Source organism: Malania oleifera, chromosome 6 (assembly GCF_029873635.1).
Source record: "Malania oleifera isolate guangnan ecotype guangnan chromosome 6, ASM2987363v1, whole genome shotgun sequence".
Taxonomy (NCBI): domain Eukaryota; kingdom Viridiplantae; phylum Streptophyta; class Magnoliopsida; order Santalales; family Ximeniaceae; genus Malania; species Malania oleifera.
In genome coordinates, this window is record NC_080422.1 from 42,499,157 (window position 1) to 42,561,577 (window position 62,421).

General features: G+C 37.9%; 3 protein-coding genes and 1 non-coding gene across 16 annotated transcripts in view; 3 read left to right on the forward strand and 1 right to left on the reverse strand.

Annotated features, from left to right (window-relative positions):
• LOC131157286 (uncharacterized membrane protein At1g16860-like) overlaps positions 1 to 374 on the reverse strand; it is a 6,913-nt gene extending 6,539 nt beyond the window's left edge. For 2 of the 12 annotated variants that reach the window (XM_058111315.1, XM_058111313.1), the window contains exon 1: positions 11 to 257. The gene's annotated coding sequence lies outside the window, so the exon portion shown is untranslated. The other 10 variants (XM_058111325.1, XM_058111316.1, XM_058111318.1 and 7 more) reach the window with 10 other exon arrangements.
• An 18,738-nt stretch (positions 375 to 19,112) lies between these two features.
• Positions 19,113 to 20,510, forward strand: LOC131158574 (uncharacterized). Its single transcript, XM_058113443.1, has one exon. It carries the CDS (start codon positions 19,113 to 19,115, stop codon positions 20,508 to 20,510), a length of 1,398 nt encoding a protein of 465 aa, XP_057969426.1.
• An 8,089-nt stretch (positions 20,511 to 28,599) lies between these two features.
• On the forward strand, positions 28,600 to 45,798 carry LOC131157470 (uncharacterized). 2 transcript variants are annotated; one of them, XM_058111656.1, is made up of 3 exons: positions 28,600 to 29,102; positions 36,575 to 36,678; positions 45,611 to 45,798. In XM_058111656.1, exons 1-2 carry the CDS (start codon positions 28,730 to 28,732, stop codon positions 36,646 to 36,648), a joined length of 447 nt encoding a protein of 148 aa, XP_057967639.1. In that variant the 5' UTR covers positions 28,600 to 28,729; the 3' UTR covers positions 36,649 to 36,678; positions 45,611 to 45,798. The 2 variants fall into 2 exon arrangements, with proteins under 2 accessions (XP_057967639.1, XP_057967640.1); XM_058111657.1 differs by having other exon boundaries at positions 28,603 to 29,102; positions 45,640 to 45,798.
• A 7,586-nt stretch (positions 45,799 to 53,384) lies between these two features.
• On the forward strand, positions 53,385 to 53,490 carry LOC131158960 (small nucleolar RNA R71). Its single transcript, XR_009137577.1, has one exon. It is a non-coding gene; the product is annotated as a small nucleolar RNA R71 (small nucleolar RNA).
• The last annotated feature ends 8,931 nt before the right edge of the window (positions 53,491 to 62,421 follow it).

The following is a 62,421-nucleotide window of genomic DNA, read 5'->3' on the forward strand; positions in this document are numbered from 1 at the left end:
GAGACATTACAGTTCAGGAATAGCAGAGCAGAAAAAAGAAGGCGAAACGCAAACTGTGAACAACAAATAGATTTTGGAAATACCCGGAGGAGAGGAAGTCTGAAGGTTAAAAATCTGAGAAATGGGAGAGACGATAGAGTGTTGAATCAAAAACATCGATACTACAAATGATTCTGTTGCGTTGCTGAGATCCCAATCTGCTCCTCTCTGTAGCCAACAACTGGTAGGTTGTCTCTTCCAGCAAAATCCTCCAAACCCAGGGGAAAATATCAATAAAAAATTAAGAGAGAGAGAGGGTTTTTCAGATTTCACCTTCCAATTGTTGAGTTTTCCTGTCCATCACTTGTCAAAGAAAAGTAATATTTACTTTACTTACGTCAAAATCCACATCTAGGAGACATAACCATGAAAAGAAAATTTTTATTTAATTTTTTTTAGGATGCCCTCCTTATTAAAGACTTCAAAATAAAATTACAATTTTAATTGTTTTGTCATAGTTAGAAATTTAATTTCTAGAAATAGTTTTTGAGTTAAATCATTTATTTTATATACACTTTTTTAATTAAAATTAAAATAAAATTATCATATAAAATTCAGATTTAGTTTTTAAAAAAATATACATAGATTCCAAAAAATTAAAAATAAAGTCAAGTATAATTTTTTTTTTTTTTCAATTGTCCTGTTCAGTAAGATTATTATTGTAAAGTAAATTTTAAAAATATAACAATTAACCAAAATAATTATAATATTTCTTTATTTTAATTATAGTATTTTTTTTAATTTATATTATTTATACTTTTTTTATTTTAATAATATTTGATTTAAAGAGGAAAATGAGAATTTGTTATTTAAGTTTTTAATTGATTTTAGTTTTACAAATGTTAACCAAACAGTGGTTTTCGTTTTAGTAAATTTTGACATTGATATCAAATGGGTCCTAAGTCAATGATCAGTTTAAGCGTTCAATACCTTATAGTTTAAACTTTTAAATCAAATTGAAGTTCACTTATGTACATGAAAACCCACGTAAATACTTTTTGATTGTAACACAAACTCAATAAACTTAATTTTTTGTTCAATTTGGATTGAATTTTTGGATCAATTCAATTTTCAAATACTTTTAAACCATGCTCATAGAGAGAGAATGTACAAAAATTTAGGTTGAATTTATTCAATCTTTTATATTTACTAAGGTTGAATTTATTCATTTATTATTGACTGTTATAAAAGTACTAATTTAGCTATTATTAGAGATTGTAAAAATTAAATAACAACTTTATGAAATGGTTTCATAAATAATAAATTGATAATTTAAATATAAAATTTGAAACTTGATATGTTCTGATTAGTGTATTCTAGTGATTATAACACAATTATTTTTTTTTTAAAAGTATGCATATTTAAAATCTTCAATTGAGTGCTCTTCATTTTAATTATAAAATTTTTGGTGTCTCTAAATATATAAAATGTTTAAAATATCCCATTAAACACTTTCTATATTTAAAAAGTTTGTTATGTTTGATGTTACTCAACTTTTTATTTGCCCTTCCAACCTCCAAACCCCTATCCAATTGTAGGGGTGGCAAAACGGATTAACGAGTCGGGTATGGATGGGTCATAAACGGGTCAGGATTAAAAAAGTTTGGATTTGAGTTGACCTATTTATTAACAGGTTACTACTATGCAAACTCAAATCCGTCCGTTTAATAAACAGGTCATAAACGGATCACTCGTTTGAAAAATATAATTTATTTATTTTAAAAAATTTAAATATTTTATATAAAATGACATATTTAAAATAAAAATAAACACTCTATTTTACCCAACCCAAACCCGCTTATTCCGTTTAATAAATAGGTCGGGTCTGGGTTAACCCATTTATGAATTGGTCAACTTATATTAAATCTAAATCCAATTTAAACGGACGGACCACGAATTATCTTGTCGAGTTTTGCCGTGGGGCCGTTGAAGGTACTGTCACGAATTCCCTAACCTTTGCAATTCAGAATATCTTCCATCATCACTTCAAATGCAACCTTTATATTTTTTCCTAATGTTGGGAGGACCCAGAAACCTACCAAATGGAGTTCATAGGGGGGAAAACAAATAACAAGAGTCGAATACAATTGAAGAGTTTGAATTAAATAATTCCATTTTCGTTAGGAGTATTAGGCAATTATAGGTTGATTTAAACTTAGTTCAGTTTAAGAGTTAGTGTTTGGGGATTGTTAGCAACTCTAAGATTGACTCGAAAAGTTAGAGACATAAATAGATATTTACATCATTTTAAAAGAACTTGTCAAGATCCATTTTTGGTCAGGGTGCCAATGGAAATAATGTGCACCGTGATCCCAAAAGAAAAGAATTTTTTTTTCTCAAATCTTTATATAGTATATAGCAAAGTAATTTTAACCACAAGCCTCTAAATTCCAATCATGCATGCGGTTAAAATACATTATTTTTTTTCCTGCGTAGTATCTACGCAACAACTCTACCTTCTCTCCCTTTCTTCAATTTTTTTTAAAAAAAAAAAACTTATTTCAAAAAAAATTATGGGACCCTCCTTTCTTTAATAAAGAAATTTTTAATTAATTTTAAAATAATTTTATAAAAAAATGCCAGCCCCTAAAAAAATTGTTTCTTAAAAATAATTAATTTCAAAATACCAATCCTAAAATCATTTAATAAAAATTATTTCCTAAAAATACAACCACTGCATTGATTTTATTGCTTCAATTTCTAAATTAATTATACAAACAATTTTGTTTCTTATAATTTTATTTAAAAAAAAATTTATCGGCTCATAAATGTCGTTTCCTAAAAATAATTAATTCCAAATTAGCAGCCCTAAAATCATTTAATAAAAATTATTTTCTAAAAACACAACCAGTTATTGATTTTAGCGTCTCAATTTCAAAATAAATTATACAAAATATTTTTATTTCTTTTCCTTCCATCGCAGTTTATCTTTCCTCTCTCTCTCTCTCTCTCTCTCTCTCTCTCTCTCAACATGTTTTTTAATGGTGATTGATTTATTTTGTCCCATCATTGATTTATTTTGTCCCATCCAGTAGAGAATTGCAACCCCAATAGTGCAGTATGTGGTACCACCTAGCCTGCGTTTTGAAGGAAGTAACTAAATGCATTTTGTCTTACCTTTTGTCTAACAGTCGTACCATTTTGTGTGTCACAACTCTCTCTCTCTCTCTCTCTCTCTCTCTCTCTCTCTCTCATGTTTAACTTTTGACCTGCACAAAGGGAAAATAGGATGAAAATCAAAATATTGGTTACTGTTGATGATAGTCCTGTAACCGTCGATGATTTGACCCAATTTCATAAATAATTTGTTCTCTGTCTGAAACTGTATCAATGGTTTGTCACAAACCGTTAACGATTTGGTTCGATAATCCAACGCAGATTTTCAAATTTTGAATAGAGACGTTAAGTTGGTTGGGGTTTGGAGGGAAATCTTCTAGGAACTCTATTTATATGTTATTCATGATGTATTTGTAATGGTTGTTTGTGTCTTTGACACAAAATAATGCCGATTGCTTTCGTGAATGTAGATATTATCGAATCACGTAATTCGTTGTTTCTTTACTATTGTTTTCATTATAGTTATTGTAATTGTCATTTCTATATATTTTACCATTAAATGCTACTTTTGTTTGATGCAATATTACAATTCATTTTCTTTCTTGCGAAAGTAAGGAGAATTTTAGCCATCTTGATTTTGTCTGCTCAAATATGTTTTCTTTCAAAGTGAAAGCTTGAGAAGTCTTGGTATCGATAGGTGGTATTAATTGAGGTAGGTCCCTTTCTTCAAAATTTCAAAATGCTTGATTCTTATTTTTATCTTTTTAATAAAGGAAATTTTAAATAATTCTATAATTTTATAAATAAAAAATTGCCACCCAATAAAAATTGTTTTTTAAAAAACAATTAATTCCAAAATTTCAATCTTAAAATCATTTCTAAAAACACAGCCATTTTATTGATTTTTCAACTATTGTTTCTTGAAAAATAGTTAATTCCAAAATAACGGCCTAAAATAATTTAATTAAATTATATTAAAAAAACAACCACTCTATTGATTTTATTTTCTCAATTTGAAAATTGATTATACAATTTTATTTTTTTATTTTTTTATAAAAAAAATTATCAACTTATATAATTTTTTTCCTAAAAAATAGTTAAATTTTAAATTATTTGTCCTAAATCATTTAATAAAAATTATTTCCTAAAAACACAGCCAATTTATTGATTTTATTGTCTCAATTTCAAAATTAATTATATAAAATATTTATTTCTTATAATTTTATAAAAAAAAGTATCAATCCATAAAAATTGCTTCCTAAAAAACAACTAAATCCAAATTACCAGCCCTATTGTTATTTAATGAATATTATTTCCTAAAAACACAACCACTGTCATTGATTCAATTGTCTCGGTTTCAAAATTAACTATATAAAATATTTTAATTCTTAAAAAATAATCAAATAGTCAAAACCCTATATTCATTCTAATTTCTTTTCTCTCAAGCCCGTTCGTTTCTCCCTCAACCTTGCCTCCTCTCAAGGATTGTGCTATGCATCATCCCCATGGACATGGCGCGGTGGAAAGGAGCCGAGTAATCCAATAGGAGCATAGGAGGTTTCGAATCCTCGTAGATGCACTCAATGTGCCAGCAGTTGATGCGGAGGATAACTGTATCCTTTGGTTGGTAAATTGAGATGGGTTCTAGAAGGCAAGTTGGCCGAATGTTGTCCAACCTAATTGTGAGTAAACTATGACCGCGTCCGGACTTTACCAAAGCAGCGAGACCTTGGGGGAGGAGGATGCTCTCCAAGGATTTGGTACCGCATTGGGGGGTTCGAAAGGCTCGTTGATGGCAAAAAGAAAAAAGAAAAAAGAAAAGGATTGTGCTATGCATCTTTAATATGCCATATTGATTAGATTTATGAATGTACACTAAGATGCACAAGTAATTTAATTTCATAATGCTGAAGAAAATAAAGCAATGCTGGAGAATTATAAAAACTATTTTTGTTAATTTTGTAGATAGCTAACAATTAGTTTAGAATAGTTTTTATTAATTTTGTCAAATTATTATTGGCTATCTACTAAGGACTATATTCCTTAACTTACTCCTCATTTAAATGTATTTTCTTTCATTAACACCTTGTTTCCGTATCATTACTTCAATCAAGCAACACAAAATCCATACATAAAGTTTCAAAAATAAAAATTTGAATTTAAATTTTAAAGGCAACTTTCTCCATCTAACATTAGAATCGAAAATCTAAATATAGTTTTGAATTTCTTTTAATTACTTTAGAATTTAATAATTTATTATAACAATATTATTAAATTAAAAAATTTTACATTACTTTCATTGTCGCGACATCCCGGAGAGGATGGTGCTCCTGTTTTATTTTTTATTATTATTTTTTTTTTCAAAAAAAACTAAGTGGACTGAAATTTGGGCCCAGATCCACTTGGTTTAAAATATAGGGCCTGGGCTATGGGATTAAACTTTGGGTCTTGGGCCCTGTTACACTTTAAATAAAATGGGCTTTAAAAATGGGTTTTATAAAACTTGGGCCCTCCACCCTATATATATAGAAAAAGTAGATTATTAAAATTTTACATTATACTCAAAATTTACTTTCAGATAATGATAGTTAAATATAATTTGGCGTGTGAGAGTAACTAATTTTTTATTCACCAATAAAATTATCTACGCTTACTTCATCAATGTAATTGAGATGATTTTTTTTAGATTTCATATTTTTAAATAACTAAAAATGCCCCTAGATTTTTTTTAAAAAATTTATTGAGCATATTAGAATCGTTTACAACTATTTTTAAAAAAATAGTGAATATAAAATTTATTGAAAATTATTTCTAATAATGTTTTAAGTGTATGAAAATTTGAAATTTCATTTCTAAAATTTTTTAACTTTAAATCTTATTTTTGAAATCATATCTTATGTATAAAACGTTATTTATATACAAAAGTACAAAATAGCCACTGTATTTTTTTAAAAAGGTAAAAAATAAATAAAATTTTAAGAAAAGTTGAAATTTTGACTCCTAGAATATATTTGCATATTTGGTCTTACCTTAATTACTATTAGATAAGTAGACGGGGGACCCAGTTTCAATATGTGTAGAATTTAGGAAACAAACACACGGACACGTGGAGTAGGAGGTCCCCTATACTATACCTTTTTTTTTTACAATGATGGTTAACCTATTAGCACCCCTAATGGCACAAATTCCTAGAATGGCTACTGCAATTTATGGCGAGGTCCTCTGCATTTTTTTTTTTTTTTTATCAATGGCGGTTAACCTATTAGCACCCCTAATGGCATAAACTCCTAGAATAGCTACTGCAATTTACGTGTTGTGTCTCCTTTTTTTTATTTTTTAGAATTTATTTAAAACAAATTTTATTTTTTTTCATTGACCCCCACGCTATTCGCATCTTCCACCTTTTTTGCGGGGTCATTTTTTCCATCACTCTCCTTCAGGTTTGCCACCTTTTCTTGCGATTCAGGGTCTACTGGTTGACAGTAGGGAACGAGTTCCCCATGACTCTTTTGCTGTAGGAGCATGTTGAACATGTCTTCTGTCTTCTTCTAGGAAGCAGTCATGTCCTCCATTTTGTTTTGGAACGCAAGAAATCCTTCCCTTGTCACCCCTGGATGGTCTCCGAGTGGGAAGTGAATGGACTGGGCTGATTGGTTACCCGCAGCAGGTCCCGACCTTGAATTGTCGGAAATTGTCATGCTTCAAGAATTGAGGATCGGAAGAAGGAAGGGAACCTCTTAGAAGCATTCCCACAGACGGCACCAACTATTGCTGCAAAAAATGTCGAATGACCTCCGATAAACCTTCCGATCTCAATCCCCTGAAAAGGATAGAAAAAAAAAAAGTAGCTTGGAGGACCTGGGGTGTACTCCGTGGGATCACTCCAATGCCTAAATTAGGGATTGACTTGAGAGGTTGTAGCAACAGTAAAAATGAGTTTAGAATGAGATACCTTAGCCTCTTCTCTGAATCCCTATTTATAGTGATGAAATTTGACCCTGAGGAGATTTGTCATTATGGTGTATGGCGTGGATCACTCAGGCCATTATAGGGTGGGCGTCTATTGTTCTCGTCGGACGATTGACTTGAGTGGTAACTACCCTCATTAATGTTGTGCTCTGGTCTCCTCTTAACTTATGGTAGGTGATATATTTGAGGTATATCAAAAATAATAAACAAACCACAACCAAGAGAAGCTACCATGTTTTATATAGGCTCACTCAACTATAACCTACATCCACTCTTCAAGCAACTTGCTCGAGAATTCATTATTACAAAATAGCACAAAACTTGTGCTAGAAAACACATAAACAACCCATCCTCACTCTGAGTAGAAACCCCTTGAGCTAGAAAGTCTAACAACAAAATTGTGAAAGAAAGCACTTGGACTATGTATCCAAATAACCTATAGGTTCAAGGCATATATGGTTAAAAAACTCTCACTTATTCTAAAGAGCATTAAGACAACATGGCCTAAATATGGGTAGAAACCCAAACCAAATTACAAGATCTTTCAAAATAGAGGTACAATAAATATAAAAACAAACAACACAAAATAATTCTCAACAAGATGATAAATTAAAGCACAACAACAAGGAATAGCTTTCAAGGGGCGCGGGATTAGTCATGTGGACTATAAAACGGACACGTGGAAATCCGGTGCATAATCCAAAAAAAATGAAGGAAGCTCTCGAGTCCTAAGTATAATTCTATTTTCCTTTTTCTATAAAATTATCTCTCTTTTCAACTTTCTTTTTTAGTATCATAGCATGCCTTCTCTGAATATCAAATGACTTTGAATTTAATTCCTTTGAATAATAACTTACATATTTATAGGCAATACAAGGAAAGAGTTGCTTATAACAACCAAGAGTTAATGTCCAGATGACAACTAATACATGGTAATAGCAAATTTTAATTTTAATACAATAATACCACGACACACGTACTATTAGCAACTTGAGTAAAGAGTTAGACAATTTTAAATTCAAATTTCAAGCATTGTAAACTCAAAGGGTAGCACAAGTGCGTATGGAAAACAAGAGAAATTATTTTTAAAAGCCAACAACCATATCTAATGCATAAGGGAACAATGTTGGTTTTTGTCCCAAATTGGTGGGAAATGTTTTTTAAACTTTAGGTTGAAGCTATAGAAAAAGCTTCCCTCACCATTTGTAATCACACCTCAAATTTGTAAAGTTACAAATAGTATTTGTACTCTAAGGTATTTTTAATTACTATTGGTAATTTGAAATTTGTCCAAGTTGTAATTTTTCTAGAAGTAGTGGATTGATCATCGGCGCCCGAGAACATGGGTAATTTTCTACCAAACCTCATAAATTCTTTTGTTGTTCTTTATTACTGTATTTTATTATTAGTTTCTGTATTACTTTAGTTTTGATTATATATTTAATAGTAATGGTTGTAGTAGTGGTGTGTGGCACAAGTGGGGTGCCCGTCACAATTGGTATCAAAGCCAAGTTGAATAGTGCTGATACGGAGGTGTTTCTCTATTTGGATCCTTGATTCCGTTTTTTACATCTAAGAAAGACCATGTCTAACCGAATGCTCACAGACTATTACAGCTCAGTCCCTCCCTAGACGTCATCCTGGTCAAAGTAGAATTTCATAGGATATACAGAGTAGACACAGTTAGGATAAGTGCGGTACTATTCATCATAAGCCTTCTGTAATGTTGGTTTGCTATTGGATATATAGTTTTGGAATATGGCAGAAACTACAACCCCAACAGCTTCATCATCATCTTAAAAGACGATAGCTAATGCTCGGTTTGAGGTGGAGAAAATAGATAGTACCAATAATTTTGGTATGTGGCAATGTGAGGTGATGAACATCCTGTACCAACAAGAATTAGATATTGCTCTGGATGATAAACCATAGGACATGGGTGACAAAGATTAGGAAATGATCAATCGTCAGGAATGTGGTACAATTTGTTTGTGTCTCGCTAAAAATTAGAAATATTATGCTATGAGGGAGACATCTGCAAAGAAATTTTGGATGACATTGGAAAATACATTTATGATCAAGAGTCTAAAAAATCAGCTTTTTTAAAAAATAAATTGTTTCATTTCCAATATTAACCAAGAATTTCTATAAATTACCACATAAATGCTTTCAATAAAATTTTGGTTGATTTGTTGAATTTGGATGAAAAAGTCAAAGATGAGGATAAGGCCTTATTGTTACTGATTTCTCACCCTGATGATTATGAGCATCTCACTACCACTTTATTATATAGGAAGGATAAAGTTACTTCTGATGTTGTTTTTACTGCATTGATTAATACTGAATACAGAAAAAAGAATCAGAGGGTTCATAAGGAAACAGTAGCAGAAGCACTCACAATAAGGGGACGTTCTCAGAGTCGTAAACTAGAAGAAGGAATAAATCTTGAGGGAGACCTGCTAAAGATGAATGTGCCTTTTGTCATGAGAAAGGATATTGGAAGAAAGATTGTCTTAAATTACAGCAAAAGAATAAGGGCAAAACACATTATAATGCCAATATAGCCAACCGTGATGGAAGTAAGTTAGATTTTTCTCCTATTGGAACATCTTCGACACATTACTGTGGTGAGTGGATGTTGGATTCTGGTTGTTCCTATTACATGTGTCCCAATAGGGAATGGTTTTCTAATTTTGAAAAATTAGATGGTGGGGTTATTTTTATAGGAAATTATAATACATGTAAAACAACGAGAATAGGTTCAATACAGTTGAAATGTCAAGATGGAACTGTTAAAACCTTGACTGATATTAGATATGTTACAAGCCTAAATAAAAATTTGATTTTATTGGGTGCCTTAGAATAGAAAGGGTTCATTATTACTTTGAAAGATGAAACCTTAAAGGTTAAATCAGGTGCACTTGTTGGTGATGAAAGGTACTACGAAAAATAACTTATATTATTTTCAAGGTAGTACAGTTATTGGCTCAGCAGTTGTTATTTCTGAGAAAGATGCAAGTTCAGATACAACCAGGTTATAGTATATGCGATTGACATATGCAGCTGAAAAATCTTTGCAACAATTGTGTTGACTTTTTGAGTCTGATCCCGTTTTGATTATAACAAACCACTGGTATCTTATGTGTGTATTTAGTATGTGAATAGGTCTACATTTCTATACGGACATAAGATACTGAAAAATGGAAGCCATGAGGCACATAAAGCTCATTTCAACTTGGCGTATTCTATAAAGACAGAAGAGCAAAAGAAGAAAAAGAATGAAGACATTTGATTATTTCAATTGTAATTGCATTTTTGTTTCTACTTGGGCTGTATAATGCATCTCATGCATGATATGAATGCTAAGTTCAAACAGGACCATAGACAGACCTTAGGGGACCAACCTTTCAAGAGAAACCTTCTTCATCAAAGTATAACATCATACATAAGGTTTTAAAAATGTTTTAAATCAAAAAGTGGGTCAAACTCAAGTTTTTCACTAGCCCGGACGACCAACTCTTTCAGAGCCTTCATGGCTCGATCAACCGACTTTGCCATGTGGGTTGTTGCTATGAAGCCTTGGCCGATCGAACCTTATTCTTCTGAAAAGGCCAACCGACTGCCCTTTATTGAGCGACTAGTGTTAATAACCTAAGAGTGCCCCGGTCGACTGAACCTAAAAAGGTTCCAAAAATTGCCTTTGGCTCAGCCGATTGGCCCTTTACTCAGCTGACCGAGCCTCACGAAGTTTTGAATTTTTGGCTTGGGTCAACCAACTAGCGAAGCCCCTGGTCAACCGAATCTCTTGGGTTGGACCATTTTTAATGGCTATAAGGGATTTTTGGCTATATATGCAAGTCCATAGACTTGTTTAGTATGGTTTTTGATTATTGTTAATCATATTTATGAAAAATATCTTTGAATCCAAAACCTAACACTTTGCACTTACATTTTAGTTATTCATTCACAAAGTGCTCTATCCTCTCTTACTCATTGATCTTGTGTGAATCATTCCTTGAGAGATAAGAGTGAGGATTTGATTGTATTTCATATTAGCTCATTTAAGGAGCATTTCTTTGTATATCATCTTTGTTGTAATAGGTTCTTTGTGAACCACTTGGTGAAGGTTCTATGTGAACCAAAGTGAAGACTTTTTGTGAGCGTGTAAGGATTTGTTCCCGAGTGTAGGGTTGTGTACCCGAGTTGTAAGGCTTGCTCCGCCAGAGAAGGAGCGTTTATAGTGGATTGTGGAATCATTGGCTTGGTGCTAAGGTGTAGACGTAGGCTTGGTGCCAAACCATGTTAAAACCCACTGTTAAGCTTTTCTCTCCCTACTCTTTATTTACTTGTCTTGTGCACGTTTTATATTTTATCTTTTGTGATATAATTGCTTGCTTTTTGCCGAGACATATATTTTGTAGAGAAATTTTAAATACGCAAAAAAGTCCTTCACCCCCCCCTCTGACTCTATATTGTATATCCGCCGCGAGGTACACGTATATAGTCTCGGGCTACAACGTTTAACAGGTGGTGTTCCTTTGAAAGCCGCCTCGGGGTGCTTGATTGTTTCTCCGGTATCGATTAGGAGTGAGTGCATTAATCGGTGGCCTACGACATTCTCGTGCAAAGTGGTCATGCTTACCGCACCGATAACAGATAAATCCTCTAATCCGGTACTCACCCCAATGCCTCATATTACATCTAGGACACAAAGGGCGTGATGGATCACCCTGATCAGCTCATCTCCCCATCTCCTGTCTCAGGCCCACATTGTTGCTATTCCTCCTCCATGGACCCTGACTAGTACCAGCATGAAAACCATGAGGCATGAGCCTCTTCTTCTGATTATGTATCCCTGCACTTCTCTATAGACTCGTCTCCAATACCGTGACTTTATCCACCAGCTTTGAAAAAGTCTGAACTTGAAATGTCACCACCTACTCGTAGATCCTCAGAATTGGGCCTTTCTCAAATCTCTGCGCCTTCTTTGACTCATTTTGGACCATATACGGAGCGAAGTGGGACAATTCAATAAACTTGGCCACATACTGTTGTACGGTCAAGTTTCCCTAGGTTAAGTTAGTGAACTCCTCCGCCTTTGCATCCCTGGTGGAAGCAGGGAAGTACCGATAAAAGAAGAGCTCCTTGAAATGGGTCCAAGTCAAATTTGTGGGTACTGGCCTTTGTACTTCTAGTAACTTCATCGATATCCACCAACGCTTGGCTTCCCCCATCATTTTAAAGGTGGAATACATGACCTTCTATTCATCTGTGCAGCAAAGGACTGCCAGTATCTCCTCTATCTATTGAACCCAATCCTCTACAACTATTGAGTCAGCACTTCTCGCAAATGTTAGGGGATTCATGCAGGTAAATTGCTCAATAAAGCAACCCTGGTCAACGGGTGGGCAGCTCTGCCCCCTAGAGGTCCGCATGATCTTCACCATGACCTATTGGGCTAAACCCTGTAGCACTGAAGTAGAATCAATGTTGTCCTCGCTGTAAGCCCTTAAATTGTTATCTCCTCCAACGTTCACGTTGTTAACCTTGGGGTCCATCCTGAAGATGGGACAACACATCATATTGGAATCCTAAAATTGTAACATAATTGGTACAAATAAATCAATTTAACATTCAAGTTCTCAATTTAAGGTTCAATCTCACTGCTCAAACACAAAATCGTCGATGGTTTGCCTGAGATTTCTAAAACCGTCAATGACTAGAGATACAGAGAGCATGTTCTTTGAGGAAATCGTCGACAGTTTGTGAAGGCCCCCAAAAACCGTCGGCGGTTTTGCCCCTGTATGCTTCACTAACTCCCTATTTTTATAAAAATGTTACCCACTTTTAAAAAAAAATGAACCTTTTATCACACACATAATTACAACGTCCCGAATACTCAACAATAAGTATCCTTGTGTTATGAATGGTGGCTTAATTCTTATAATAACAAATTTTCACTAAGAAAAGAACATATTGCAACCTTATGGGAGAAAAATCGTTGATAGTTCATCGTGGCTTTTTTGAAACTATCAACTATTTTAGGAAATCCAAGGAAACCCTCAATGAACTTCTACTTCTAGCTGTAGGACAGAATCCAAGATTCCAATTTGCTTAGTGTATTTTACTCCGCTATGCATCCTATACCCGACCCGCCTTACAACACCTAGCCTACCCATTCCTACCCTTATCATAGATCATACCTATACTCTGGTAATATCATCAGCTAAAGTCTATAGAACCTAGTAACCTAGGTTCTGATACCATAGTTGTAACACCCCAAAACATACACACCTCTAATACCACATCTGTAACGTATCTCAAGACATACGCCATCTCTGATACCACAACTCAGTATAACGTATCTCTGTTACCACAACTATCACCACCCGAAATCCAGTGGGGTCCAGGATACGCATTTCCATAACTAAATTTAAAACAAGTAGCGGAGACAAATTAAACCTCAAATACCATACCAGAGTACTAAACCCATCATCATTATTACATAAGCATCTCCCCAAAAATAGTATTATATCGCCAAGTACACAAAAACATATCCAATTCAGTTTCATACAAACACTTACCCTAACTATACTATTTACAACCCGCTCTGAAGCTCCTTAGCCTGATTCCCTGTATTTCCTTAAATGTGAAATAATTGTTGGGGTGAGGCACTTCCCAGTAAGACGGAATAGATTATTATCAACGTATGACTAACATGAGTTTTAGTGCAAGCAAAACACATCCATTAATTTAACTTTAATTGAAAAAACATTTATAAACTGTACTCACACCAGTATAGTTGAAAATACATATTTTCCTTCAGTTAATAACTCTGACTCAATAATAGCCCCAAATATATAAATCTACAATTATGTATAAAAGAACCTCTCATTCTAGACTAACGACATGTTTAACACTCATGACGGGTTGTGCAGTCCAAAAACTGGACTTAGCCTTAGCTGGCCTACCACCAAGCTAAGTCAAAGTATCTCATCTCTAAGTCCGATTTGCCTACCGCAACCTGGTCCGGACTCTAGGAGGATCCATAACTTTTAGCAGGACAAATTGATTATCCCAAGGCCTACACTTCCACAACAGTGTGGTTGCACTAATTTTCCCACTACCTATGGTACGAAGCATCCACTATTCCATCAAAGTTCTTAAAACATACATTGGAATTTACATAATAAAACAGATAACATGATCATAATTCTCAACACATAATTTGCAATATTCCCTCGCCATCGTCCTCAACAATAAATTTCTCAACAATCTCGTGATCAATATATCACCGTGAAATTCACAATCTCTGCATTATTCTCAGCATTTCAAGAACTCAGTATAAAACCACAATTTTCACCATATAATACCAAAACAAATCCCACAGGTTTAATTATGCTATAAAACAAGTCATTCTCATGCCACACTTATTTGAGTGTTAAATTAAAGTATAATCAATATTGTTTGCTAAAAATAAAGGTATGATCACCTCCATAGTTCAATACGACTCCAAATATGTGTTTTGCAAGAAAAAGGAGATGATCATCCTACTCACTTTAACTTTTCCCAAATACTTGTATAACAACAAAAAATCATCCACATGCTCAAGTTTAATCGGTTCAATTTCCAAAATATACTGACATAATATATTCCCCTTACCTGACACCAAAGATAGGCCTACCACGTTCTCGAAACCGAGCCTACAACTTTCAAGAGATGGAACCCCTAGTTTTCCTTAAACCTAGCCGAGGAGAGAGAAACAAATCGGAGAGGAGGGAGAGAGAGGATCGGAGAGAAAGAAAGAGACCCGAGAGAGCTTAGAAGAGAGAGAGACACAAGAGAGTGAGAGTAGAGAGAGAGAGAACCTAAAACCCTAATTAGAGAGAGAGAGAGAGAGAGTTATAATAAAAGAAATGTAAGCTTCCTTAACTTATAGACCCTCAACCCGCACAAAACTGTCGACGGTTTTCTTGAAACCGTTGACGGTTTGGTCTTATACCAAACCATTTTTTTCCTGTGTTCTTGCATATAGGCTTTTGGTTGTTTGAAACCGTTGACGGTTACCTTAAGCTCCCTAAAACCGTCGACGTTTTGATCTTGTACCAAACCAAATTTATTATCCTTATTTTTTGGGTCCTTACGCGGTCGATCGACCTGTTCATGTTATAAATAGCTTAGTCAACCGGCCACACCATAAGGCAAAAGTCAAATATTTGACTAAGCCTCAGCTGATCGACCCTAAAATGAACACAACGTCCACAGTCGACCGACCAAAGAAATTGACATTTTCACCTTTCTCGGCCGACCGTCCTTTTAATTCAAAATCAGCCTCATCCGACCGGCCTTCAAGGCTCGGCCGACCAGCCATTTGGCCAACCGATCGAATCCACGAAGAAAGGGAAATCGCCCTTTGCTCGGCCAATTGAACCCTTTAGAAATTAAAATATCCTGTGTGAGGTCAGCTGATTGACACCTTGGTCTAGTTGACCGAACCTCTCGGGTTTCGGTAATTACCAGCAGTAAAACGTAATTAATTTTTCATTAAATAAATTTCAAAATACTGAGCGTGTCCCTAACAGTCATAATTCTCTAAAAATTTATAAATACCCCTTTACAAGCTTTAATTAGCAACTTTGATTAGCAAATTTTTCTCTCAAATTTTTTACTTAATCAAAGTTCCCCCACATACACTTTTATTTCAAAAATCATTTTGGGGTTAAATTTTTATACTCTCCAACTCTCTTTCATTCATTGTTTGAAAATTTATTTTACAAGAGAGTATTTTGTTTGGGCATCTTATTTATCAAAGGCACTTACTCTCTCTTGAACTTATGGTTTGAAAATTATTTTTGAGAGTCGGTTTAGAGTTCTTCCCATATTATTTCTTTGATAAATACTTTAGGGGAAAACTCTTCGTAGCCTTTGAATCTTTGCACTTCTATTGCAAGATTCAAATGCTCATATAACATTCATTGCACAAATATTTTTGAGCTTAAATCCTAACTTCTCCAAACATTTTTTATTGCAAGATTTTTATTGGAGAACATATTTATCACATTCGAATCTTTGAAATACTTTATAACTTGCTCTATCTTTCAATCAAAGATCATACATTCCTTTTTGTGCATAAATTTCTTTGAAAGCAAACACCCTATGTTCTCCTACTATTTTTATTGACAAAATATTTTTGGGAGAAATATTTACGTAAGGTTAAATCTTTGATACATTCATCATACACATTTTATTCAAATATTTCAAAATTATTATTGTGAAAAATGCACCCTTACTCTACTGAGCATATCTCATAACATACTAGAGTGCATAATGTGCTTCAATGGTGTACATCTCTGTTTGTATTTAGAAGCATTTCTTACGTACAAAAATATTTTTATGTAATGGTTCGGTTCAAGCTGTAAATTGAATTGGGGAATCTCAGTCCTGTAAGGGAGATCGGTTGGGTTCAGCTCGTAAATTGAACTAGAGAGTCTCTGTCCCGTAAGGGAGACCGGTTGGGTTCAGCCCGTAAATTGAACTGAGGAGTCTATGCCCCTTAAGGGAGACCGATTGGCTTTAGTCTGTAAATTGAACTAGGGAGTCTCTGCCTCGTAAGGGAGACCAGTTCAGTTCAGCCTGAAAATTGAACTGAGAAGTCTCCGCCTCGTAAGGGAGACTAGTTGAACTCAGCCTGGTAATTGAGTTGGGTTTTGGTACCACCTGTAAAGTGTGGCTAGGTTATAGCTCCGCCTGGTAAGTGTAGCTAGGGTTTACCTTGCCTTATAAGGAAAGATTGTAAAAGGCTTATGCTCCACCCGTTTAAGTGAGCAGGGACAGTGGAATCCTTAGGGGGTATGCCCAAGGCGTGGACATAGGCTGGTTTGGTCGAACCTCGATAACAAATTGTGTGCCACGTTCTCTCTTTATTTCATTTAATTACTGTACTTTAAACTCAGTATGTGTACGCTTGTTCATCCGTGGATTAATTATTTGCATGCACACATATATTTTAAATGAGATATGCTTTACATGTGTTTTTCTGCACACATAGAGTAATCACTTTACATACACAACTATATTTGAATGAGATATGATTTGTGGTAAATTGGCGAAATATTTAAATTACCCAAAATATTTTTAAATCTCCAATTCACCCCCCTCTTGGGATCACACCAATTACATCATATAGTACATGGCAGCTTCAAAGGCTATTAAGGAAGTTATTTGGTTGCAGAGTTTACTTGAAAATTTGAGAGTTGTTCAGAAGCACATTACTGTGTTCTGTGATAGCTAGAGTTTATTCATTTGACAAAGAACCAAGTCTACCATGTACGAACGAAGCACATCGATGTTCATTTTCACTTTATGTGGGATATAATTGATGACTGCAAAATACTTTTTCAAAAGATTGCTATAGCTGAGAATCTCGCAGATATGTTGACCAAGTTTGTGAAAATAATGAAGTTCAAACATTGTTTGGACTTGATTAATATCCTGCAAGTCTGAATATTCATTTGACAAACAAACAACAAAGGAATGTGGTGGGTAGCAATGATTCATTCATGTGACAACTTCCTCATACATAAAAAGATTACACAACAATTATTGAGTTTTCTTCTATATTATATTACTAATTGGTTTAGCTATTTGTCTTTTGTAAAAAATAAATAAATAAAATCTACTTATACTTGAAAGGGGGATTTGCTTCTTGAAAATTTAAAAAATATTCTAATTGAATGACATTTCTGAAAATCTCATTCTTGAGAATGGAGTGTTTGTATAATAATAAATATTTTTATTGGTTTTAGAATAAGAAGTTTGTGATACGCCCAAAATAATCTAGCCAATGAGAGCAAGTCAACACCCGTCTCGCGCTTTCTCCAGGTCAGACATTTTGACGAGTAATCAGCTCCAACCCAATAAAGAGGAGGAGAGATCCACGCCAGCGGCTTAAATAGCCGAGTGATGGGCGCAAGCATTTTATGACTGGGGAGCAATTCACGCCCCCTCGCAATAAAGACGAACCAACTAAGGATCAACTCGAGCTCCTATAAGAAGGGATCTGGAGAAGAGTCCAAGGTAAGTCATTCAACTCATTCTACTGTTGCATTCAACCTCTCTAAAAGCATTTCTCTTACTTAGGCATCGAAGTGATCCCCTCGAGTACACCCTGGGTCCTCCAAGCCTTTCTTCTCTTCCCCTTTCAGGTCAGTGGAAGTCAGAGGAGCAACCCTTCTAATTTTACCCTGCAATAGTTGGCACCGTCTGTGGGAACCTGCTTTTGAGAGGCGATCGTATTTGCTCTTGACTTTCAACATTCAGGAAATTTCGACCTCACACAGTTCTACTTCCACCCTTGTTGCAAGAAAAGAATCATCCCAGTCCATCCACTCCACACCCGCATAACCATCGGGTGTCAGCAGAGAGGAATTCCTCACTTTCCAAAAGGAAATGACGGATATGCTCAACCAACTCTTACAACAAAAGAGTTAGGAAGGGCACGTCCTCCACCAACGACAAGAGAACCTTGGTACAAATAAGAAAACTGACAAACCAAAAGAGAACAGGAAAAAATCTACCTTAACAAGAAGGTAGAGGATGCAAACAGTGTGGATGTCAAAAAACAAAGATCCACGGAGCTCGAAGAAAGGATCAAGAAAATAGATCACATAGAAAAGATGATGAAAGAGGCTAGAACCAAACCCTTCTACGGGGAAGCATCCCTAAAGACCTCAGAGCCACCATTCAACAAAGAGATTATGGAGGTTCCATTGCCAAGCAGAGTTAAGATGCCCACCTTCTAAAGGTACGAAGGTCTGTCTAACCCAATTGATCATGTGGACACTTTCAAGATGTTGATACAGCTGCAGGGTGCTCCAGACGCCATTATGTGTTGGGCTTGTGCAACAACCCTTAAGGGTACTGCAAGAGACTGGTACCGAACTCTGCGACCAAGATCGATCGGTTCCTTCTCAGAAATGGAACAACTATTCACCGGCCACTTCCTTAGTAGCCGGAGAATTGCTAAAACAACGAGCCATCTCATGAGTATGGCGCAAGGAGAGCAGGAAACTCTAAAGAAAATCATGCACAGCTTCAACACGGCAACCCTAGAAATCCGCAACCTAGACATGGGGGTGGCTTTAGCAGCCTTGACAACGGCTCTTCAGCCCGAAAGTTTCTTATACTTTCTAGGGAAAAAGCCACCGGTAGATATGGGGGAGCTAATAGCTTGGGGACAGAAATACATCAACCTGGAGGAGATGATGGACACAAGAGGAAGTCGCATAGAACGGAAAAGGAAAAGTAGTGGCAGGGAGACGGGAGAATCTTATAGATTTGCGAAAAGACAAGAGAATAGTGCACTACACGCAAGCCCAAAAATAAGAAGGCAACCCAGTAGGTTCTCCACCTACACACCCCTGAACGTATCGCGATCTGAGTTACTGATGCAGATAAGAAAGAAGGACTATGTTTCATGGCCCGATCCCATGCGAACACCTCTTCACAAACGAAACACGTCCAAGTTCTGCGCATTCCATAGGGATCATGGCCATGACACAGAGGAATGCATCCAGTTGAAGAAAGAAATCGAAGCCCTGATACGAAAGGGATACCTGTCAAAGTTTATAAAGAAAGAAGATCCACAAAGGGAACCTCTCGAGCAGAGGAGGTCCAATGTAAAAGAGAAGGAAGAGCAGGTCGTAGGGGAAATTGCGATGATCTTCGGAGGATCCACTAGCGAAGGAGATACTGGAGGTGCCCGCAAAAGATATGCTAAACAGGTGCTCTCGATGGAGAAGGGAGAAACAAGTAGCAAGCGAAACAAAAAAGATGACGACATAACCTTTGACAGCGGAGACGAAGAAGGGGTACAACAGCCACATGATGACGCACTGGTGCTCTCCCTACTGGTGGCAAATTACAAAGTCAGACACATATTGATAGACAATGGGAGCTCAGCAAACGTCATGTTCTGGTCGGTCTTGGTCGGAATAAAAATCGGCAAGGAACGACTCAAGCCGGTATCGATTCCCCTAGTCGGATTCGGTGGAGACATTGTTCACCCCTTAGGTACAATCACGCTACCGGTGACAATAGGGACGACCCCGCAGCAAGTTACTACGCTGACAGAGTTTCTTGTGGTCGACCGACCTTCGGTGTACAATATCATATTGGGCCGCCCTTTCCTTAATGCAGTTCGGGCTGTAATGTCAACATACCACCTCAAAATCAAATTCCCTACACCGCACGGGATAGGGTTTGCCAAGGGAGATCAAACAGCTGCTCGGAGCTGCTATGTAATGGCCCTGAAAGGAAATATGGAGGCAAGAGAAACCCTAACGATGGAAAACTTAGAAGTAAGGGGAGAGTATCCCCAGATCAGTACAGTGGATGAAGACATCATGCACATACCCTTGAAGGGCCACCAGGAAAGAAGTGTATAGATCGGAAATCACCTGCTTGACACCTTGAAAGCAGAGCTGAGCGAACTATTGGACGAATTTGCTGATGTATTCACTTAGTTGGCCACAAACATGCCAGACATTGACCCTGCAGTCATGGAGCATAGGCTGCAGGTCGACCCCAACCACTGACCTGTGAAAAAAAAAAAAAAAGGAGTTTCGCGATGGAGCGGATCAAGATAATCAAAGAGGAAGTGACGAAGCTGGTGCAAGCCAACTTCGTTAGGGAGGTAAACTAACCGGAGTGGCTGAGCAACGTGGTTCTAGTAAGGAAGCTGAATGGAAAATGGCGCACTTGCATAGACTTCATTGACCAGAATAAGGTGTGCCCAAAGAACAGCTTTCCTCTCCCCCGAATCGACCAGCTAGTGGACTCGACCTCTAGGCACGAGCTCCTCAACTTCATGGATGCCTACTCGGGATATAATCAAATCCATATGAGTCGAGTAGACGAAGAAAAAACATCTTTCATCACTGAAAGGGGCCTGTATTGTTATCGGGTAATGCCCTTCGGGCTAAAAAACGCATGAACTACATATCAGAGATTGGTGAATAGGATCTTTGAAGATCAACTTGGAAAAACAATGGGGGCATACGTGGATGATATGCTGGTAAAAAGCTTGGAAGCAGGGAAACACTCTAAAGACATGAGGGAAACGTTCGAACTCCTTCGCCGGTACCAAATGAAACTGAACCCATCGAAGTGTGTGTTCGGTGTTTCTGCAGGAAAGTTCCTTGGCTTTATGGTCTCCCATAGAGGCATAGAAGCAAACCCAGACAAAATAAGAGCGCTGCTAGAAATGGAGGCTCCGCGGACGAAGAAGGAGATCCAAGTCTTGACAGGGAGGATAGCCTCCCTCAGCAGGTTTGTCTCCTGCTCAGGAGACAAAGACTTACCTTTCTTCAAAACACTAAGAAAGAAGGGAGGATTCGAATGTGGGGACGAACAGGCCAAAGCCTTCGAACAGCTCAAGTAATACCTCGGTTCCCCACCCCTTTTAATGAAGGCAAAGATAGGTGAAGACCTCTACCTATATATAGCATCCACGGAAAATGTCGTTAGCTCGGTCTTGGTCCGGGAAGAAAGCAGGAGGCATCAGCCCATATATTACACTAGTAAGGTGCTGAGTGGAGCCGAAAAGAACTATTGTACGGAGGAAAAAGCGACCTTCTCCATCATCTGTGCTGCATGAAAATTGAGGCTCTACTTTCAGGCTCACAAGGTAAGTGTGTTAACAAACCTACCAATGAGACAAATTCTACAGCGGTTGGAGAGTTTGGGAAGGATGACGAAGTGGTCAATCGAATTAAGTGAGTTCGACATACAATACCAACCAAGGCTTGCTGTCAAGGCCTAGGTGCTCGCTGATTTCATAGCCGAAAGGCTTCTCGAGTCAACTGCTAAGTCAGATGTATGGGCGCTACACGTTGATGGGTCGTCTAACGCTGCTGGAGGGGGAGCTGGATTCATCCTTTCAGCCTCGGACGACAGTGAACTCCTTTTGCACTAAAACTAGAGTTCTCGGCAACCAACAATGATGCGGAGTATGAAGCTTTGTTACCAGGCCTGCGCTTGGCAGAAGCACTAGGGGTGGCACGGATCAAGGTATCAAGTAATTCCCAGCTGGTTGTAGAGCAGCTGAAAGGAGAATTTGAGGCTAGAGATCAAAAAATGAAGAAGTATCTCGCTAAGGCCCAAGAATATGCGAAAGGGTTCATTCATTTCGATATAGAACACGTACCAAGGGCCGAGAACAAAAAGGTCGATGCACTCGCGAAATTGGCCTCAGCAACCGGCTCGGAATAGAAGGACGCTATTTATCTACAACAAATAGGGAAGCCCTCATATGAGGAGGACAACATTAACTCGGTGGAATCTGAAATCAGCGAGAAGGATTGGAGGGCGCCTCTGTTCCCGTACCTCCGGGACGGATCCCTACCGGAGGACAACAAGGAGTCTCTAAAAGTGAGAAGGAAGGCAGCAAGATATACGCTGATAGGCTGGGAGCTATACAAATGATCCCTAACACTGCCATACCTTCGTTGTCTAAACAACGAGGAAGGGAAATACGTACTAAGGGAAATCCACGAAGGAGTGTGCAGAAACCGCCTCGCCAATAGGGCCTTAGCCCACAAAGCCATGCGACATGGATTTTATTGGCCCACGATGAAGAAAGACGCTCTAGAACTCGTCAAAAGATGCGACAGGTACCAGAGATGCGCAGCAGTACCACATGTACCATCTAATCTTCTCTCCCCTCTTACCAGTCCCTACCCCTTCGCCTAGTGGGGAATGGACATCCTAGGACCTCTACCGCAGGCAACTAGTCAAAGAAAGTTCTTGGTAGTAGCGATCGACTATTTTACTAAGTGGGTAGAAGTCAAACCTCTAGCCACCATAATAGAGCGGAACATTATGCGCTTCGTATGGACGTCAGTGGTTTGTTGGTTCAGGATCCCATGGGTAATAGTTACCAACCACGGGAGGTAGTTCGACAACGAGAGCTTTAAAAAGTTATGTTCGGACCTATCTATTAAGCTTGTTTTCGCTTCAGTGGCACACCCCCAGAGCAATGGACAGGTAGAGAACATGAACCGGACAATACTGCACAGCCTGAGGACGCGACTCGAATCTATGTAAGGCAGGTGGACAGAGGAACTCCCCTCGGTTATATAGGTATACCACACCACCAAGAGAGCGGCAATAGGGGAAAGCTCGTTCATGCTCGTCTTTGGCGCAGAAGCGGTCATCCTAGCAGAAGTAGGGATCCCCTCATGGCGAAGGCAATAATTTAACGAGCAGGCCAACAATGAAGAGCTCAGATCAAAAATTGACCTACTGGAGGAGAGACAGGATCAGGCTACCCTAAAAGTTGCAGCATACCAGCAGAGGGTAGCAAAAATACTACAACAATCGAGTCAAAGTGCGGAATTTCTAGCCCGGAGACTTGGTTTTAAGGAAAACGCGAAAAAGCCCAATAGAGTCGGGGTTGCACAAGCTGAAACCAAACTGGAAGGGTCCATACAGAGTCACAACCGAGATAAATCCGGAGACATACAAGTTGGAGGACGTAGAGGGGAAAAAGATCAATAATACATGGAACTCGGATATGTTAAAAAAATATTATTCTTGAGTGTTTCTTACAATGCAGTAATAAAAGTTCCAATTACAACGATTGTACTACGTCAATAGAGTTTAAGAATATATATATTGCAAGTGAAGTTCCAGCAGACTAGCTTGCCTTACTCCCATTTCCAACTTCTTCTTCCTCCCCGTCTTCTTCCTCGTCCAGATCTTCCCCGAATTCGGGACTCTCGTTGCCATATCCGTGTGAGCTCACACTGTCCAGGGGGAGGTCAGGGTGCTTGGTTTTGACCTATTCCTGGCACCTCCTGAAACCCACCCTGTAAGCTTTGGAGGTGTCCATAACGAACTGTGTGGAGTCCTTATACTTCCTTACTGCGGATCGAGAGGTGTTAACAGCAGTGGCAGCCTCTTTGGCAAGTACCTCCTCCCTATGAATACGCTCAATCTCAGCCTATAGGGCGCGCTCATGGACCTCGGCATCACGAAGTTCGTTCTGAGCAACAACGTACTTTTCCCTGGCATCCAAGGTCTGCCGGTACATCTCGGCAACCTTCGCTTCTTGGGCCAAGGCCATCGTTGCTAACTGAGGAGAAATACAAAGGGTAGAATAGATAATAAAACAATGTCTGAGGAGAAAAATAACCTAGCTGAAAAGTATACCTGGTAAGAGGTGTGGCGGATCTTCGTTGAAAGAACATCAGGAAGAGTGCACTGAGCCTGCACATAGTCTTCCACGTGTACCTCCCGGCATAAAGAAGAGGTAGAACAGGTCGGCTCATGAAAGGTTGCCTCATTATAAGCTGGGGGGATCGGAGGAGGAGCAACAATGTTCTCATCAGCACGAGCTCCATTATCCCCTACAGCAGGTGTGTCCCTCTGAGATGATTCTCCCTCAAGATCCCTTCTCTTCTTCCTACTCCTACTCACCCTCTACTTCTTAGCTTCCCCCATAAGAGATTCATATATGTTAAAGTCTATATCTGCAAAGACAGAGAGAGAAAAGATAAAAACACCAATAATAGAGAGATTGTCTGAACACAAATATAAAAATCAAAGGCGAGGTAAGACTTGGGGAAACGGGGCTGATCTTCCACTGCACGAGGACACGCTCCTGGAGCAGCTCCTCGTGAGGGACAATACCTTGTTCACCAAGGGCTCGCAGTTCTTTCAGAATGGCCTGCTCTTCGGGGGAAAGCCTTGGAAGAAGGTGGCGCACCTGAACTACAAAAGGAAAAAGGGTGAAAGAAAAACAAGTGAGTCAGCGGATAACCTACTCGCAGCCATGCATAAAAAGGTAGACATGGATAGATTGATAACGTTACCATCCAGAGGAGCAGACCAGATGAGAGAGTCAGAGTAGTTCAACTCCCCCGAAGCAAAGAAGTACCGGGACTTCCAATTATGTATGGAAGAACTGCCCGGCGTAAAAAACTTATAACCTGGTAAATAGTTGAAATAATACATCCTTCTCTACAAAGTGCGTTCGCATTTGGAAGCAACTCCTAAAGAGAGGAACTGTAGGTTGATGGCTCAGACGAAACAGAAGGACGGTGAAACAGGTGAGTGAGAGGTAGGAGTTCGGAACCAATTGGGAGGGCGCTATTCGATAAAAACGTAATACACTAGAGATAAAAGGGGGGGGGGGGAAGGGAGTCTAAGACCCAAGTCCAGATAATCCGTATACAAGTAGAGCTCCTCGGAGCCCGGTTCAAGGGCTGATTCTGAAACATAAGGTTACCTAACAGTAATTCTCGGGGGGATGACAAAAAAATAACGAACATTCTGTAGATCGGAGGGGGTGAGGTCGCAACGAGCCCTCCTCACTGTAGTAGGAACTCGCAAAGGCTGCGAGGAAGACTCCATCGAGAAAACAAAGAGTGAATGAAACAAAACTTTTACAAATGGATCCAACAAGCGAGCCTCCAGTAAAAACAAGGAAGGAAAGATGCCAAAACAGATCAAACTGGTAAAATTTTGAGTGAAAACAACAAAGTTACCATACAAGAAAATATCAAGCAGCCAAAATAAACGCAGGAACAGTGAAGAACATGAAGAACAACAAAGCAAACATGCAATTGAAAGGGAGAGCATACCTAACGACAAGTAGGGGACCCTTTGGACTGAAGATGAAAAAAGAATGAGGGGGTCTGGCCTTTATAAAGAGAGGGCGGCATGAATCCCTAAGGAAGCGGGAATCTCAAAAACTCTCATCTGCAGAAAAAGGATTGCGTCTCGAGGGAGAGAAAGGACACAGAGAATCCATGAACGTACAGAAAATCGCTGACACATGCACAACCGTGGCTTCCCGGTTGACAACTCATAAATGAGAATGTTTCATCTAAGCCACTTCCTAAGGTACGATACATTTAAACATGCATTTATCACGTTTTTGGAGGATAGAAAGGATGGTGACGACGCCTCGGAAAAAGGATTAGATTGAAACCCCTAATAAATGAGCACAACTCATTAAGCATCAAAGGCCCAAATGACAAGTACGACTCGTAAGGCCAAAAACAGCCCAGCAGATGAGCACGACTCATTAAGCATCAAAGGCCCAAATGACGAGCACGACTCGTAAGGCCAAAAACAGCCCAGCGGATGAGCATGACTCATCAGGCACAGAGGCCAAACTGACGAGCACGACTCGGAAGGACAAAGCCTAGCAGATAAGCACGACTTAGTAGGCATAAAAGGCCGCGAAGCAGCTCAATAATATCAGTTCGGAAAAAATTGCTCCATGAATTAGTTCGATAAAAACTGCTTAGTAATTTTGCTCAACAAGTCCCGCTCTGAGAAATCGCTCCATGAAGCAACTTGGTAAGATCAGTTCGACAAAACTCACCCCATTAGTTCGGCAAGAACCGTTGGGCAAACTTGCCCGGTAAGTCCCGCTCTGTGAAATTGCTCCATGAAGCTGCTCAGTAAAATCAGCTCGGAATATCAGTCTGGACAGCTCGGCAAAAGTCCTCCACGAAGCAGCTTGACAAATTCTACCCATCTCTGAACAGCTCAGTAAAAAGTCCTCCACGGAGTAGCTTGAGACAGCAGCTTGAGAAAATGCCCCAAGGGGCAGCTTGGACATCTCGACAAAAATCCTCCACTGAGCAGCTTGGTAAATTCTGCCCATCTCTGAACAGCTCGGTAAAAATTCCTCCACGCAGTAGCTCGAGACAACAGTTCGGGAAAATGCCCCAAGGGGCAGCTCAGAATATTAGCTCAGAATATTAGTTTGGACAGCTCGACAAAAATCCTCCACGGAGTAACTCGACTAATTCTGCCCATCTCTGAACAGCTCGGCAAAAAGTCCTCCTCGAAGTAGCTCGAGACAGCAGCTCGGGAAAATGCTCCAAAGGGCAGCTCGGAATATCAGCTCGGAACATCAGCTCGGCAAATTTTGCCCAACTCGTGACAGTTCGGGAAAATGCTCCATGGAGCAACTCGGAACACCAGCTTGGAAAATCAGCTAGGCAAAAGTCCCCCACATAGCAGCTTGGAAAATCAGCTTCGAACCCAAAAGAAGAAGAAGAATAAAAAGAAGAAGAAAAAGAAGAAGAGGGAGCATTAAGCCTTTTAGGGGGAAAAATGCAGACAAAGCGATTGTTCAAAATTCCATCCAGAAATTTGAAACTGAGGGGGGGACAACTGATACGCCCAAAATAATCCAGTCAATGAGAGCAGGTCAACACCAGTCTTGCGCCTTCTCCGGGTCAGACATTCTGACGAGTAATAAGCTCCAACTCAATAAAGAGGAGGAGAGATCCACACCAGCGGCTTAAATAGCCTAGTGATGGGCGCAATCATTTTATGACTGGGGAGCAATTCACGCCCCCGCATAATAACGACGAACCAACCAAGGGTCAATTCGAGCTCTTATAAGAAGGGATCTGGAGAAGAGGCCAAGATAAGTCATTCAACTCATTCTACTGTTGCATTCAGCCTCTGTAAAAACATTTCTCTTACTTAGGCATCCGAGTGATCCCCTGGATTACACCCCGGGTCCTCCAAGCATTTCTTCTCTTCCCCTTTTAGGTCCGCGGAAGTTGGAGGAGCAATCCTACTAATTTTACCCTGCAACAGTTTGCATAATGATAAATATTTTTATTGGTTTACATTTAAGATTTCTAAGAATATACACAACATGTTTATGTCAATGTTTGATTTAATAAAAAAATATTTGAATCAAACCGGTTTGAAATTTGACTTACACTGAACTGAACATTTGGTTAATTAATTTTTTTAGTTCAATTTAATTCATCTTTTTTATGATTTTCAATTCAATTTAAATTTTTAGTGTTCATAAATAGATAGTTACTCGAATCAATGAATATCTGTATTTATTTACAAAAAATAGCATATATATTATTTATTTACAGTATATATTTTTATATAACAATAAATAATATATTCTAAAGTTACAAAATTATGTGTACAAGTACTTTTGGGCGACTGATTATAAAAAAAAAAGTATGATTGCACATATTAAATCAAAACTCAAGTAAAAAATTTATCCACTAAAAAATTAAGATATTGTAGGAATTGATTTGGATTAGATAATTGAATTGAATCGTCGATTAATCGGATTATCTAATTAGCAAATGAATTCAAATTATGTCAATTAGTTAAATTATCTATTAGTAAATAAACTTATATCAATTTGAATTCACAAAAATAAAGAACTAAAACCTTCAATTTGATTTGATTTTCCAGAATTTTAGTTTGAATAATCCAATCAAACATTTTGGTTTGGATAATTGAATCATATGCACACCTCGAATATGAAACAAGTTATATAAGTAATAATCTTATTTAATTTTGGGGGCGGTGAACGCTGATCCATAAGTTTGGTGCCGCACCAGGTGGTTCAAAGGTTCGTTGGCGACTGGAGTTTTTATATAATCAAAAAAATAAAAATAAAAATAATAAAAAACGAAGTTCATGTCTTGGGATTTTAACCATATTAATCCAATGAACCAAAATAAGAAAGGGAAATATAATTTTAAAATTCCAGTCCGGGACAACCGGACAAGCAGCATGCCTCAATTTCTCTTTTTCTCCCACGCGCTGCTCGTTTCTTCTCGTCCGAGTGTCCCGTCGGCCAGTTCACGGTTCCACGATGGCGCGATCACTGTCTGTGTCTCGAACCCTAACCCGACTCTCCCACTGCTCTATCCTCACCTCCAACTCCCCACCCCCTCCCTCCTCCCTTCTCTTCAACCTCCGCCGTTGCTCTGATCACGCCAATGCCGACTCTTTCGTAGCGCTGCGGCAGCTGGAGGACGCCGTTCACCGGGTCGTCGCAAGGAGATCCGCCCCCGATTGGCTTCCCTTTGTCCCCGGCGCTTCCTACTGGGTGCCTCCTCCCCCGACGCCATCCTCCCAAGCCCTCGCCGATCTCATCTCAAAATTGGATAACACCTTGACTAAAGAGAGGGCCAAGTCTCTCACCACTGTCAGAGGTTGGCCTTCTTCGTCTTATTTCGACGAAGGTGCGGTATTTTCTTCCTCTTGTGGCTGTTGCTGTTTTTGTTGTTTAAATTATGCGTTTGATTGCTGAGAAAACGGAGGAAAAGGAAAGGAAGTGATATATTTTTTTTTCGAAGTGGTTTTGATTTGAAGAAAATTTTACTTGCATTGAATATTTGGAGCGCTGATATTTGCCAAATTTTCTTTAAAAAAAATCTTATTACATACATTTTGATGCCTGCAACATGGAAATCATGTTCATTTGAAGGAAAACCCAAAATAGTTCTTTTGAAAAAAACTTTTAAATGCATATACATTCGGGGTAAAAACAGCATGAGATGATAGAAATACATTGCTTTTGATAATTACTAAATGTTAGGGCTGTTAGATAGGTCAATTTGATGAATTGCAACTCTTTATGTCATCAATTATCATCATGATGTTTGTCATACTTTTGGAAAATAACACATGGTAAAAGGACTTAATTTGAGCATATCACATCAAATGTAGAGCACATTGCTTGGTCTACCTTATGAATGTGTCAAAAGTGAACGTTTGATGATCAATATATTAGTTCTTAAGTGGGATAAAATTACTTATTGTATAATGTGAAATTTGAGTTCAAATTCAACTAGTTGTGTGTACTTTTGTGTATTTTGGATTGTAGGTCTTTGTCAGCTCCTCATTGGTGTTAGGCCATAATTGCTACCATTTTTTATGTTTACTGTCTAGTATTATACCTATAAAAGAAATCGACGTATATTCATCATTGTTACGACAAGCAATCCTCCTCCTCCTCCTCTTAGCTTTTACTTATATTATATTGGCTATCCATTGTGAATAGGTACCATGGTAATATTTGCATGGATTTTGATTGGTTCAAACTTCAAAGAAATGCGTAGGATGATCCCTGGCTCTTATTAGGATGTTGAGAAGGACAAATGGCATGTCATGAAGGTACTTTATTAAAAGTTGTGCAAACTTAAAAGATCATTGATATGGACTATAGGAAGCTGAAGGAAAAGCAAGTTGAGAGATTAATCCAAAACAAAGGAAAATATAGGATCTAAATTTGATTTGGGGCCTACTCTCAACTATCTATTGTCTACTATAATTATTATTGACTCATGGAGAGAGACTTCTCCCATGGCCATGTGGAGGGGTGTGGAGATGCAGAAGAAAAAATTGGGATTTGTTCTTTACAGTGTTTTAAAAGGTGTTTGTTGAGGCTTTTTGGACTTAAAATGGCCTAAGGCGTAAGTGGAAAGGCGAAAATCCTAAAAGGCGTATGCCTCAGGGAGAAAAACTGGCCTTTTGCGCCTCAAATTGGAAGGCATACGCATTTCGAGCTGGCCTGATTTAAAACATAAATGAAAAAAAAAAGTACCCAGAACTCTGAATTTGAAGTCTAAAACTCCTTTCCTCCTTCTCTCGACGAAGCTTCTTCTGTCGACGAAGCTTCTTCTCTTGACGAAGCTTCTTCTCCTCTCTCAACGATTCCTCCAGCGATGTCTTCTCCTCTCTCGACAATTCGTCTAGCGACGATTCCTCTCTCGATGAAGCTTCTTCCTCCTCTCTTAATGAAGCTTCTTCTCCTCTCTTAATGATTCCTCCAGCTTCGATTCCTCTCTTGACGAAGCATCTTCTCCTCTCTCAACGAAGCTTCTTCTCCCTCTCCGATGACTTGACGATTGCCTCCAACGATTCATCCAAGCTTCTCGTCCATCTCCGACGACTCCACGATTGCTTCCGATGATTCCTCCAAGCTTCTCGTCTCTGTTCGACCAGTCGAGGGTCCCTTCCAAGCTTTGATTTGCTTCCAACGACTTTTTCGAGCCTCCCTTCTCTTTGTAGCGACCCTCTACAACCTCTATGCTTCGAGATTTCATCTCAGTCTGAGGTCTTTGTTTCAGATTTCAATTTTCAGTTTTAAGTTCTTGCTGTAGCTGCTGATTGTTCCTATTCAATAAAGAAAAACATGTCTAAAGGGGAAGAAAGAAGATTTTGTTTGGAAATACGTAAAAGAAGTTGATGGAGAAAAACATTTTAGATGCAAATTTTGTGATCAAACTTGCAGTGAGACTGTCACAAGATTTAAACATCATTTGACAGGTACAACGAAAGGAATGAAACCTTGCCCAAAAGATCCTCAAAACATGAGAGTTGAGTGCAAGATTGCTCTTGAAAAATTCCAAAAAGAGAAGAGTAAAAGAAATGAACTTCTTGAAGAGATTGGGATGGGTCCAGGAGGAGGGACTCAGAGTGCTATGTCTCTATTAGTTGGAGATATTGAGCAGTAGAATATAGTGGAACTGGCCTTAATCCTAGGGCTAGAGGTCCAATGGATAAGTTTTCATTTTCACAAACCAAATAATCCACTTTAAACTCAAAATTGAAGAAGGAAGAAAGAAATGAAGTGTGTAGGAAAGTTGGCCATTGTGTGTTCAACAATGTTCTACCATTTAATTTGATGGATGGTATACGTTGGCGTGTTATGGTGGATGGTATTGCTAATTACGGACCAGGTTTCAAGCCTCCATCTAGGCAAGAGATGAGGACGTGGATCCTTAAAGATGAAGTGAAAGACATCGATGGCTTGTTGAAAGACCACAAAAAATCTTGGAAGGAATATGGATGTTCTATCATGGTTGATGGATGGATTGATGAGTGTTCAAGGGTCTTGATCAATTTCCTTGTGAATAGTCCTGCTGGTACATGGTTTTTAAAATCCATTGATGCTTCTGATTCTATAAAAATTGGTGATTTGATGTTTAAGTATATGGATGAGGTGGTTGAGGAAGTTGGTGAGGAGAATGTTGTGCAGGTGATAACTGATAATGAAAAGAACATGATAAATGGTGGAAAAAAGCTTATGGAAAAGAGGGAGAAACTCTATTGGACTCCATGTGCTGCACATTGTTTGGATCTCATGTTGGAGGATATTGCAAAATTGAAGATCCATGCAAGCACAATCCTAAAGGTTAAGCAAGTTGTGAAATTTATTTGTAATCATTCCTATGTACTTGCAATGATGAGGAAGCATTTCACCAACAACAAAGAACTTATCCGCCCTGCAGTGACGCGCTTTGCTACTGCATTTTTGACACTTCAGAGCATTTACAAACAAAAGTGAGGCCTTCAATCTGTGTTCTCTTCGGAGATGTGGTGCACTTCTACATATGGAAAAATGCAAGAAGGTATGAGGACTCGCTCAATAGTTTTATTTGACAAACATTTTTTTGCCTCACGTGGCTTATGTTATCAAGAGTGTTGTCCCTCTTACGTGTGTTCTAAGGGAAGTTGATTCTGAGGAAAGATCAGCCATGGGGTTTCTTTATGAGATAATGGATTCGGCGAAGGAAAAAATTGCTGTAAATTTTTCTAGAAATGCCAAGAAGCATGGACCCATTTGGAGAAAAATAGATGATAGATGGACTTCACAACTTCATCACCCTTTTCATGCTGTAGGATATTATGTAAATCCTCAATTGCTTTATAAGGAGAACTTCTCTGATTGTGAAGAAGTGAAGAAAGGACTATTTGAATGCATGGATAAAATTTTGAGATATGAGGCGAGGCTAGCTGCAGACATCCAAGTGGACTTGTTTGATAATGCACGAGGGGATTTTGGGACTCAAGTGGCTGTTGACTCCAGAATGTTGAGAAGCCCAGGTAAAGATAATATTTCAATAAAAATTAGTTAATTAGTAGTACTCCATCCTTGTTTCTTCTTATAACTTGGAACTTAAACATGTTTTTTTTTTTTCTTTCGTAGCTGATTGGTGGAAGTGTTTTGGGACAAAGACCCCAGAATTGACAAAGTTTGTTATTCGTGTTCTTAGCCTGACATGTAGTGCTAGTTGATCGGAGAGGAATTGGAGGACATTTGAGCAGGTTCTTAGTTCTTACAAATGCCATGTTATTATCGTTTCACTCAAATATGAAAATATCTTCTAATATCTAAAAATTTAAATGACCTAAACTCAATTGTAGATTCATATGAAAAAAGAAGAATAGATTAGAGCACAAAAGATTGAATGCTCTAGTTTACATGAAGTACAACACCAAACTGAGGGAGAGAGCTCTAAGAAGAAGACAAAATTATGATCCAATATTGGTGCCGGAAGTAGCTTTAGATGATGAATGGATCACAAAGAAGAAAGAACCTATCCTCCCAAAAGATACTTCTTGGTTTGATGATGAAAATCTCCTAGATGTTGATGCTATTAGAGCTTTGCCCGTGGTAGCTTTTGAAGGAGATGATGTTCAAGCAACACAAGCTTCTGGTAGCTTGCATTCTAATCTTCCTAGCAAAAGGAAGATTAGTGATTATTGTGAGAACTTGAGTACATACATAATTTTTTAATCTACTAATTTATAATTCTCCATTTCTCCTAACTCCTTACCTATAGCTTTATTGAATATCTAGGCACTCAAGATAAAGGCAAGAGGCCAACATTGGTCACAATTGAGGAAGATGATGATGTTGAAGTGGGAGAGGGGGAATTTATAAGTGGAAGAACTCCTACTATAGATGATTTTGATGAAGATGAGGACTTTGATGAAGATCTTGATAGTTCCCTTTGAACTTTGTTGATTTAGATTTAGATTCTTAGAAATTAGAATCTTGGATGATGAGACATTGTGATGCTTTAATTTGACTTTTTCTCTTCTTTTTGTAAAGTTATGGCTTATTTTTAACATGCATTGTTTGAGTTTGTTAGCTAAGATTGACCTATATGATACTTAAGAATTATGTTTTTATTATTTTCTTCATTATTCTAAAATTTTTTTCATTTTTATACTATATATAAAATTATTTATTTATTAATTATTTTTAAAAATACAGTCCCAAAATGCTCATGCCTCAATGCCTCGCTTCCCGGAGGGTAAAACGCCTCACCTGCCTTTGTCTTTTAAAACATTGGTTCTTTAACAGTCTGTTTTGAGGTTGAAAGTGGTGATTCTGTCCACTTCTGGCAGGATTCCTGAGCTGTTCCCCAGACAATGACACAGATGCTTGGTTGGCTCTTCTTGTCATGTGTCAGCTGTAAGGTATGTGCACTTTGTGTTTTGAGGAATGCTCAAGATTTGGAGTTGGGAAAGTTTTTGCAAGTTCCTTGACAACTTTTATGCAAATCAACTGATGCATTTTGCAAGTTAGAGAGGATGGCATGAGTTGGAAGAGCTCAAAGAGAGGATGTTTTGTGGTTTAATCCTTTTATTGGATCACTAATGGAGGTGATAATGAGGGTGGATGATGTGCTTTTCTGTGGAAAACTATTTGGAAGACAGATGCTTTTATCAAAGTTGCTTTTTCCACATGTGCACAAAAAAGATTCTGAATGTTGACAGCCTGCAGAAAATTGGGGTATTGCAGTGCTTAATCAGAGCCTTTTATGTAAAGAGCAGGCTGAGACTGATATTCATGTTCGTATCAGTTGCCACTAGACCTGAAATATAAGGAAAGAGATGTGGTTATGATGGGGATTTGTCGGGTGGTAGCAGGTGTGGTAAGGTCCTATTAAGGATGGCTTATGGCCTTGGAGGGGAATATGAACAGATAGACAAAGGAATAGAATTATAAAACCAGCTCCTTTGACTATGCTTTGGTGGGTGTGGAGGGAAAGAATAGAAGGCGTCCCATAAACAATGTTTCATGTAGATGGACTAATACTTTGCACTTTCAGATCAATGAGCAAGTTTTTGTTCATATTAACTCTGTCCTTTTTCCTAAAAAGGTTAATATTCTTTTTTTTTCTTTATTTTAACAAGTTTCTTATTAGTTACTTCTATGATTTCATTAGTTTCATCTAAAAAAAAATATTTTATGTTCATAGGCTTCAATTTCTCCCATGTCTTGTTGGTAATATGTTGTGCTCGATTGAATTATTAGACCTTTATGTGGGGCTTTTAGTATAGATAAATTTTTTTTGACAAGTTTCTAAATAGAATCTTCCTAATGTACAATTTGGTTTGAGCCCTAGAAACAGGAATGTAATGCAAATATACTGGGCTTGGAGACAGCATGTCAAATTCCCCTTGTGTTTGGTTTGATACATAATCAAAAGTGGAATGGCTAGCAATGTGTAATTTGTGTGTTGATCTGCCTGAAGATACATATACATATGTACAATGTGTGTATGTGGCTGGAAATGGAAAGACTGGTAGGTTGGGTTAAATTTTTTTTTTTTTTAAAATAATAATTTTGGCTTGAATTGCAATTGGATTCTGGGGAAGCAATGGAATAAAAAGAAGTGGAATAATGTGTGAACCTGAGCTGCTACCAAGTGCTGAGAATCAGAATTGACATTTCAATTCTTGGTTCTTGTCCGGGCTACCAAATGCTATGTACGAATTTGATGCAATCCCAATCCCATATGTGATGTCTAAGGAGTAGGGAAATCATTAAGCATTGCTAGACTTAATTTTCAAGCGTAAAAACAATTTTTCCCTACTTTGCAATCATTATTCTCTCATTCAACAAACATTGAACCTAAATGCTCCAAACCCCCAGTGAATTTTCTTTAATATTATTCAATTTACTGCTTACAGCTCAACACTAAATATTTTCTATTTGTTATTTTTTATTTTTTTGAAATTCTTTCATCCACAAACACTAAGCCCTTTTTTCCACCTTTAAATTCTAAATTTATATTTTTTCCAAATCGTAGCCTGACTCATAAATAAGTTATTGCATTCAAAATGAATTGTGCTACCCCATATCCATTATGGATACAGTAATTTTAGATAATTCTAATTGACATGGAATTCTTGCCATTTTCATAAAATAATTCATTGTCTGTTTGGAATATGGTAATCAGAATCTCTGTTATATATTTCCCGAAGTTATAAGTTTGAGGGTTCAGATTTCTCTCTCCACATTGTCCTTTAAAATATGCAGTTGATTAGTTGTTGGTTCTTTGTACATGTGAGATGAAATTTTTTATCAGCACTCTTGTGAACACATTGGAAGCTGTATTAGGAATGCATAGAAACTGCTAATTTTGGCAATTTATTAAACCATGGGGGCTTAGTATATTGTCTGTTGGATTGGGCAACCATGGTCTAACTTGTAATTGTGAAAACAGTTGAGCACTATATAACAGTGAATTATATGCTGTTCAGAACTAGTTAACAGTCCTGCAATATTCTCTCTCTCTCTCTCTCTCTCTATGTGTCTGTACATCTCCTCATGGTGGGGATGCCCACCCACAGATGGGCCATATATAATGCAAATACAATATTTTTGTTTTAGGTAGTATTTGATTCCTGTGACTCTCTGTCTCTGATGACATCCTTGTTTTCTTTACATTTTTAGATCAATTGAAATTTTACTTTAAGGTACATATAACCGCTATCTTGCTGTGTAGATGGAAATTTTTAGGGTTGTGCAAGTCTTTTATCCTTTAGATGATAAATTAATCAACTTAATTGTGATGAAAGCAAGGGGTTATTTTGTTGCTTAAAATATTTTTCGTCTTTCTGAGCGCAGGTGCATCTCCTCATCCAGTGGAGCTAGAACTAGCCTCCAATAACAAATCCCACTCTGAAGATGAGGAAGGATAAAGCCTGCCTCTGATAAAACCAGCATCTGGGGTGAGTGGATTTTACTAATCTGTTTATTTATGAAAAAGGTCTTTTCTCATTTGTTTTAATGGTGTGATTAGCTATAAGAGCTTTTGTTGTTAGGAGTCCTATTAGATAGGAAGTGAGGAAAAGTTGAGGTCGCTTCATGTTGCTGTCAAATTAGAAAGACTAAAAATTGGGATAGAAGAACTTTATTAACAAGGAGAAGTGGAAGAAAGAGGATGAGAAATCCTCCCATAGAAATGGAAAAAAAAAAAAAAACAGAATAAATGAAGTAAACATTTCCAATATTTTACCAAATCAATCAAAGGAACTCCCTCTAAAAACTCCAGATGATGAACACAGAAGAGAAGCAATTAAGACTATCCTATTCCAAGGTAGATAGGCATGGCATGATCCTTAAAATTGTTTCATTTTGCTCCTGAAGCCCACTTTTGATATCTACGAGGTTTTTGGATTGCATTTTTATTATGATTCTGCACTTTTTAGTTTCAATGTGCTATGTTAGATGGATGGTGATTAAGGAAAAACAAGTGATCAAAATATCAAAAACAGATCCTTTGCAACAAGTTAGGTGTGAGAAAAATACTTGAATGAGATCCATACAGTGGTTCTACATGATCTCTACAGTCTGTTCTAATGGTTCACCCATAGAAATGATTGCTTAGAGGTTGGAGGGAACATGATTCATAGGAAACAATCTACCCTAAAAGTGGGGGAAGGACCAATAAGAAAGACGTTTTTGATTCAGAGAGGAAGATGAAAGAAGAATAATAGAATTATCCAAATTGCTGTTATGAGCAGTGGATTTGGGCCCATTTAAGTTATCCGGGATAACTTTTATGGATTATTAACTCCTTGTCTATATTTTTGATTAAATGCCCGCTCTTTTATACCATCTATGGAAACACTTGCCATTTTAATTTGTTTGTTTTCCTTTTATGATGACAACCCTAATTCCAGATTGAATAATTAGTTGATTATCTTTTTCTTGTTGATATAAGTTCTCAGGTTAAAAATCTAAGAGAAGACCATCGATGTTACAAAATAAAACTTGTGTCATGTCCAAAAGGTTGGTCTATCAGATTTTTTCTTTTGATTCTTTATCATATAACTGGAACAACAAATAGTACTGGGAGGAGTGAGATTAGTAATTGGATTGTGAAGGTGATTGTAATTCAAAATTTTTCCATGATTAGGGAATTGAATTTGAGAGGGAGTGGGGTTCTTGTGATTCTTGTTTGATAAATGAGGAGATTACATGTTTTTTTGCTTGTTTTATTTATTGAGGAGGATTTTTGTAGGCCAATTTGTGAGGGGTTGGAGTGGAGTCTAGAGAGCAGGTTAATTGGATGAATGAGGAAAATGAGGTCAAGACAGATTTGTTTAGATTGGAGAGGGGTAAGGCTCTGGGTCCGGATGGGTTTAGCATGGCTTCCTTCGAGGACTGGTGAGAAGTGGTTCAAGAGGATTTAATGGAGATTTTCAATGATTTTTATTTTAATGGGATTTTGGGCTAGAATATCAATTCTGCTTTCATCACTTTGGTGCCTAAGAAAATAGATATATTAGGGTTGCAGATTTTTGGTGCATAAGTTTAGTTACTAGTGTGTATAAGCTCATTACTAGATTTTGAGTGGATAAGTTGAGTTTTTTGATAGGAGATACTATTTCTGAGCCTCGAAGTGCTTTTGTGGGGAATTGGCATATTGTAGATGCTATTTATTGGCAAATGTGGTTATTTGGGATGTCTATAGGAGGATAGGGAAGGGGACTGTGTTTATAATAGATTTTGAAAAAGCTTATGACCATGTTAGTTGGAATTTTCTTCTTAAAATCTTTATGAGCAAGGGGATGGAGGGCTTGGATGAAGGGGTGTTTGTATAATGCCACTAAATTGCGTTTTAAAGCTTTGAGGATGGTTAGGATTTTTTTTTTCCTTTTCCCAATCATTATAATTAATTAGACTAAATCATGTTTTAAAGCTTCTTGGTAAATGGTTTTGGAGATTCATGCCTGAGAGGGATAACTTTTGGCGAAAAATTGTTGCAATGAAATATGTGCTTGAGCAAAATGGGTGGACCTCTCGGGCTGGCAGAGGGCCATATGGTGCAGGGGGTTGGAAACACATTAGGAAAGGTTGGAATGACTTTTTCTCCTTTATTAGATTTCAGGTGGGGGATGGAAACAACGTTTATTTTTGGCATGATTTGTGGATCTATCTGGAGGCTTTCAGCATCTCATTTCCAGCCATCTACAACATAGCTTGTGATAAAGATGCTTGCATTTTAGTCAGCACCTTCAAGCACCATTACGGGGGTTTTTCTGGAATATCCTTTTTTTAGAAGTGTGGAAGATTGGGAACTTGACTAGCTCACTGATTTCTACAGTCATTTTTACAAGATCCTGCCTCCTTGGACTAGAAGGGGGTCTTCACTATCAGATATTTTTATGAAAAGCTTTTTATTCGGAATCAATCAACATTCACTCCCCTTGGTCTCAATTATGGAAGACATCTGTCCCAAATAAGGTTGTTTCTTTTTACCTGGGAAGCAGCTCACGGTAAGATCTTGACCTTGGACAACTTGCAGAGAAGGGGGTTCTCCATTGCCAACAGATGCGCCCTTTGCATGGTTGAGGCTGAATTAGTAGACCATACCCTTCTCCATTGCCTCTGGACTAGAAATCTTTGGAATGTGGCTTTGACTCTTATCGGACAAAAGTGGGTTACCGCTATATCTGTTGGAGGGGAGCTCTGTGCCTGGAGAGGGATTCGGGCAAGAGAGGAAAAGAGGAAGGCTTTGTCTTTCATTCCTCTTGCAATTTTCTGGTGTGCATGGAAAGAGAGGAACATAAGGGTTTTCAACAATTCAATCTCGACGCTTCAGTTCAGCAAAGAGCAGTGGTTTACTGCAGTTACTAGTTGGCATAGCGGGCTTGTAGCAAATGAGTTTAATGTAATTTTTTATTTTTGTGACACCCAATAGGGTGCTTGATTTCTTGTACTATGGTTTGGCATCCCCTTGATGCCTATTTAATATATCCTTTTTTACCTATATAAAAAAAAAAGAGATGCGCTTTCTACTTTTTTGTTTGTTCTTGTAGTAGATTTCTTAACTCTCGAGTAGATTGGTTAATAGGTCTGTTGTAGAGGTTTTGGAAAGGGATGTGGGTGAGGGAGTTGGGGGGGGGGGGGTTGTGGTGTCTCGTCTTCAGTCTGCCGATGATGGTATTTTCTTAGAGGATTAAGGAGTATTTGATAAATGTGATTATTGTTTTGCAACTGAAGAGGATTTCTTGTCTGAAACTAAATTTTGGAAAAGTGGTTTAGCATGTAGTAATGTGAATGGGTTAGATCTTTGGAGTTGTCCTCTTAGTTGGTTGTGGTATTCTACAACTGCCTCTTACGTATTTTTGAGTGCCTTTGTGTGGCAATCCTAGGTCAGTTGGGTTTTGGAATTCTGTAGTGGAGAAGTTGTTAAGTGGTTAGATGGGTGGAAGGGTGTCTTATTCTCTCCAGGGGAGGGGGGGTGGCGTCGGCATATCACCCTCATTCCGGCTTGTCTGTCTTGTATTCCTCTCTATTTCAGTATTTCTTGTCCATCTTTGGAATTCTAGTGGGGGTCACTAGAAAATATTGAGGCATGAGAGATTTCTTATGGATTGGGATGGTGGAGAAGAAGGTGAATTGGGAGTTAGATTGTGGGTTCCATGTTTGGTTTTGAGATGGTATTTTAGTGGGTGATATTTGGGTCAGTAATTTATCACTTCGCACTTCTTTTCCTTGTTTGTACAAGCTGTCCTCTTTGCACAATGAACTTGATTCCTCCTATTCAATTGGGATGAGATCTCTTGGGACTTTGGACTCTTAGTAATAGGGTGGTGTTGGAGCTTACATCCTTATTATGTTTATTAAAGGGTAGTTGTCCTACAACTGGCCGTGAGTCCTTGATTCTTTTGGGGAGTATTCTTTCTTTCTTTTGTTATTTATTTTCTTTATATTTTTTTGAGCATTTGACGCATATAAGCATCTCTTTCTTGCGCTATTGTATTGTTTAGAAGGCCAAAGTTTAGAGTAAAAGACACGGACTTCCCTTGAGGTTTAGTGGAAAGACTCAAACCTCCTTAAGGCTTCTAAAATCCCAAGGACCTCCCCTAAGGTTTCGAAAAGGAGGTATCTAGTCAAATAGTTGGGTTCTGCAAGGGCACATTTTAACAACATAATGTGCAAAATCATTACAATCCCTTTTGATATGCTCAAAAATACGAAGCCTTTAATTATTTCTAATGGACCAGATGTCTTCAAAGGTGGGTAAGTTAATCCCAGTTAGGGCAAAAACCTCTGTTAATATCATCCATCACCCTTTTCATATCTGAGAGGGCGAGGATTGAACTCTGTTTGTTAGACTTGGTCTCACATAATGCTTCTCTAGCTGCCCTGGCCTCAGCTTGGTAAGGTGAGGAAGCAAGAAACTTTGAACCTTTAACAAACAAAATGCTATGGCAGGGTTACATGATCAAGCGCTGCATCACTACAAATAATAGCATCGATGGAGGTTACATCAGAATTTATGTAGGGGCAAGATGAACTGATTTAGCATTGCAGTCTTCAGGATAAGTAGGAATAAGACATAATACATGAATTATAATTTCAGTAATGTAAGGAGTAGTGGAGAGAAGATTAAAATTGATAATCAAGAAATTAGTAACATCTATAGATTTCGATATCTTAGATCTACTATACAAGCAGAAGGGAAAATTGAAGAGGATGTAATACATAGAATTAAAGTAGGTTGGGTAAAATGGAGGAGTGCGTCAGGCATGTTATATGATCGTAGAATGCACTTAAAATTAAGAGGAAAGTGCTATAAGACGACTATAAGGCCAATTATGCTTTATGGTTTAGAATGTTGGGCAACTAAGAAACATGTAAAAAAAGGGGTAGCCTGGTGCATAAAGCTCCTGCATATGTGGCGTTCGAGAAAGGGATGGACCACGATGGGTCTATAGTATGCAGCCTTATCTTGCATTTTTGCAAGAGGTTGTTTTCATGCCTTGAATCTGTGGCCTCCAAGTCACACAATGACAATTTTACCATTGCACCTAAGCTCTTCTTTTGACTAAGAAACATGTACAAAAAGTAAAAGTTTCCGAAATGCGAATTTTAAGGTGGATGAGTAGTATAACATTGAAAGATAAATTAAGAACAAGTAGATATGCAATAATCTAGGCATAGCACCTGTCAAAGATAAGATAAGGTAGGGGCAGCTTAGATGGTTTTGATATTTGAAATGCAAACCTAGTAGCGATATATGAGGAGTGGCGAGTTGTTATTTTTGGCATGAAAAGAAGTAGTGGTAGGCCTAAAATAACTTGAAATGAGGTAGTGAGGAAGGATTTAATTGCCATTAATCTAGTAGAGGGAAATGCTTTGGATCGGGTGAATTGGCGGAAAAGGATTCATGTAGCCAAGCTCACCTAATATGACTTAAGGCTTGCTGTTGTTGTTGTAGTCTTGTTCTTGTGTGCCTTCTTCCTGAAAATAATCTAGAGATAATAATATTTTAGCTTCATTAATAATGGGAATGGGCTTCCAATCCTTACTAATAAAGATAATTTTGTGCTTCCATTTCCATATTGTCCAAGAAATGGTTGCAATTATCTCTAGCAGGTTTAATTTTTCCATAGAATTCCACTTAAGGTTTCAATGTTGCCAGAAAATTTCACCAATCTGAGAAGCCGTTCAGCTTTTCTGAATCAGAAATGCAAACCAGATAGTTTGGAGTTTTGGACAATGGGGAAACAAATGATTAATATGCTGATCCTCAGATACACAGAAGGCACAACAAGAATCAATACCCAGTTGAAGTTTGTGATGCTTCCTTTGATTCATTTTTTTGGGGAGAAGATCCATCAGCCTTTTCCATAAAAAAAGTTTTCATCTTTGGTCCACATTTAATTTTCCAAATTTTGCGCAGCCACTTATTTTTGCTAAATGTGATGCTTCAGTGCTGAAATGCCACTTATTTGGTTTTTCCTTCTATAGAACATAGTGCTATGGTGATTTAACCGTGAAGATGCCTAGGCGGGAGTCCAGATTCATTTGTTCTCAGTTGAGGATAGAGGGACTGGGATTTTCTCAAGAAGGTGACAAATCTGACTAGGGAAGAACTGTATTAGCTTTCTTCTATCCCAGCTTGCTGCTGGTTCCAAAGGTCCTTAACCTTGATGTGATAATTAGGGAGTGGTTTCTGAAGATCTGAAGAAGGAACTTCTGGGATCCATGGGCCTTCCCAAGGTGAAAAGTTTCCATCTCCCACAGTTCTAATACAAGCCTTCTCCATGATACTAATGCCTTCGAAAATATTTTTCCAACCCTAAGAGGCTGATTTAGGGCATTTAGCTTTCCAAATCGGAGTATTTGGGTAATAGATTGCCTTACAAGTTCTAGCCCAAAGGGAGTTCAGTCTCTCAAGTATTGTCCAAATTTGTTTGAAAAAGCAAGTTTATTAAGTAACTTAAGGTCTCTAAAACCCAAGCCTCCCAAGAATGAATTACAACACAAGGAATCGCATTTTTCCAAACAGGTTTTTCTGTCCCCACTGTTCTTTTTACCCCATGAGAAATCACTTATTTGATTATTCAATGAATTGTATATGGATATAGGAAGTTTCAAACACTCATATTATAAATAGGGAGGCTAGATCCAACTCCTCTAATGAGAACACTTCTCCCAGTTAGAGAAAGAAGGTTACCCTACCAGGTATCTGTTTTCCTTCTCATCTTAGCATATAAATTTTGGAAGGCAACAATATATATATATTTTTCCTAAAGTTGGTGCATGTAGCCAAGTATTTTTCAAAACTACAAATATTGTGGATCCCAATTTTTCTTGCCATGATATTTCTCAAGGTCCAAGTGGTATTCAGCCTAAATGGCATGTTGATTTGCCATTTTTTAATTCTAAGACCCAGAGTAGTTTGGAGGATGTTGAGAATGTTTTTAATTTGATGAAAATGATCAAAGCCCACTTTACAAAAGGTGAAGCAATCATCTACAAAGAAGAGATGAGAAATGATAGGAGAATCTCTTGTTATTTTAATTCCTTGAGTCCTTCTAAGATCAACAACCTTATCAAGGATGCTAAAAAGGGCCTCCATACAGATATGAATAGGTATGGAGATAGTGGATCTCCTTGTCTAAGACAACTTGAAACTTTTAAATTCCTCAGTGCTATGGCCGTTTGTAAGGACAAAATAGCTAGCTGAAGAAATGCACTGATTTATCCATTGAATTCAACTGTCTGGAAACTCCATTCATCTTTAAATGCTGAGGATACAAGGCCATTCAACTGAATCATATGCTCTACTGATGTCTACTTTGATAGAATCGTCTATCATTTCCTTCTGTTTCTTTTTAATGAAATTGATGTGTTCTCGAGCGAGGAATACATTATTAGAAATCAGCCTTATACCACTAATAGGTCTCCAGTCTTTGAAAGATGGACGAATCAAAGTCTTAGGAGTTAGGGTTATATTAGCCTTATGCCACTTCTTCAGCTAGTAACCCTTATGGAAGAAATGCATGCATTCTTTAATTAAGTCCTCTCCTAAGATATGCTAGAAAGTTTTGTAAGAAACTACCTGGAATGCCATCTGGACCTGGCGCTTTAGATCCTCCCATCTGAAAGGTTGCATTTTTTCATCTCTTCCTCAGTAAACTCCCTGGTGAGCAAGCCTTTTTGACCAGCATTATGAGTAGTCATCGAGGATTCCAGTAATCTATGAAGTCTGAGACAAGGGGATGATGTGAAATGTCTTTCAAAAAAACACTCTGCCTGCATTATTTCTTTTGGGTTGTTAAATCCCCTGCCATCTTCTGTTCTAAGTAAAGTTATTCTATTTTTTCTTCTCCTTTCTTTGACAATGGCATGAAAGCATTTTGTGTTCTTATCTCCCTGTATGAACCACTCTTTTGTGCTCTTTGGGCCCATTTAACTTCATATACAGCAGTCTTTTTTTAGTTTCTCCATCTCATTAAAGGAAACATGGTATCACAAGAGGCTGGGGATTAAAAAGATAACAGCATCAAACAAGAAGTATTGAACTTGCATTCATATATGGCCAGGGGTGGTTTTGGTGTCGCTGTCAAAAAAATATTGGAAATAATAAATAAAATTTAGAAACAAAAATTTAAAAATGAAGATGGCCACAATTCATATTTTTGATACTAGAACAAGTTTTAAAGTTGATTGAAGAAATGTTCATTTTTGTTTTTGAATAAAAAAAAAAATAAATAATGATTAAAGTAATAAAATTGCAAAAAGAATAAAAATTGGAAGTATAATAAAAATACAAGTTATTATAGCCATTTTACTTTATTGTATTTCAAAATTCGTCATCTTATTGTACATGACAATTGAAAAATAGTAAATTTTTTTAAAAAAGTTTGAGAAATGCTATGAATATTTTATTGCACATTTTATTTTAATTTTAATTAGGAATTATGTATGAAATGAATGATTTAATCTCTAAAAGTTGATTATAATATTAGAGTATTGTGACAATAGGTTTTCAAAACAAGTGAAAATCATAAAATTTGGTTTTCAAAATAGCCGAAAATTGATTTTTTTTTTGGGGGGTGGGGGGGAAGAAAAGTTTTGTTTAAAAGTGATAACAAACAGCTGCAAAGATTGCATGCAACTATTTTAGGATTGATAGAGGCTCTTTCATGCAAAAATACTTATTTAAGCTTATAGAACATGCCAATCTGGAGCACTTGAAATGCATCTGAAAAGCAGAAAAAGCTTTTGTGGTTAATCAGAAGCCCAGATTTCATTATAAAATTGAAATTATGTGATTAAAATAATGACCAGCAGATTGCTGGCATTGTGTATATTTGGTTGATCCTGTTATAATGGTTTTAGTTGCTGGATTTGCAGGCTCATCAATGTTTGTAAATTTTATGTAGAGAAAGTGGGAGTAGATTTCTTCATACTGAGGTAATGGCTTTTAACGTGAGAGGAGCTGTACAGATGCAGAAGTCTGCCGAGTGTTTGTATCTTCAAGTTATTAAATAGATCTTTGTGTGCTAAGCAATAAATAAATAAATAGATCTTTGTGCCAAAAATAGAAAGTCCAAAATAAAATTTGCTTGCTTACAACTTGTTTAAAGTTTATTGAATCCGGGAGCTGGCTGACTGTCAAAATTATACTGCTGCTGCACTTACCAATTTTATTGTTTTGTTCGAGGCAAGCATAGGAAAAGGAAATAGAAAGGAAAATAATTCTTATTATAATTTCTATGTAATGCTCTTAAGTATGAAAGCTTGTTTTAAAATATTTAAAAATTACAGATTAAAGATTATTGATGTACGTTTTGGTATCACCTTTAAGGCTGCAACCATTAATTTGGTTTTTAACCGTGGCAAGGGAAAAAGGTGAAGGAAATTTTTTGGATAGATTGACCTAATGACTTTTCTGAATATGACATTTCATTTAATTTTATGGAAAAAGTAATTTTATATTTTTCATTCATAAGATAAATTAAGAAAATAGCTCTTGACCTACTCAAAAAATGGTCCTATTTATGATTACCTTTTTATCGGCCCCATGTAATAACTTCTAGCTGCAATTTTTATGTGAATCCTGTTTCCCTTATTCTCTAAACATTTGTGCTTCCATGAAATTAATAAAGGTAATTTTTACAAAGCTGGTGAGCACATTCCTTGAATGATGATATTTTTTAGGTGTCAAGGAGATTGAGAATGGGAGGAAGTGAGCTGCGCTTTAATTAGAATTTGGAGCATTCATTTTAAATTTTATATTTGGATTTGTTCGAATTTAATTAAAAAAATAATAATAATAATAATTTAATTATGTCATTATAGGTCGACCTAAATCAATTAAATCAGTTAATTTAGCCAACCAGACAATTGGGGTGCTCAACTCAATAATTGAATAATATCCAATTCACTTGTAAATTTAACTTTGAGAACAAATTTCCTAACTTGATTTATTAAAGTGCTGGCTAACTTAATTTATTAGTAGATGTATACCTTTATCCCATCCTGTGTGCCAAGCCTCAAGCAAGATGCAGAGTTCTAGCATATGATATATATATATATAGCATCTGAAATTAAATGGAAAGCTTGGTACGTGAGCCAACACCATCAATTTCCAAGTAAAACATAACACTGGTGTAAAACTCAACCACATCAGTGTGCTTTCCAAGATAAAAGTATTATCAAACATTTTTTCTTTATCAGCATCTTTTAATTTATATGGATTATATTCATTTGGTATATTTTAAAAAAATCGAATTCATGATAAAATCTAAGTATCACTTGTATGAATTACAAAAGTAAGGTCAAAATAATATGCACTTTGATTCAACATCATATCCTCAAAAGTTGAAATATCATTTTTCTCCCTCTCTCGATGAGAGAAGCAACTAATGTAACCCAAAATAGTAAGACTGAAATGTGAAACAATTAACTATTTTTTGTTCAGATATCGAGCAACCGATTTATAGGTCTAAGAATTGGGTTCTTTGGCTTTGTCACATGACCCTATAGTATTAGTTGATCCAATTGTAAGAAAACAAAGCAAGAAAATGCAATGGGAATTACAATAAAAATATTGACGTGCAAAACCTATAATATAACCAATTTTGATCATTGTTGATGTTGAATAGTGAATTGCCATTCCAAAGGTTGATGAGATGGTTGATTTGAATAATTTGGTGGATTCTTAGGAGTCACTTTTAACATCTACAAGATAATAGAAGGCTCTTTGGAGGTCTTGGTGGACTATGGGAGATCTCTTTAATGCTTAAGTTAGTGAATTATTTTATATAATTGAAAAGGAAAAGTATCAAAGGGAAAGAGAGAGTTTTGAGTTTAATTGTGTTTGTACCTCCTTTAAGAGGGAAGTTCCTCCAGTTGTTATACCCTGATGGTTTCCACTTGTCACCTTTCTATGGAGACATACACTAGTCATATGAACATGGGCTTCTCACCCTTGAAGTAGGTGGTCATCTATGAGTTGCTAAACTGCTCATATTTGGTGATTTTTTGTACATGGTTACAATTCTCTTAGGCATGGTTAGTGGGTGGTTTTTCCTTATCTTGATTCACACATAACCAACTTGCTTAGTGCAAGTTTGCATCTTATGTGACCTGCATGTGGCCAACCTAACTTTGGCAAGTCTATGTGTCATGTGACCTGCACATAATCAATTTGCCCAAAGCAAGTTTGCATCCCTTGTTGGCTGACCTACCCTTGGTAGGTTTGCTTCTATGTGACCTATGCATGGATGACTTGCCTAGAGCAAGTCATAATGCATGTGCTTGGTAGGTTTGTGCCTCGTGTGATCAACTGTGCATGGCCGACTTACCTAAAGCAAGTCTGCAACCCATATGACTTGCACATGTTCGATCTACCTTTAACAGGTCCGCACCCTATGTGACTGGTGCATAGCCAACTTGCCTAGAGCAAATCTACAACCTACGTGGCCTGCACATGGTTGGCTTATCCTTGGTAGGTTGGCACCCTATGTGACTTGTACGTGACCGATCTGACCAAAGCAAATTTGCAACCCATGTGACCTGCATATGGTTGAATTGCCCTTGACAGGTTTGCGCTGCGTGTGACTTGCCAACAATGACAAGAACACAAAAAGAGAATGAAAAGTCAACAATCTATAGATTTGATAAAGTAATGTAGTTTTTTTTATAACAATAAAAATGGTTGACCTTTAAGTTTTTGGTTTACTTAGTTGCCACTACATTGTGCTTACATGGAAAAGTAGAAGACAATACATGGAGAAGGAGAAGACAATGTATGGTATGGCCTCAAAAGCTCAAACTAATCCCTGATCAAGGTTTAATGAACACTTTAAATTGTCTTTTTCATATCTCATGCATTTTGCCTCCCTGCTGTTTTTAATTACCTTACATACCTCCTATGTATCATCTATTAGGTTCATTATAATTTGTTAGTGGAGCTAATGATATCAATCTATATTGATATCCCAATTAATCCTAATTAATTATTAACTAAAACACTTTCTAGTTCTTCTTATAAATTAGAATGTTATATCTATGAATGACATCTACTTAAAATGTGAAGGCAACTTAAAATAGGCTAAATATCAGAGAACTTATTTATCATAGTTCTCATACCACATATTCTTTAACAAAAATAATGTCCTTGTATAAACTATTAGGATATAAATTATTGTGAAACCTTTAGCTGTTCATAGATGCCCCAAGCCCCATTATATGATTATGATTATAAATGAGATGAGGAACTCTTTTAATTCTTATTCACCTTTGGTAAATGATTTTTGGGAGTAGTAGATATCCTACTGCCACCATACTTATACTACTAGAACCCAATCTAAATAGGCCATTTTTTTCTCTCAAGAGAATGTAAACAAATTGTATTGGTGATCATGCAATTGTATTTAATGATATCTAAATGGCATGTAATAAAATACTATTTTGGTCAGGCTTATTGTAGTTGTTCTCTAACAAGAACATTTATTCTTGTTTTGGGGCATTTGATAAATTAAATGTCAAATGCAATTTCATTGCTCAATAAATCAATTTTTTTTAACATAATTAAAATAAATATTTCAATTTTAAAGGTAAATTTGTAACTAGCATTGGAGGGAATGGACCCATAAAGTCAATTCCCCACACATCAAATAGTTCAACCATTAGAATGGGGCTCAAAGGCATCATGTCACGCTGGGAGATGTTACCGGTCTATTGACATCGTAAGCATGCTCTTCAAAATTCCTGCGCATCCCAAAAAAGTGTTGGCCAAAAGAATCCTCTTTGAAGCACTTTGGCCGCCATTTTCTTCGAACTAAAATGACCACCGCACTCTAAGGTATGACAAAATTCAAGTATGTGGGGGTACTCACTCTCAGGAACACATCGTCGGATGATCAAGTCTGGGCCGATTTTGAAAAGATCCGGGTCTTCCCATATGTAATGGTGCACTTGGGAGAAGAACTTGTCTTTCTCTCACCGCGTCCAATCATGAGGAATGGCTCCCATGGCTAGTTAGTTAGCAATCATAGCAAACCATGGGATCTGGGAAGACACGACAAATAGTTATTCATCAGGAAAGGAATCATGAACTGGATAAGGGTCGGTAGACCCCTCAACTAGAATGTGGGACAAATGATCAGCTACGTGATTTTCCATCCCTTTCCTATCCCAAATCTCATAATCAAACTCCTGTAAAAGCAAGATGCACCTAATTAACCTAGGTTTGGTCTCTTTCTTTGTAAGAAGGTACCGCAAAGCGGTGTGATCAAAGTACACAATGACCTTTGACCCTAGGAGATAGGAGTGGAACTTATCAAGTGCAAAAACTACTGCTAAAAGCTCTTTCTCAGTGGTGGTATAATTCAGTTGAGCTCCTTGAAGAGTATTACTAGCATAGTAATTCACATGAGGCAATTTGTCAACTTGTTGTCTGAACACAGCCCCTACGGCGTAATCCGACGCATCACACATGATTTAAAAAGGGAGGGACCAATTGGGTGGCTACATGATTGGGGCAGAAGAGTGCAGCGTCCTAAGAGTTGCAAATGCAGTGAGATAATTTTTATCAAACTCAAAGGGTGCATCTTTTACTAACAAGTTAGTCATGGGCCGAGAAATTTTGCTAAAGTCCTTGATGAATCGCTGGTAAAAATCGCGCCATAGGAATGACCTCACTTGTTTAACAAAAGTGGGGGATGAAATTTGGAAATCAGCTCAACCTTAGTCCTATCTACCTCGATCTCCCTAGTGAAGACAATGTGCCCTAACACTATTCCCTCTTGAACCATAAAATGGTTCTTCTCCCAACTTAACACTAGATTTGTCTCCACACATCTCTCAAGGACTTTAGATAGGTTCTTTAGGCATGAATCAAAGGAGGGACCGAACACAGAGAGATCATCCATGAACACCTCAAGGAATTTTTCCACGATGTCAGAGAAGATGGCTAGCATGCACCGTTGAAAGGTCATAGGTGCATTGCTTAGCTCGATAGGCATCCTCCTATAAAAGAAGGTCTGGAATGGGCAAGTGAAGGTGGTCTTCTCCTGATCATCCAGGTGGACTGCAACTTGATTATACCCGAAGTACCCGTCTAAGAAGTAATAGAAATTCTGACCTGCTAGTCTCTCTAGGATTTGATCGATGAATGGTAATGGAAAGTGGTCATTTGGGTAAGGTTATTAAGTTTCCGATAATCAATGCACACCCGCCACCCGCTAGTGACGCGAGTGGGGATACATTCACCCTTATTATTTTCAAAAATTGTGATCCCAAATTTCTTAGGGACCACTTGTGTGGGGCTCACAAACTCACTATTAGAAATAGGGAATATGATTCCAACATCTAGGAGTTTGTCCACTTCCTTCAAAACCACTTCCTTTATATTAGGGTTAAGTCTCCGTTGCATCTCACGAATAGGCTTAGCATTTGGCTCAAGATGAATCCAACACATGGATCTATACCCCTATGGTCCGCCACTGACCACCCTATGGCTCTCATATATGTTCTCAGGACATGAATGAGCCTAGACTCCTGTGAACTATCCAAGCTAGATGATATGATAATGGGCAGGGTCTCCTAGGGGCCTAAAAAGACATACTTAAGAGAAGCTGGTAGGGGCTTCAACTCAAGTGATAGTGGAGCCTTGATGGAAGGACGTGCTGGAAAGCTAGAGAGAGTAGGAGGATTTTCAAACTTAACTTTCCAGGGCATTTTTTCTAGGGTAGAGGCCAATTCACTAACAATAGAGACATGCACACACAGGTTCTCTAAACTTAAAATAGAAGGCTGATCAAATTGAAGTCTAGCCTCAAGTGAATTTCTCAAAGGAGTCGAAAGGGCATCCATATCAACACCCTCGCCAATCATGTCTACATCCTCGCATTGGACGTCATAGAATGGGTGTTGGGAGGTGCGGAACACATTCAATCAGAGCTGCATGTTGTCGAAGGATATATCCATAACACTGGCCCTACACTGGATGCATGCTTTAGCCGTGTCTAAGAATGGTCAACCTAAAAGGATCGGAATTTGTTTCTTAGTCAGATCGGTAGGTTCCATGTCTAAGACAATGAAATCAATGGAGTAAAAAAACCTATCGACCTTTACTAAGAGAACCTCGACAACACCCCGGGGCCTTTTTATGGATAAGTCGGCTAAACTCAAGGTGACTAGGGTGGGCTTTAGCTCTCCTAAATTGAATTGTTGGTAGACCGAGTAAGGAAGTAGGTTTAAACTCGCTCCCAAATCTAGAAGGGCTCTATTGATAGTGTAATCACCAATTATACATGAGATGGTGGCAGCACTGGAGTCTTTAAGTTTTGGGGGAATGTGGCCTAAAAGAATTGAGCTCACATGCTCGGTCAGCCTAACTTGTTTGTTCATGTGCACCCTTGATTTGCACTTTTGTGTACATAAGTCTTTAAGGAACTTAGCATACGCAAGCATTTACTTGATAGCATCTAAAAGGGGAATATTGACCTTGATTTGCCTGAATGTGTCCATGATGGACTCAGTATTGGTTTTCTTCTTAGATTTTAAGGGTGCATGAAGGGTTGTAGGGTATGACGTTGCAGGAACATAATGAGGAAGTGCTCCATCATTAGAGGGGGTAGGTATCTTGGTATCAGTTACTGGATTAGAGGAAGGAGGATTACATGGTTCAGCATCGGGCTCTTCCCTCATCTTCTCCCTACTCTTTCCTTCATCTAACTTCTCCTCGACCCTATTATTTACCTCCCTACCACTTTAAAGAATGGTCACAACTTGGGCTTGCTCATGATACAACGAAGGACCAGCAGCCGACTTACATTCTACTTTGTATTGGCTCTTAAGGTTCACTTGAGGCTGACTTGGCAACTTACCCTCATCTCTCATACTCAAAGATGTAGCTAGTTGGCCCATGGTGGCTTCTAGCTTGGCAATAGACTGGGAGTGAGAGTGGAGTAGTTGTCGATCCACTTGGAAATCAGCCTCAATGCCCTTAAAGTGTTTCAATACTGTCTCCTGAAAAGATCTATCATATTGGGGTTGAGGAGGAGATGGTGGTTGAAATGCTGATTGTCTAGGGTAGACATAGGAGGATTTTGAGGATTCTGAAATGGGCGAGGAGGTGGAGTGGTGGGTGATTGAGGAGGTCTTTAAGCTTGAAAAATTGGAGCTTGTGGTCTCCAAGAGAAGTTAGAATGTTTACTCCACTCAGGATTGTACTTGTTAGAGTAGGGATCATTGGTCAGCATGTCGTACAGATTATGGGTGGCCTTAACTTCTTCCTGCACAATCTCAAGTGTGGGAGATGCAAGGGGGTAGTTATAGAAAGTGTGAGAGGGGTCAGATCAAATGATACACACCTCGGCACATGCCACAGACGGAGGTGACTGTCCTAAGGACAAGACCTGATCTAGTTTCTTAATGATGGTGTACAAGGTAGATGTCAGGTCATGGCTGACGGCTAATTCGTAGACTCCTTTAGGATGGGAAGAATAAGGTTGGGAGGGTCTACATGGAGCAACAACATGCTGCTGAGAATTCTCAGTGAGGGTCTCAAAGAGAGCCCAGGCCTCATTCTCGTGCTTTCTGAGGAAAGTACCTCCACAAGATGCATCGACCATGGACCAGTCATGCTCAGCCAACCCTTCATAGAAGGTTAGGGACTTGATGGTGAGGACATTTATGCAGGAAGTCCCTAAAATGTTCCCAAGTCTCGAAAAATTGTTCCCCATCTATCTGTGAGAAACTAGTGATTGCCTTCCTCAGCTGATTAGTCTTCCCAATGGGAAAGTACTTTTTCAGGAATTCATATTGCATGGAGGCCCAGTTGGTTACCGATTTCGGTCCTAAGGAGTTCAACCAATATTTGGATTTATCCTTCAAAGAGAACAGAAATGGTCTTTATCGTAGGGCATCATCACTAAAGTGAGGTATAAGGATGGTGGAACAAATTTCAAGAAACTTGTCTAGATGTTTGTATGGATTTTTAGTCGAATTCCCAAATAAGTTGGGAAGCATTGAGATGATAGAAGTCTTAATTTCAAATTGTGCCGCCTCGACCTCCGGAAACCGAATGCAAGATGGCGAGATGTATGCATTAGGTGTAAGTAGTCTCTAAGAGGCTGAAGAGGTTGCTCCTATGCCACAGGTTGACGGGAAGCCTCGGGTTTCGGGTTATGAAAGACGGGAACCGGTTAACATTCAGCCCTGACTTTGGGTTCAGAAGACTCTGCTAACTCTGGGCTAAAGGTAGATTTCCTAATTGACCTACGAGATCTCTCAATCTCAAGGTCTATAGGCTCTAACTTAGGATCCAAAGAGCGCAAACCTAGCATACACACATGCAACACACAATCAAGACTTCAAATATCAAACAAAAATTAAAGATAAAAGAAAATAAAGAAAAACAAAACACGCAATACTCTAAACTAGAAATTGGCTTACTACCGTAACTGAGTCGTTGACAACGACGCCAAAATTTGGTAGGCTCGCCAAGGCTTCGGTCCTTAACTACCGAAAATAATATTTATAACCTAACTAATCCCAAGTTCAGTAGAACAAGGAGTGAGTCGAGTGTCGAACTTCAGGGACTCAGTGCAGTTGTTTACCAGTTCTAGCCTAATTTACTACACTTTGTATAAAAAGGGGAAAAAAAAAAGAGATTTTTGAGTTATTTTATAAACTACACAAGTAATGAAAGTAAATTATATTAACACTACTCCTAGAAAGCAAGTCTCAAATCATGAATTCGGCTTAGGCTGTCGTTCGTGATAACATGTCCGGTCAGCTATCCGTACTAGGCTAGACCGTCAAGTGAACCATTCGAGCGATATAGGGTAGCAAAGGTGCACCAATCGTTTGGAGCACGATTAGGAATCGGGGTATACCCTATCCAATGACCACGAGAAAACCTTATAGGAATTGTAACCTATTACATATAAGTGATTGAATCCCTAGCTATGCTATCCTATCCCCTAGGATTTTATCACAATTAGAGGAGTAAATATACATGGAAATTAAAGACATGGTATTTAAATTGCAGAATAGAAATCAAAGTAGAGTAAAGAACATGAATTGAAAACGTTTTCAATTGCAGCTCGAAGGCCTATCACTAGAAATCGGGATTACAATTGAAGACCAACTATCCACATGGCAGCACCCATAACTCGAAGGTTGTCAGTAGCCTTCAAAGAATCTGAATCCAAACCAGACATGAAATTGAAAGGAAAGATGTAAATCTAATCTAACAAAGACTCTCTAGGAACCCTAATCACATATTTGAAGCCATGATTTATACCCAAAAGGGTTTACAAGCGTTTGAATTCAAAACAGGAAAGTTTTGGCAAAAATATCGCAAAGAAGATTGTTGGGCTTGAACGCTGTCGACCAAGTCGCACCTTAGTCTTCCCCTGGTTGCTCCTTGGTCGAGACTCGTGGGAATTCTAGGGTTCAAACTTCAGGCTTCCTTGACATGGTCACTCCTTTAGGATCTCCTGGTCGTGCTGATGGTCGAGAATCTCGGGATCTTAGCTTCAGTTAGTCTATGTTCAGCCAACTTGGTCACCCCTTAAAATCTCTAGGTCGCACTGTTGGTCGAACCTCTCAGCATCTCCAATTTAGTCTGAACTCTGGAGTCTTCATTTTGTAACCTGGTCACCCCTTGTGCTTGTTGGTCGCACCACATGGTCGAGCAAGGCCTTGTTTGCTTTGGCTTTGGGGACTTGGTTGAGCACCTGGTTGAGCCTTGTGCCTCCCAATTTGTCCCTTAGCTTCTTGCACTACTTAACTCCTCGGTTTTAACTTCATTGTCCTGAAACATGAACAAACCACGCATAACTCCGAACTATGATAAAAAATAGTAAATACAAGATAAATGAGGACAAAACATAAGTAAATAGGGGTCTAAAATAGTGCATTTTAGGGACACATCACAATCCTAAATTGAGCTGATAAGACATAATCAACGTGGACCCATGGGTACCAAGGATATACCAGAAATACAACTCTGATACCTAAGTAGCGGAAAACATAAAATCATATACATATCAAGTCATCCAACCAATACAATACCATAGTTTTACCAACCCTATCAAATACATATACGCATCCCAAAAGACAAAAAATGTGCCCTAGGGTTATAACCCAAAAACCCATCAGATCCTAGCATAACGACTTACCCTTTTGACAGGGTAGGACAGTCGACCTCTAACGCTGTGGATCTCTATCCGCTCTTCTATTTGGGACTGCTGAAATGTTTATATAGCTGGGGTGAGACACCTCTTAGTAAGGGAAATAAACTAACATCTTTGTGTGGCTATGAGCATTTTCGTGTTATACATATAAACATATTTGGTAAAATCTATCTATAGTGGAACTGAGTAAAACATGATTTGTCATATCATAATAAAGCATACTAGATTTCTATACATGAAAAGCATCTTATATAACTGTACAATACTGAAATAACACCCAGGATAGACAGCTAGCTGATGTCATGTCTTACCCCCACATGACTAGATTGTGCAGCCCAAAGACGGGACCTAGCAATGGCTGATTGACCATGGTAGATCAATCATAAGTCTGTAAGTATGATGGGCCTGCCCCACTTGGTCCCGGACTACCAGGGGAACAACTTCACTCTACACTGAAGCCACATCGACTGCCATCTCCCACACTACTAGTTGTGTGGTAGCACTATCATAATTCTGAACATATAGCTACGGTACTGTGCTCCTGAAAACTGAACTAAACTATACCATTCAGGTTCTGATAACATATAATATGTTTCATATACTGAACATAACTGTTTCGTATTTCATAATTGTAACGACCCAAAAATTATTCCATTTTTTTTTCTATATATATTACTTAAATATCCCTGCTATAGACTCTTAGGCCTTAGATAGGCACTGAAGTATTTCTATAAGTAATAGGCACACCTATGCAGCGGAAAACATAAATCACATAACCACATATATACATACAATACCAGAATTCAGTAATTTTCCATGTTATCATTACATTACCGTTACCATCTCCCCAAAAACCCAACTTCCTACAAAAACTTACCCTATATACAGGGCAACAAAAGGGGACTCTCTCTATTTGCGAGCCTGATCTGCTCGCCTAGCTGGTTCACCTGAAAAATATTAGAATAATGGGATGAGTCGACGCTCAGTAAGTAGAAATATGCTATTACTAGCGTGTGGCGACCAAATTGCATATCAATAATAATAACATTTGAAACTGTAAAGCTGGCAAATCAGTAAAAAATATATTTTACATTTATCGTAGCTTAAAATATAACTGTATCATTTGAACTTTCTATCTTTCATACTTCTAATATCATACTATATACATGAAATGCTATAAAACTGTATACATATATATATATATAACTGTGCTTTTCCCTAGAAATTTGTATGTCATGATTTGACCCCTCATGACAGGGTTGTGCGGCTCATAAGCAAGATTTAATTCTGGTTAGCCCACCAGGTAAGTCACTAGATTCTACACTGCCTCAGTCCGGCCAAACTGCATCCTCTCCTAAGCACGGAACTAGAACTGCTACCTCGTTAAACCGGTCCCCTCAACCCAAACTGGGGAGGGCCAACCTCTCCGTCTCCGACCACGGTTTGACGGTACCCACACACTATCTGAGATATGTGGTTGCACTCTATTCTGTAAATAGTAACGGTACCGTGCTCTGTAAACTGTAATATTTCATCAGGGATCTGATACTATATAAGTGCATATATACTATAATTATCTTTGTTGTTTTTATCATACTTCCAAAATAACCATAACACTATAATTCTGTATTATAAATACTGTAATATCTAAACAACATATCTGTAGCATCTTGATGCTATAACTGTATAATCTGTCTGTAATATCTGTCTATATAATCTGAGTGTTATGGCATTAGGAAAATATGACATTCTGTAAAATACTATAATATACTGAACTAAATAAAATCCATTTATATCTGTCTATTTAATATCTATAAATATCTGTCTATATCGGTATATACCACATAACATGACATACTGGTAAATATTTACTTAGGTCACACATACATTGAAAACTCTTACTCTATGAAACTAAATAATAACTGGTATACATGCATATACATAAAATCTCTGATAATATGATTAAAAATTCTAGCATAGCATATTTCCCTTACTTGGTTTCTGTAAAAGCCCCTTACTAAGCCTGGTCCTACTCTCACAGGGTTCCTCACTCAATATCCTGAAAACAATATCCCCAAGAATAAAGTATCATTATTTTTCTACGTACAACCTTTTATATAACTATGGGAAAGACAAATTCTGAATAAAACACCTTACCCTGAAATTGGGATGGAATTCGAACTACTCCTACCAACGATCCGCTCCGGCAGACTTGCAAGAACTTTCCTAGGAACGTCGTGGTGGTCTCAAATCGTCGATATGTCAAGAAACAGAGTCGGAATCGAAGAGAGAAGGGGAGAGGGTCGTTAAAGAGAGAGAGAGGAGGGTTTCTTGCACCAAAAATCTGTCAAAAATCTGTGTTTCAGCTATTTATAGAGCCGGATTCATCGACGAGACACGTCATCTCGTCGACGAGTACTGTAGAAAGTTCATTGACGAACTTCCATTTCTCGTCGACGAGTTTCAGGTTGCCACAAAACCCCTTTTGGTATCTTCTCGTCGACAAGACGTGGCTTCGTCGACAAGGCCCCCTTATGCCCTTGTCGATGAACTCCCTGTGTTCGTCGACGAGACCCTGTGAAATTTTCTTGGGTTATTACAATAATAATATCTAACATGATAATATTTCATGAATTATGTCTTATCATACATGATTATGGCATCAGCGCCAACATGAATCACAACATCTGCTCCTGCATAACATAACATGAATCATGACATCTGCACCGACATATCATAATATACTGAACCTGATTTCTTTGTACTGTTAAATATTATATTCATAAAATCATAATTCCTGTATTGTTTTATAATTGTCTTGAAAACTATCATATCATGCTTGAGTTGAGAAAAACATATTATTATGATATACATGATTATATGGAATTTTAAACTCATGCCACATAGAAATGGGTAATCTCATGAATGTAAAATCTGTTCCAAAACCATAATTTCTGATAAACATGTTTAAATCATATCCCTGTTCATAACAGTATTTCCCTAAACATAATTATATATATATTCTTGAAATTTAATGTTGTAGAATAATAAATAATTTCATGAAAAATTCTGACTTAGTTTATCCCCTTAGCTTATTGAAAAGGCTACAACTTAACCTATCTTGCATCCGTGGTGTCACCAGCTCAACACCCTGAAATTTACATTTCCCCCAACAAAACTTCAGTATAAACTCATCTAATAACTTTCCTTAGCTCATAAATACCAAATACCTTAATAAATATTTAAAATAATCAACTTACCCAAATTTTGGGATGGTGCCCAAGTAGGCCTAACCAACGATCTACTCCAGCAGATATGGACAGAATCTTCCCAGGAGTAGCGTGGCAGTTTTAGATCATCAAACCGGCGAAAAACCGGCCCAAAATGCCTAGAGAGAAGGGATAGAGGACGAAATGTAGAGAGAGAGAAGAGAGACCTTAGTGTCCTTGAGAGATAGAAGAGATAGAGAGCAGATAGAGAGCGCGATAGAGAGAGGAGGGTTGCACGCAGGATTTCTCGTTGAAAATCTGAGTTTAGCATATTTATAAAGTGCAGACTCGTCGTCGAGATACGTCATCTTGTCAACGAGTGGAAGAAGGAGGTTTGTCGACGAGCACTTAATCCTCGTCAACGAATTTCAGGCCCTGGAACACCTCTCTTGGTAATCCCTCGTTGACGATACACATGTCCCCGTCGACGTGCCTCGGAAGGCTACTCGTCGACGAATGACTTGGCCTCGTCGACGAGGCCTGCTGAACACCCTTAGAAAACTTATTTTCTCCCTTCTCTTTTAATACTTAATTCGGTAAAATTCTTCGGGTCTCTACATTCCCTATAAGAAATTGGGACATATTTTTTTGTCAGTCTTTCTTTCATCAAGTCCCAATGTTCTCTGGGTCTATGACCTAGGCGAGCTTCTTGTCTTTCGATATTTACCTAATGAAGCTTAGCTTACCTAGTTAGTCTCATTTTTGCAAACCTTACTCGATGTGGGTCATGCATCGTATACTAATCAAAGCATGAATCCATTTCAACTAACCAATCCTTAAAAATTTTTGGATCCATTTGACCATCATATGTAGGGGCTTCAATTTTTACTCTCTTTATTACATCCATTTTTGGATCATGATTTTCCCTACGCTATGGTCTCCTTGGTTGGAATTCCTCTTCACCATAATCCTCTTCATTCTAATGTGGAACATAAGGATCATGACCCTGGAATCTTCTGGGAGCATTTGGTCTTGGTGGGGGATGAACATGAGGTCGTTCTAGAGGTGGTGTTCTTTCTCTTGGAAGGTTATTTGGTTCTCTAGAGTGGTGGGAAGCAAGTTCATTATCAACCTCAAGGGGCTGTCCTGGATTCTCTGGAGGTGGGTCAGGAACTACATTAGCTTCCAGCCTCTCTAATCTAGTAAGGGCACGAGTTAAGTCTTGAGTTAAGACTTGAACTTGGGCTTGAAGGTCAAGCTAAAAAGGGTATCAATCACACGTCCTATGTGTCAGTTTCTAACGGCCATGTACGATTCCCAGCTCGAGTTGCCATAACAACACAAGGGCATGTGACTCACAACTAAGGAAGGAAATTTTAGGAAGACCAATTTTAGTCAAAGGAGAATGGGGTTTGAGGGTTCAACCTAACTAAATCTAGGCTCTAATACCAAGATGATGTAGGACGGGGGAGGGTGACCTAGTCCTACTATTAACCCTCAAATCAACACATACATCAGAAACACTTTAAATTGAGAATTGAATCACCTAAACTTAAACAAAATAAAGTTGGCTATGCTTCACATGTTTAAGAATTTTGAAAAAGTATAAAATTTGTTCCGAAATTCAATCTCAAAGGTTCTTTCACAAAAGAATCAAGTTATCTGCTTTAAAGATGCTGTTTCAATCATTCAAGAACATAAGTCTAAGTTAACAAGACAATATTCCCACAATTGACAAAGAAATAAGTGTATAAATGTTGAAATTTAAGGTTCTGGGTGACTTCAGTCGCCTAGGCTTCAGAGTCAGTCGCCTGAAGAATTTAGAAATTGAATTCTGGGAAGGCAGTAGCGAGTCAATCGACTGAGCCAATGACCTCAGTCTCTTGTATGAATTTTAAGCAGAATTCCCGAGAGGCAGTAGTAGGTCAGTTGACTGATCTCCTACGGGTTTTGAAGAAATGGACGGAATTCAAGGGCCTTTTCTTAACTAAGGCTTATAGGGCTTCAAACAAAGGTTCATAACCAGTTCAAGGTTGAGTAAAGAACAATCTTACAGGGGAAAAATTGCAGGATGATGTAATATTGTACACCAAGAACTCAAATCACCACAGAAATTATCCTTGGAACAAACTTTGAACATAAGCTATTGTATCTATATGCAAGTGACGTGGTGAAGGGAAGAGATGGTGATAGAAGTGCTGGATAGTTAGTGGTCTTTCACCACCTGATCTCTGGAGAGAACGACATAGCCTCTCGCCACTCAATCACGAGGATCGGACCAAGTTATATCAAGCTTCAGCAAAGGAAAATCCTTTCACTATATTCAATAACAATATCTACTCCTCTACATAGTTCTTACAATGCCAAATATAAAGATTTAGAACAAAGAGACAAGACAATAACTCTTACACAAGCATAGGGGACGAGGCATGGGAAAACACACATGGGAAATTAACACACACACAACTTACTAACACATTTAAATCCCAACACAACTTTCTAAACCTGCACATGCAAGCAAGCTGTCTTGCAACATTACAAATTTAATACAATCATAAGTCAAAAGGGAGGCCCAATCCGTGTGGAGCCCAATGGAACCATGTGGGGCCCACATGGGTCTTAAATTCAAACTTACAACGACATGTAAACTCGAGTTTTCTCGTGCTAAAAATCTTCGAGGTACTCCATGTGTACCTGCAAGAATTATACACCAATGTGGATATCTTGTGGCCGTCCACGTGTCACCATGTCAGCGAAAGAAAGAGGTAGTGACTGCTGATCCCCATCAATGGCAATGCTTTGAGGGTGGCTTAATATCAACTGTCATGGACCGGTAGTTTCCTAAGGCCATAAGGAATTAACCCTACCTTAGTTTGCCTAAAATGTGACGGAATAATGCCCATGCAGCAACAAGACTACTCCAAATCATGTCCAACGTATTCATCCTCATCCATGGAAACACTCCATTGTCCAATTTATTGGTCAAGGCTTATGATATGAAAGCTCTTGTGCCGATTAAGATTGTTACTAAGGAACCATGATTAGAAAAATAAGGGTGTTAAACTTATTGTACTAGAACTAAAGGTAACTCTCATCCTTGTAACACAATCCCCATGTAAGAGCATATGCCTCTTACCTTTTCCTATCCCGAGCTGAAGGAAATGACCCCATATACTACTTGAGTTCGAAAAATGAAGGAGTAACACCCTTGATAGCTCAAATGGGTATAGGACGGTACCGCCTAAGAAGAGTAGGCCTCAACCTTCAAGTTCAGAGTGCTAACTTAGTACCTAAAATA

What these genes read in the sequence shown, in the direction of transcription:
- LOC131158574 (XM_058113443.1), top strand. Translation starts at nt 19,113, where the DNA reads ATGGCGCAAGGAGAGCAGGAAACTCTAAAGAAAATCATGCACAGCTTC.
- LOC131157470 (XM_058111656.1), top strand. Translation starts at nt 28,730, where the DNA reads ATGGCGCGATCACTGTCTGTGTCTCGAACCCTAACCCGACTCTCCCAC. An exon ending in TTCGTCTTATTTCGACGAAG is followed by an intron (nt 29,103 to 36,574) that starts GTGCGGTATTTT and finishes TTCTGAGCGCAG; the next exon opens with GTGCATCTCCTCATCCAGTG.